The sequence below is a fragment of the Lepeophtheirus salmonis genome, chromosome 6, assembly GCF_016086655.4.
Source record: "Lepeophtheirus salmonis chromosome 6, UVic_Lsal_1.4, whole genome shotgun sequence".
In the NCBI taxonomy this organism is placed as follows: domain Eukaryota; kingdom Metazoa; phylum Arthropoda; class Copepoda; order Siphonostomatoida; family Caligidae; genus Lepeophtheirus; species Lepeophtheirus salmonis.
In genome coordinates, this window is record NC_052136.2 from 26298555 (window position 1) to 26370643 (window position 72089).

Genomic DNA, 72089 nt, shown 5'->3' on the forward strand with positions numbered 1-72089 from the left:
AAAATTATCTCAAGCTGAACCATTATAATAATATATTATAATAATGGGAGAAAGGAGGCTCAGACGATGACATCCATGAGATCTTTGTATTTCGGAGAGCTGATTATTTTTAGTCAAAGGCTTACGATCCTGGATAAAACGGTAATAACTAATACTGAGAAGCAAAAGCCATTAGCTATATGAAATATCTCTTAAAAACTAGTAAACAAATTTTAGACAGGATAACAGATACTTTCTATGCAAGGCACATCCACATTCTATTAATTCGAGACAAAATGACTCGGCACAAATTTAATTAACGAATTTGAACCAATGGTGAAACTTGAGATTTTTCCCATTTCAATTCAACTCAAATCTAACAAAACTTGATGTTATTTTTCGCATTTATAATGAAGGTACTTCCCATTATTTTCAGTGGTACCAACTATTACAGCTACATTATTTTTTAGCGGGATATTTTGATAATAATTAACCCTAATTTGCGCACTCTCCAGAGAGTTAATTAAAATATTTATATAATAAAAATTGTAGAACATTATACAAAGAATAGTAAACTAACATCAACTTAATTTTGCGTAAAATAATCGTATCTTGCTTTCTTATAATTGCCTCACATTTGTACTTTTATCGGGTGAGGCGAAATAACTTTATGATCAAGCTTGTAACCTATTTTCAGTCCATGATCAAGTTCCATATTCTAGATTTGTTTCACATTTCCATAATCAATATCAAATTACTTTCATATAACCTTCTTTAATAATGGATGACATAATGTAATTTATATGCATCATAGCCACCATATCACTAAAGTTTACTAGAACACCTATTGTAATTTCCACCGAGTTCATATCGAAAAATTTGCCATAAATGAAATTCTACTCGCTGCGATGAATAAGCTTCGTTAATTATTATTGACTCAAATGTATCTTTTTCAATTAATGATCCAAGTCTTGATTTAAATAATAAATTCTAGAATTTGCAACTCCTCCACGAACAGAGAAAACACTTGTTAATCGCTTAATATGGGTTATTGATGGTAAAAAAATCAATCCAGACTCCTTAATTTGTTTGTATAAGGTACGGCTAGTATTATGCTACAACGTTGAAAGTCCTAATAATGTCACTGAGAATCTTCGTCTGCTCACACTCACAGAGAATAAATGGAGTTGTTCAATAATGAATCCAAGATGATTGAGGAAATGCAATTCCTGCTCATTAAAAGAGTCTTCCAAAAGTTTAATTGAATAATTTAAACTTGATACTTTACCTGATCTAGACTTCAGATAAGCCAAAATGTTGCTATCGTCGAATAAACGACTCAAGATATTTTAGGAACAAATATGGCTAGCTTCGATGTTAGATAAAGGGGGCCCATTGGTAAAAATCAAGTATGAAAAATTGTTTTCCACTTTCGGGCCACATAAAATGGTAGAAACAAGATGGTCTTTAGATAGAGCAAAATAAATTGTGTATTCTTCATTCGATATTTCATGAATCCCTTCCAGAAAACATGATCGATCTAGTTTCTCCTTAATATCTTTGATTTTTGTGATAACGTCTTCTTTTAAAAATTGGTGAATTCGATTATTAAGACAACTTTTATCTCGTTCAAGTCTATAAATAAAATTAATGGTAATCATACTTGTGAAATTTTTAAAATTTTAACGAATCCTAGAAGGTAGTATATTACTATTTGTCTTTTAAATGAAGTATACACAAAATTAACTAAAAAATTGTGTAAAGACATTTCCTATTAGTTGAAGAAGCTAATTTAGTCGGGCTTCTAGGAACTTTCTGGAACACTGATCAACCCTGATTAAATCATAATTTAGAAAATATAACATACGAACACACTTCCATGACATCACACTTTCGATTGAATGTTTTTTTATAGATGACTTCACAACGTCTTTTTCATATTTGATCAGTCATTTTTTTTTTAGGAAACAAAACTTCACCAGTCTTGTCATCAGTGGATATATTTTTATAAAGTTATGCCACTTGATAGATAAAAGTCTATAAAGTTTACCGAATTTTGCCCGCAATTGATCGGAATTTTTGTATGGAAGTTGGCGAAAATTAATCTTTGAAAAAAAAATTAAAAAGTGAGTCTTCAATTTTGAATGTATTTGAGCTATCTAAAATGAAATTTTTCTTACAAGGAGTTGTAGATGACAAAAAAATATATTCATAGCCATAGATAAAAATATTTTCCATGTCTCGTAGGCAACAAACTGAATATGCTATTAAAAATGAAAATTTTCCAAGTCCTATAATGTCGATGTCAGCTGAAATAATTTTATAGAATTTTAACAGATTATAGACAAAACCCTAAAGTTTTCCGTATCATATCTTATTTATCGAAAATGTCTGAAAGTTGACGAAAATTAACTTTTTTTAAATGACAAAATTTAAAAAAGATAATTTTGAATGTATCATAGTTTCTTAAACTATTTTTCTCATTACATAAAGTTGTGGCTGACATAAAAATGTTTTCGTAGCTTTATATAAAAATCTGTTTTCTATATCTTGTAGCCTACTAAATTTGTGATTACTAAACAACATTTTGCAAGTGCAATAATGTCTATTTCAGCTGAAATAATCTTATAAATTTTTGCTAGTTTATAGGGAAAAGCCTGAAATTATAGTGGATCATATCCGTATTTTACTAGAGATATCTGAAAGTTGATAAAAATTAACTTTAAAAAAAAAAAAAAGTCAATTTAGAATATGCTAGAGCTATAAAACAAAAAATAATCTACACTAAGTCGTAGCTCAGTTCATCAAAAATAGTTAGCTGAAAAGAAACAAGAAAAATAATTTAATTTGACAGAGTAATTTACGATAGAAGAAATGAATACTATATTTAATTATTTTGAAAAAAAAACAAAAAAAAAACAAGAAAAATCTCTAAAAGTAAGTACGACAATTTGATGACGGCGTCCTCGAGATTTGTATCCTAAATATAAATTATGAACTCATATTGTTATAACTTATGTTACTGTTTTCATTTCTGAGAGACTAGTATTTTTGTGGCGTCACTCAGTTTAGCAAATCAGAATGCATGCAGAATCTAAGCAACGCACCTTCCCCTTACCTTTTCCATCCCATTGATTTATGTAAATTGTAAAAGTTACAGCTTCTACGTATTACTAGTATAACCTGATTGAACCACCGACATTATGAACTCACTAAGCCTACCTATTCAATATAATAGCTGAATAATTTATCAACAGAGAAAAAAAGTTTATGTTGAATCCAACATCTGAAAAACGAGGAGCTCTCTTTCCCCTTTTTACTCAATAGGTTGTGGATCCAGTTATTAATATATAAATATAATATTAATATCCCATAGAATTCCAATTGCTTCATGACTATAAATTCTTTATTCAGAATATTTCATCTCAATTTTTATTGAAATTTGTACAATTTGCTTCTAATTACAATTTCTACTGGATATGCTTAAAAATTTCGATAATTAATTGGATAATAATATTTGAAAGTAGAAATGAGTGCTAATAACTGTAGTAAGTACATAGCTAAAAATATTCATGTGATTTTATTGTAGCAGGTTGAGTGATTATGCTACATAAATATTTTTGAGTTAGGGTTGAACCGTAACATAACTAATAATTCTAGATTCACTCTTGATAAGAAGTGAGAACCTATCCCACGTGTTCCATTGTTACGTGCTAGTATTGACTTGAGGAAGAAGACCCTCAATAAATAAGTAATCACTCATCAAATAATTATGGATTCTACTCGCAAAAAGATAGATCATCTCATCGTCGACTCTGGAGGCTTCATTCGAAATGCTCCCCTTGGATCCTTGTCGGATGATGTCGTCTCATTACTGGAAGTGGTGGATGAAATCAGGGATAAGGCAACAAAAGAGAGGCTCCAGATGCTGCCATACGATTTGAAAATTAAGTCTCCCTCTTCCAAAGCGATTGCTAAAGGTTAGAAAATAGAAATGTGTAATTTTATCACTTCTTTAATGATGTATTTAGTGAATGAGTTCTCGAAGAAGACTGGAGATTTCCCTGCATTATCTGCAACAGATATCATGGTAATTGCACTCACGTATGATTACCATCTGCAGTATATAGGCGAGGATACCCTCAAGGATGTTCCAACTATGAACAAAACAATCAATTTTTACAAACCAGGGGATGAGAGTTACACTCCATCCGCCATGGCTGGCTTCTATGATGGTGATAATAATGAGGTAATTACCCATTTTCTCTTTTCTGTGCTACTAACAATTTTCAAACATACTCCTCTCTGTTTGCTGCATAGTCTTTCCCCAAAGACTCTTTCATGGATGACTCTGACTTGTCTATTACAGGCGGTAATATTAGTTCTTCGGAAAAAGATGATTTAGCAGAATTTTCATCAATCTCCTACTGGCGAGACCCCATTCCTTTAGTAGATGAGGAAATTTCGACTTTTAATATTACTGATAAATATGAATTTTCTCAGTGTCTCAATTATTATCTTTCCTGTCGAAGTTATGTCATAGGATATTGCATTTCCAATTTTGACTTCGCAATATACGACTGCTTAAGTCTTCATAACAATTTGCATCATTTGAAAAGATGGTCTAGTCATGTTCAATCCTATGAATATCATAAATTCATTAAAGATGTTGACCCACAAGATATGAAGACATTAATAGGGTTAATTATGCAATCGGTGAGATTTTAAATTGTGCCTTCTGTAGAATTTACATGTGTGTAGTGTGTTAGGCATTTAACTAGTTAAATAAATTAAAGGTAAGACTAACATAATATATTTTTCAGTCATTGGATTACTCAAGTTCATGTTTCACCTCTTTTGTCCTTACTTTCTTTCATTTCAGTGAATTCTTGGTAACTAATATATGTTCTTTTCTTCTGCAGTCCTCTATTTCTGTTGAAAATGTAACCGAAAATCTTAAAAATGCTATGTTAAATGCTGAAATTCCAGCTCAAATATCCAAGGATGACAAGGAAGAATACGAAACGAATAGTTATTCTTCTCCTGAAACAATTGAAGAAGAAATTGAAGTGGAGACGGACGAGGATGACGACGATGAAGGAGGTTGGATTACTCCTAATAATATCAAAGAGAAAAATAAAATGATGATGGGAAGCTCTGGTGAAGATTCTGAAGAGATCCCCGTTGCAATCATGACAACAGATTTTGCCATGCAGGTAGGTGTGATTTTGTCTACGTTACGTGTGCGTTCATTAATACCAGGTTGTTGCCTACTTAATAGATCGATCTGGCGCTATTTACGCTAAAATGACATTGCTAATAATTCAGTTAATGATTAATTTTATCTAATTAAATGATAGGATTACTATATACCGATTATAGCAGACATTTTTATTCCTGTGCTAAATGTGATCATTAATACATATTTTTTACTTAAATATAGAATGTTTCAAAACAACTTGGTCTTCGTGTAGTGTCCGTGGATGGATATGAAATTAAAACAACAAAGACCTGGATTCTTCGTTGTTATGCTTGCTATAATACAACATCTCTCATGCATAAAAAGTTTTGTCAAAAGTGTGGTAATAAAACATTGAAGCGAGTATCTGTCACTCTTAATGAAGATGGATCTCAGCAAATTCACATATCCACACGAAATCGCTTAACAGGAAGAGGAAAGAAATTTTCGTTACCAAAACCTGTTGGAGGAAAGTATGCGATAAACCCGCTCCTGGCCGAAGATCAAAATCTACCACAGCAGAGACAGACTAGACTTGCCCGACAAAAAACGGATGCATTGAGTGACGACTATTTGGCCGGTGTGTTATCATTTGAAAGTTGAATACATTATTTATACATATACTCATTTCAATTTATTATTTATCAGGATCTTCTCCATTTATCCTACGAGATGTTAATTCTAAGTCAGCTATTGTTGGCACTCCTGGAGTGGGTATAATGAATAATTTTTATTGGATGAAGAAGAACCCTAATGAAGTTGGTCGTGGAACTGGTAATAGGAGAAAGAAGAAGAATAGAAACTAAAATTTAATTATGGATGTTGAACAACTAATTTTGTATAATTTATTCTGCTTCACTCAAATACTTTCATTTGGCTCATTATTATTTAATTTAAACTCTAGTGTAGCGGTTTTTATACATTTTTCCGGAAGGGCTTTATGTCTCGAGTCTGTAGGTCATTTCTTTCATAATCTAGATTCTGAAGTTTCAATGGATACGATGATGCTACTATGTCCGTTTCTGCAAGATAGAAACCATTCTTCACAACCAATTGTTCAACCTCAGAATTAGGTGTTACTTGAATTGACATTCTCTCGTAGCCCAACTCTGATGATTCAATTATTGCCTCTCTCAATAACATACTTCCTATCCCTTGCCACCTCCAATTTGGTAATACGAAGAATCTCCATGCTTTACATGTTTTAGCAATATCAGGCATACCAGGCGCCTCCCGAACAGCCAATGTTCCGACAATATGGCTTCCAAGCTCTGCAACGAGGAAGAGTCTTTTCCTACGTGAAAGACAATAAAATTTGTGTAGGTCGTACCAATCATCCCCTTCCACTTTGAATAGTAATCGAGCTTTTTTCCAAAAATATTGAAATCTTAGTTTACACCAAAACCATACGGCAAGAAGCACAACACATGATGTCGGGATTGGTGGAAAGCTGTGAAGAATGTCATAACATAAATATTAATTTTTGTTTTTGTAACATTTTTGCTCTCATTATGTCATTAAAAGTTATTCACGATTTAGCATTTTGTAATAAATTGTATGAATTTAAAGTTTATGAGTACCTGAATCCTATACCGATTGTAAATATAAGAAATGCACTGAGAACCCACATGGACGGGTGAAGGAACATCATTTTGATTTGTTTACGAAGCTCATTCTGTTGTTGTTCTCTGCACATCTCTGTCAAGAACTTAGCCACTATATGACAGTCTGGACCCCTTAATGGTCTGATTCTTACTCCGTCGATCGAGTTTATTTCCATTTCATCTATTCCCTGTTGCACCATTTATGCACTATCTACAAAGTATTCCTCTTCTTCTTTTCGTTCTCTCGCATAGAAAGCCTTTTTGATGGGGAGCTACTTCCCTTTTTATTGTTTTTCTACTAGACCTCCCAAATTTTGACGTAAAATCAAGGTTTAGTATCGTTCATAAAGTCAAATGGTTGGAATATATTATCAATTATATCATACATTCTTACTGCATACAGCCTAAGTTATTCATCCTTCCCGAGCTATGGCTGGCTCAGTTAAGGTCTTGACATTTATGGTTGTTCAACATAGGCAATGTGCAAAAATGCCTAATTTACTTCTGTAAATTAAAAATGTAATTGAAATAAAACTCAATATCTCTCAAATTTATTACATTAATAAAATTAACATAATACTCAAATCCTTTATGATATATATCCAGTCGTCGAGTTCTGTTTTTCCTGATGGAGGTTTCATTCCTTTCAGGAGATTAAATTTCCCTTATTTGCTCTTGTGTCAGTTAGTGGTTTAGCCAGGACCTCCATTCTGGAGAACTTACATATATATATATATACGTACGTTGTGTAAAATTTACAAGCAAAAAATGAAATGAAAATTTTACAGTACTTGTCATAAAAATAACGCACAAATTGAATATTCTTTAGATAGTCGTTACTATATTTATTGTTTATTTACAGTTTTGACGAAAATTACCATGCCCATATTGTTGAGGGATATTTTTCAATTGTAGTATTTATGGGTCCTATTTTTGGCGAGTCTTCCTGCTATAGCCACTATAATCAGTCCTTCCCACAATGACAAAACCATGATTACTGCACCGATTAATTATTAATTGATTAGTATTCATTGGTACATTAAAAAGTTCAAATACCGACAGTTATATAACTCGTAAATATATTAAATATAATTTTGATTTAATGCTTGCACGAACACGCGATGTTAAAGATAGCTAATGAAAAAATAAAAGGATTTTATTTATATTTAGCTTATTTATGTTAAAATTCTAAACTAAGACGATTTACTATAAACTATAATTATATCATAAGTAAATTTCTATAGTAAAACATCCTTGTATACCACCTTTTTTTGTTTTTTCTGCCCATTTGATGTAAATATAATCAAATCTGCATCCTCTTATGACATTCTTGAAAATGCAACATATTTTCAAATTTTTGACCTTGTGATTTATTTACTGTTATTGTCATTGCTAACTTGCCAGGTTCCTTCTTCAACCATAATGAAGATTGAAGATACATACTAAGATTAACTCTCTCATCCTCTTTCTAATTCGCTTTTTAAATTCGTACTTGATATACGTCCTCCTTTTTTCTATTAGCACAATCGTTCGTTTGTTTGATTTTTAATTTTTTTGGTATAATACAAAAAACTTTGATACACGGGAAATCGATCTTGTTTAAAAAAAAAATCAATTTATTTGCCAAAAATCAAACTTGGCCTCCAGAGCCCAGGAATCTGGTCTGATTACAAATAAACATAACGTTACTTATGTAATTTAAAATTTTGAACAACTTTTATTTTATGTTTAAAGTCTGTATCTATCACCTTTTTTGATATAAATGTATTTTTACCATTGTTTTTCTAAGCAAGACGTACATAAGTCATAAGTCATAAGTTATGACTCATAACTTATGTACGTTATGTTATAATTTATGTGACATAAATTATTTTAATACTATGTAGGATATCAAAAGGAAATGATGACATAAATTAAATAATTTTCTGCAATTAAAATGCTCATTTTGTAATTGAATAAGCCGTTATGATACTTACAAATTTATCTAATTAGACAAATTGTATTATATACAAAATTGCAACTTGTTCACAACAATATCGTGTTCACCCAAATTAAATATCTTAAATAATTCTAAGGAGTTTCTTGAAATAAATCTGAGCAGTAATATCAAAGCAAGAGAAAATAGGAAGTACCACGAAACTTCCTACATTCAAACAACTGTATGTGGTAAAGGAGGAATAAAGAAAATGATTTTGCACTTTTTGTGAAAACAGTTCGTCTAATACAGTGGATTTCAAAGTACGGGTCGCGACCCAATACTGGGGTGTGGAAGAGAAAACACTGGCTCGCTCGCAAATTTAAAATATAAAAATGTTTTTCGTTAGTTTTAAAATAATATTACACAATAATTTTAAAGTCGGACAAATTACTTATTGTCGGTAAGATTTACTTGTTTGAATAGCTTCATCTTACGCACGACGCACTAAACGAGATCATAGCGTAGCATTTTCGAATGTAGGTAATTATTAATTAGTAATCACACTTCACGACGTAAAGTTACTGGATTCTGAATCCAAATACTGTCAGTTTGTTGTTGCTGAGTAACTGACTGTCTTTTTCTTATCAGAAAGAGAAGTTCGGAATCAAATCCATCTACGTCAAATAATAGTGTAATTACGCCGCCCGAAACAGGAAGTTATAATTCTACTAGTAGTACTGTCAAATCGACGTCCGAACCACCAAGTAAAAAGAAAAATAAATCATGGACGCGACAGTATAATGATTCCTTTTTGAAATTTGGTTTCATAAATTGCGCTAACGCAAATCAGGATCCTGAGCCCCAGTGTGTTGTGTACAGTGAAGTGCTTGCTAACGAAAGTTTGAAACCATCAAAACTGAAAAGACATTTAGAATAGAAGCACAGGGAACTCGTGGAAGGCCTATCGAGTATTTTCAACGGAAGCAACGTGATTGAAAGTTATCGGCTCAAGTTCTCAATCGCTCAACTAACTTGAATGACAAGGCACAACTGGCTTCATATTTGTTGCATACCGTATGGCAAAAGATAAAATGTCTCATAACGTAACAGAAAAACTTATTCTTCCAGCATCTCTGAATATGGTGCAGACCATTTTCGATGACAAGTCTTCAGAAAAATTGAGAAGCATTCCTCTCAGTGACAACACAATGTCTCGGGGAATATATGACATTGCAGAGCATTTGGAAGTCGAGAGCTCATTACTCGGTTAAAGTAAGCCAGGAATTTTGCCATCCAACTTGACGAGAGCACTGATGTTTCAAATTGTTCAACACTGTTAGTTTATGTGAGTTATGTTTGGCAAAATGACTTTATGGAAGATTTGCTGTGTTGTCTGACTTTACCAACAAATACAACAGGAGCAAATATATTCGGAGCGCTAAATGACTGAATTGTTGGAAAATACAAATTGAATTGGGCTAATTGCAAAGGAATAACAAATGATTGTGCAGCAAATATGACAGGTAGAAATAGCGGAGTTGGGAAAAGAATATCTGAGGCAGCTGGTAATGATGTTGTTTGGAATCACTGTTCCATTCACCGTGAAGCTTTGCCATCCAATAGTGTTTCACCTGATTTTATGGCAGTACAGCAGGTTTTTTGAATTGTTATGTTCAGAAATGGGAGCGGAGCACACTCATTGACTGTTTCACACTAAAGTACGGTAGCTGTCGAGGGGCAGAGTACTAACAAGGGTGTACGAACTCAGGAATGAGATTCACATTTTTCTGATACAGAAAAAGTCTAACTGGCCAAATTGGATTAACGATGCCAATTGGTTAATAAAGTTGTCAAATTTCACTGACATTTTCTTAATTTTCCATGAAATAAATTTGAAGTTACAAGGAAGAGGCAATGATTTATTCCGACACTGCGGGCATATACAAGTATTCCAAAAGTCGTTAGTACTGTGGCAAGCACGACTAAAAAGTAATCGTCCCAGCGACTACATGTTCCCAACACTGTTATAACACACTGAGGAGAACAGCATCAGTGAAGAAAAAGTGAATGACATTAAAAGTGTCATAGAGTTACATCTCACTGCTCTGTCTGACATTTTTAGTCGCTACTTTCCCGCAGAAGGGTTTGAAAATCTGAAGGAAAAGCTTAGTGTGAAAAATCCTGAATTTATAATGGAGCTAAACTTGATGCCTGAGCAAGAAAACGAGTTGTTGCAACTCATCTGTGATAGCAGATCAACGCCACAAGTCATTCCATTTGCCATCGTTTTGGATCAGTGTTTCAAAAGAATATCCACTGCTAAGTAAGATTAGTGTTTTATTGTTGCTGCAATTCCCAACAACCTACATGTGCGAACTGGGATTTTCGACTTTGACAAGGTTAAAAACAAAAGAAAGAAACCAACTCAACAACTCACCTGACATGCGAGTAGCGCTTTCATCCTGTCCAGATTGGAGTGAGATCATGAACAGCAGGCAGGCCCACCCGTCACATTAGCTAAGTAAAACTTATCTGATCGTCTTTTTTTTATTGAATTTAAAAATGTTATACATGTAACGTCAATGTCTAATTTTAATTATTACTTTAAGTGAAGCGGTTAAAGCTAGCATGTATCAATTGCACAGGCTTTATTGTGCTTTAATGAAAACTAGTTAGAAGATAGGATTAATTGATATCGCAGAGTTAAGTATTTTTCTCCGCCGGGTTTCGAGAAAAAAAGTTTGAAAACCACTGGTCTAATAAACCGTCGTTTAATTTACATGATAAGTAATCTATGTATAAACTTTAGTCAGAATAGGGATATATACATCAAATTAAGGACTTCTAAACCAATAAGGATGATTTGGGTGGATCTTTTTTTCGCGGAACATCCGAATATATGGATCTAAGTCCACTCATAGTTCCATTGAATTCATATCTTTTTATGACATTGGGGTATCCATGATGTTCAGGGATCTCATCTCTTTAGAAAAGGTTCATCCTCCTTCCTCGATCGATATCATTTCATTTAATGGAAGCATTATTGATTGTGCAGATATCCTTTAACATCCAAATTGGTTCAAATACTCATCCTTCCTCTCTAAATTTTTTTTGTGGAATCATTGTATACTTCTATAAGAACTGATGATAAGTTTAATCATGATGAATATTGGAACGAAATGTACAGTGAGGGAAGAAGAGACTTATTATCCTTCATCTGCAGCTCTTATACTAAAACAACTTCAAAGTCTTCTCTTTTTCGTCTCCTAATATTCTTGGAAAACCTTTTCATTGATATAAGTCCTTAGGTGTCATTGATGTACATAACCAATGAATACTAAAAAAACCATATCCATGAGACTGAATCCATTTATAAGGTTTCATTATTTCTGTCATTCTAGAAACTTCATCCTTGCTTCCGATTGTCACTGGAAAAACAGTAGAATACGATCCTTGACCATTAATTTTATTTGGTCCTCTTTTCCAGATACTTTTATCCCTAAAGTATATTCAACTCTCCTATTACTTTCATGTATGCATAAATAGTTTATGGAAATTCTTACTTAATAAATATTTTAATAAATTAATTATCAGTGATCTTATTACTTTTTGTTTAACATATTTCAAAAGTTGGTGAGTCGGAAGTCATTTTTTGAATTACTAAATCGTTTGTCAAGCATATGACATTAGCAATTAAAGTTATTTTCCTATTCATCATTTGTATATAATGGCGTTATGCACTTAAATAAATATATGTTTATTTATGTTTATATTTTTATTTTGTCTTAATTGTTTAGCCTTATAATATATTTGATAATTGGTTAATTTACTGCGATTTAGACTTATTACAATTATATATTTATAAACATCTAGTTACATAGTAAAAATGTAATATTTTTATTGAATACTCTCATTGGTCTAAGGTCTGTTGATAAGTGTCTTGGATTGAAATCCATCGATATGGTGAATAATTGTTTCGTTCTAGAATTCCGTAGTAGTTACCAGGGATCGAAGTCTAAAAGAAGTAACTTTAGTGCTTATTTTTCTCAGTGTGTAAGTTTTGTAATTCAATGTTATTAGAAATTAAAAACAACAGGTTTATATTAAGAAAATTATGTCTTCAACAAAAAGTCCAAAATAATACTTTCACTAATTATAATATTTTCAAACTAATCGTAGAAGATATATATTTCCTTGAAATTCTTGACGTTGATTGTGATAAAAAGCATCATTTTGATCGTTTTATATTTCGGTCAAATTTTCTAAGCGTTAGGAAAAACAACTCGTTTCTGAAGTAAATTATGACATTTAATAAATACATAAAAAATAAGTTCTACTAAAATGAAAACACAAGAGTAAAAAATGATTCAAAAATTGAATGGTGGTGATTAAAATGATGATATTATGAATATTGATAATGTTGAAGACCTGTATAAAAATTTCGCTTGTCTAATTGTATTGTATAAAATGCAATTAATAATATTGAATAAATTCATAAATTGACTCTTTATTTACAATAATATACCTATTCATTGATCTGGAACATTTAAAAAGAGTGAAATGAAGGAATGTTGAAAATTAATTAATCATGATCCCTAGTATATGTAATTATTTTGCACTTTATCACAATCACTTGTTCTTTAATGCCGGGAGTGACGAAGTAACACGATCTTTTGTTGGATTCAATTCCACACATTTGCCAAGGAGTCTCCATCTAGACTCCTTTTATTTGATGATGAATGCTTATGATAATTGATAGCCATCCTAACAAATAAGTTATTACGATATATATAGATTGACTGTAATCTTGGATTGAATTAGTATTGATGATGACAAGGCTAAAGAGTTAACACAGAATAAGCATTCCATGTCATTTCCCTAATGAGTTAGAGTGAAATCAGACAGTATTCTTCGTTCCTCGCTGTGGACCACTATGGAAAAGTGATGATCCACTTAAGAAACTGCGACTTACCTTCATTGCTTCACTAAGAGGTGGAAGACCCTCAATGGGTTTGTATATCTTAAATAGAATGAAGACCTTGTCAAATTGTAGAATCAAGAATATAGACTGTTGTGACAGAACCTGAAGAGAGTGACTCAGGATACCAATTCTTTGGAATAAAGGAGCATTGTTAGATTATAGCCTAACTCAAAAGGCCAATGTTTTTCCCTGTATTAGCAGAAATATGGATTCCTTATGTCCCGAAACACGGAATAGATAAGGAGGATGGACTAAATAGAAGTAGACATCGACAGCTGACGTACATTATCGTAGAGATATTGAGTGAAGTCAAATTATGTCTACGTCCCCCTTTTTATATGTACCAGAATACATATATTTCAAAATTACATACTTGCTTTTATTATTATATTCAAATATTTTATAATATTAATAAAAACACATCAATACATTTTAAAAATTAAAGAAAACCAATATTGTCATAAATTCCTTAGCAAAACAAAGTATTATAGAATTACTGTTTATTCAATACAAACTATTTACTATAGAGCAGGGTTCGGGGAACTTTTACTTTGGAGCATTACCCCAAAAGAATTTGTAATTAAATTAATTTACACCATACTAGTGGTTTATTTGATTTAACGCAAGAAAGTAAAAGGCCTTCTTTATGGCATGGAAATAACATCCACATCCATTACTCCCAAAAAATTTTTAATTTTTCAATTTGAGGTAATTTACCTCTGTTCCACGTCCACGTATTGTCTACAATAATGATTTTTTTAGTATGAATCTCAAATAAATACAGTCCATAAAAAACCTGGAGGGGGGATGTATTATTGTACACCATTCCTTTTACTCTACGATCCTAGTGTCAGTCGTTACTCAAAAATATATTTTATATAATAATTTTTTTCGACTTAGTGTCAAATATTGCGAGAGGGTAGAGAATATTATGGTTTATAGAATAAGAAAAAGCGGATGAACTTTTAATATATTATGTGTTTCTTCTGTTTGAAATTCCACACATTACAAAATACCAAAGTTGTATCCGTCTATACTAATAGTACCTTATTATGTAAGATCACTTATAAGAGTAGTAAAACAAACAAGATAAATTTTTACCAGAAATTATATTTGGTGTGTAGGAAATGGAACATACATTAGTTCCGAATTAAATTGATGCCCTGATTTTATTATATTTTCCCCTCTGTATTACTTTTTAAGTTTAGTTAGATAACTTTTGGCTTTGTGAACAAAGCAAAATAAGAATTTCGAAAAAGCATTTTAAAATAATTAAAAAAAGATCCAAGGCATAGGTTCATCATGATAAAATTGCTTATTATCCTAAGCTCCCTGAATTTTCTTCAGTTTTAACTTTTATAGTATTCTTATATTATGAGATAAATATTTAAAAAAAAAAAAATTATAGAGTCTAATTAAACATCTAATTGAACATTTGCTCTTGCAGAAAATAATTATTTAGAGTTACTCAAATTTCAACAGATACTTGGTTGTGATCAATTTGTTACAATGTTTTGAGATTAATCGTTGTATTTTACATAAACATTCCTTATCTGAGTAAAAAACGGATTAGTAAAGTCAAAGATAAAGAATTCTTAAGAATCTGTGATTTAGGGTTAAGTTTTTGTTTTTTCTTTTGTAGAAAATAATTTTATCTTATTTGATGGCAGAGCTATAGTGTAGCTAGGTTCATTGAACGCAAAAAAAAAAAAAAAAACAGGACTGCTATGCTAGTAGTTCAGTTCAGTCAAATCAATATTTTAATTATTAGGAGGAAATATTATATTCCGTTACAAAATTCAAGTACATGACTATAAGGTCACAGTAAAAGACTATTTTGGTTGAAATAAAAACACTAACTCATCTATAAAATATCAGTTAACCCTTAAAATATATATACCACTTTCGTTTTTTTTAATATTGGTATATTATTATCAGTGTAGAACAGGCTTTTAATGCCTGTAATCACCTCATTGTATAATAATTGGCTTATATGAAATAAATTGGATTAATTGAATTTACGAGTTTCTCGTTTTTCGATAGGTGTTGATGATATTTATTTAATGAATTTAAAATAATAAAATTAGAAGAGTTATTAATGATAATGATATGATGGACACAGAGGAAAGCCGGGTAGGTAACTAGGTAGGTATATTACTCAGTTATCATTAGTGTGTAGTATGACAATAAATTAATGGAAATGTGAATACGCTGAGAGGTTGTGTAGTATATAACTTAAGAATTGAGGCGCGAAGAACTCGAAGTTAAAATAATGAAGGGCTGATTGGGCCAGGTGGAATAGAGTGTGAATCAGCAACATAATGATGATTATAAAAGAAGAAGCTGAAAAAGAAGAAGATGAGAGGGATAGAGAGAGGGAGATAAGGAAAGAAAGAGTGTGAGAGAGAGAGACGAGGATATTCGCAGAGATAAATAGAAATCGAGAGAGAAAGAGAGACTGTGAATGTGTGGTGACGGGAGATTGGTTGTCCAAGTAACGAAAGACTCATCATCCGGTTTAGGGTGAGTGATGGAGCCTGAGTCAAAGAAGGAGGAGTTGACTCTAAGGTCGCCAATGGGAACATCTCCCATGATTTACTCATGGCCGTTAAAAAAGGGAAAAGGAAGCCTGAGGCGCTCCGAGGTTAGATTTCTTTCTATTCCAAGTTGGGTTCAAGTCCCAACAGTACTGAGTCTCACTATTTCTTTCCTCTTTTTCCTCTTTCTTTCAGGACAAACAGGATGAAGCTGCGGAAATCGTGGATACCATACGGTACGACACTCTTCCCATTCAATCAAGCATAATCCAGGGCTAGAACTACTAGAATTTGACTTGACTTGCAATACCTTTGACGTTACCCATTTCCATCTGAGAAAAGTACATTCGGAGCTGTAAGATCCAAAGATCTCAACTCCAATGCTTTATGCCATAGATCCAAAACACTCACGACAAACCATTCATTGGAGTCGGGAGTTATCTCCATAGATTCCTCTGTTTCTCACCTAATTCCTCAGAATCACTTTGAACTTAAATGTTTCAAATTAATTACTCACCCTTATTCGTTTATAAGCAATTCCGTTGGGCACAACAAAGTCATTGGAGAAGGGCAAGAGCTTTGGACCCAATATGCGACTCTGAGCGCCTTCATGTTCATTATAAATATGACTACGATTTCTCTAATTGCACTCATCGTTTACTAGCGAAACATTAAGTGTGAAGAGATAGAAAATTTACTCACTGAGGATTCATGATCGAGCGTCGTCATCCATTTATTTCTTCTCACAAAAGTTATTTCCCCCCCATATTTCGTATACATGACCAAAATATATTTTAACAGTTCATTTATTTATATATTTTATAGTTCAATTACAGCTCAGAATGGATTTTCATATTCATTAGTATCCAATTATATATATATATATTTTTTTAAGTAGTTTGAGAGATATATAGTGCAATTTTTTGGATCAGTTTAATAATGTGTGTGAATTTACTTTTAATATTTTTGTTTTTTTCAGATGGGTCTGTGAAGATATATCAGCTATAAAAGAATTCATGGATTCTTCAAATTTGCTCAATATTTATAATCCCAATTCTTTTGAATCTATGACTGAGTTATGTAACACGTACAATAAGGCTGTGGAAAAATATGTTATTAATGATGTAAGTCCCTTTTCATTCCTTATCAAAATATTTTTCAGTGCTACATATATACATGAAGCTATAATTATACCATTATATTTCATACACGAAAAACAGTTGTATATTTTTCAACCATACAACTTATTTGTATTGGTTTTATATTATTGAATTTATTGTCACAACTTCTGCCAAATCTCGATACTAATGTAACTTTAGAGGAGATACGTTTTTTTAATGTAAAAAATTCTAATAATTAAAATTTTGTAATTTCTGTGAATGGCTATTGTACACTCAATACTTTTGACAAGAGGGATAAGTTTTATAGTTTCATGATCAGATATCTGCACATGTGATAATTTTACGATGACATATTTGTAAATATTGATACGATAATTTGGTTTATTGATCATAAAACAGCTTTTTTTACTACAAAAAATCACATAGGTATATGAAGTTACAGAAGCAATATATTAAAAAAAAGTTGACCATTGTACCGACGATATAGGTACAATTTAACATTATGCATCTGTATTTTCTTTAAATGTGTTCATTTACTATACATTTATTTATGGTATCCTTCTTTCTTCCACTTAATTTTTACCTTTGACAACGAAGGTTATGTATTCGCCTCCGTTTGTTTCTTTATCTGTTAATATGCAGCATTACAGAAAAAGTTGCCCACAAATTTTTTGTAAAACATTTTAGGAAAATTATATATGTTAAGAGTAAGGGAGGAGGATTACATTTTGAGAAACCAAGATCAAAGATAACAAAAAAAGGTCGAAAACGAATAAAAAGGGATTTTAGGCAGAGGTTTACACTCTACCCAGTGCCCATTTTTGTTGATGATGTGTTTGGATTTCATGTTATTTACATAAACTATGTTGAATAAACAAAAAAATTAATTGAACAAATCTTTCAGCTCCCTTCAGTGAAGGATAAAAAAACAGAAGTATCTCGAGCACATTTAAGACACATTATTCAAAAATGCTACAATAAGTCTGTTACAGATCCTAATCTGCTTAATCATTATGAAGCTTTTACACCAGAAGTAAGTGGAATTTGTAAATTTTGATTTTTATTAGCTTATTCAATACATTTATTTTGTTGTTAGGTATATGGTGAAACTAGTTTTGAATTAATCTGCCAAATATTAGACAAACTCCATCCTATTGGCCCTGAAAATAAATTTGTTGACTTGGGCTCTGGGGTTGGTCAAGTTGTTTTACAAGTCGCTGCCCTTAGTGATTGCTCTCACTGCCTTGGAATTGAAAAGTCCAACATTCCTGCTAAATACGCTCAGGTATTATTATCTTAAACGAATTATTCCGAATTCAATATTTTAATGCAGTTATTAATTACATATGTTGATTACCTTCTCTTTTTTGAAGGACTTAGAAAAATGGTTTCGATTTTGGATGGGTTTCTATGGAAAAAAGTATTCTGATTTCAAAATTGTCCATGGAGACTTCCTCGATAAACAGTACAGATCCGAAATCCTTGAGTCTACAATTGTGTTCGTTAATAATTTTGCCTTTGGTCCAGAAGTGGATCAACAACTCAAATACATATTCGCTGAGTTAAACGACGGTGCCAGGATATTCTCTAGTAAAAGTTTTTGTGCACTAAATTTTCGGATATCTGAAAGGAATCTAAGTGGTGAGTTCTCTCAATCTCTCGTTTATCCAAGATCCCTACAGGGGTCGATGTCGTATGTAAATTATGAAAGTGAAAGTTTTTAAACGTACATAATAACCTTTTAAAAGCAAGAACAGTTATGACACTTAAGGAAAACGCTAATAGTTATAGTCAATAGACGACAGTGCACAAGTTGGAGAAAATCGCAAAAGAAAAGAAAAAAAAAATATGGATTTTTTTCTCTCTTCCTATTTTTGACGCCTTTGGCCTTGAAAATAGTCCTTTGCTTAGCGTCACTCTTTAAAATGCAATTTTTTATTGTTATTAGTACATTTTTGAGCTGATGGCTGGGATGGTTGGTCCATGGAACAGTTATGAACATTTTTTTATGTCATTTTTTTCTCTTCATATTTTTGTTTTCAGCTTTGGGTTATTCTTTTAACTTTTTTTTTCTCTACGTCTTCTTCCTCTTTTACTCCCTCCCTCCCCTTTTCCTTCTCTAGCTTGCTTCTTCTGTTTCATATAAGTTCTGTTCTCTTTTTTATTTATATCAACTTATTATTAGATTAATAAATATTAAGGCCTCTCGTTTGATAAGTATCATCTTAATATTGCCTTAATAGATATGTTGCATTCGTTCATTAGTGTTGTGTGAAGAGGAGTACTCCTCCTTCCCTTGAACTTGTCTTCATGATCGACTATTCTTCTCTTAGTCACCTTCGAATCCTTTGCTACCCTCCTGTCATGCATGAGGTTCCCGATTAAAACATTTCCATATTAGACATACGACATTGAATCAATAATTTTGCCTTTAACGCGTAAGACTCTTATTATTTAAAATATGTCTTTTTCAGATATTGGGACTATCATGCACGTTTCTAAGATGGATCCGTTAAAAGGCTCAGTCTCTTGGACTGGTAAACCTGTGTCTTATTATTTACATGTCATCGATAGGGCTAAGGTCTCAATTTTTTCTTTAAAGCCAATAAATTAGATTATGAAATGTTTATGAAAAGGAGCTCTCATTCATTTATCCTTTTTTTGCTTTTAGTTGGAGAGATTCTTCCTTAAAAATGCTGCTTCTAAGAAAGGAGCTCCACCACAAGCAGGAATTGATCGTGAGCAAAATAAGAAAAAGTTGCAGCTTAAGAATCAGGAAATAAGTGACGAAAGTACATCCAGAGACTCACGCTCTTCCTCTGTTGAAAGAGAACCACAGGACATGACCACGACTCGAAAGGCATGGTCAGAGCAAATAAAGTCCGAACAAGAAGAATCTAGCACAACTCCACCTGTTGTAACGGCTGTTAAAACTCGCCGAAAAGGACCCCGGCGATCTGTCAAAGTGACTTCTAAAGTTTCTGAAAACAACCTACCACCTGTTTCTGCCTCATCATCTTATTCAACCTCAGCATCTTCTATGTCTTCCAATGCATCTTCAAATTCTTCTTCACCACCACTACCACCACCACCACCTCCTCCTCCTCCCGTCACTCCCGAACTTGAGCAGCCACCACCACCTCCTCCTTCTCGCCCGGTGCGAACAGTAGTCGCTAATGCTGCTGCGATTTCTGCTCTTGAAGGCCAAGAAGAACATGATTTTCTTGATGATCCACCTCACACTGCAACTGTCAGTTATAAAAGAAGAGCAACTAGAGTAAAAAAACCAAATGTTTCTACTTCATTTTCCCAAGAACATCCATCCCCCTCTGAATCACCTGATGAAAAAACTAAGAGAAGGAGTCGTTCCACTAAAATTTCTGGTCTCGATTTTCTTCACAATCAAACTCTTAACAGTATTAAAAGTAAGTTGAAGTAGCTTCTCATTAATTTTATAAAATTATCAATCTAAATGTATATTACGTATAACAAGGATCTAATGAGGATCGCAGTGCCCCTTCTGGATGTATTAATTTGCGTTTAGAAAAAAGTACCAATCCACAAGTTCTTGAACATGAAGAAATACCAGTCTCTTTGAATGTCGATGAAAATGGAGATCCCATTTCATATGAGCTAAAACTTTATCTTCAAAAGTGTAAAAAGAATTTTTTGGATTTTATCAATACTATGAAGGTAACTAATAATAATATATTTTAGATATAATTATGCAACTAGGAATTAATTTTTGACATATTTCTAGGATCCTCATTTTAAAAATCGTGTGAATGAAGAGCTTGCCGAAGAGAAAAAGAAAAATATTGAGCTTTTAGCTCGGAAAAAACAGTTAAAAACGCAAGTTGATAGTTTGTTGGATGAATCTTTGGATATTTTAAAGGTTCGTCTCAGAGAACTTGGGATTCCGGCTACTTCACCGCCTGAGTTTATTGAAAAGGCCAAAGAAATAGTTTCAATTCATCATGAGCTTCAAAATAATCGTAAAAATTTGGAAGGAGAAGTGAATAAAATTCAAGAAGAAAATGACAACCTTATATCTTCTAAAGAACAAGAACTAATTGAACAACTGAGCAAGCTAAAAGGGTTCAGTAATACTGATGCCAAAAATATTATTAGAAATGAAATTGACACAGTTGTGAAAAACGTTCCCGTCTCCTATAGTAATTCAACCTTCCCCTCTAAAAGCGATGAAAACATTTACATCTCCGGGCCAATTACTTGTAGTAAAAAGATTGAGGGTGCCACGGTCACTCCTTTGTTAAACAAATTAAGTGATGTCACATTCACCAAATGCCCTCCCCCGGAAGAAACTCTTACCTCACCACAAAAAAGGTCTAAGGATCAAATGCCCCCGAAACATAGAGATTTGCATAGAAAACGACAAATAAGTAGTTGGAATGAATCCGTGACTATTGAGCCAAGACCTTACGAAAAAGCTAATATTATATCTCCTGGTGGAGTCGAAGTTAGAAGAATAGATTCCCCTGCCGTTAGCTCCTATGATATCTCTCCTTCGAAGCAACAATCTTCCTCGAGGTTAGTAGATTTGCCAAAAATTGATTTAGCCCAATCAATGCAAGCAGTGAATAATGGAGTTAGTGGAAGTAGAGCCGATATAACTTTGCAATCTCATCCAGATTCTAGAAGTAACTCCAGCGAGCATATTGACGAAACTAATTTCGCCAAGTCGAAAGTCTGTACTACACCAAGAGCCGAGCAGTTTCAAGATAGGTTAAAGACTATTATACATTCAGTTCTTTCAGCCGATGAAGATACCAAATCTCCTAGATTACCTCTACCCTCTGTTCAGCATCAAAAGAGAATACAAAATAATATTCAACCGCCACATTCACAGTCTAGTCGCACAATGAATGATCTCATTCAGTCGGAAATAGAAAAAACTCTATCTACGACTGCTCGTTCTAGGCCTTCTCATTATACTCCTCCTTCTCCTGGAGTTACTCGACCTCAGCATTCATCTGTAACACTAACACCTCAACAACATCATTCCTCAACTTCTTCCATGTCCAGAATGTCTAGGGTTATCGAGGATTCCATCCGTAGTCAAATTGAGTCCAATGACTTAGAAGGATTAGCTTGTCCACGATCTAGTCGAAGTCCGGATTATTACAAGAGAGACTATTCCCATCATCCACAACAACAGAGACCTGCTCATCAACAACAGCAAATCATTCCTCCTTCTTATCAGATGGAGGGATTAGCTGCTCGCTATTATGAACAATCAAGGAAAAGATCCACTTCACCCACATTGGCTTCTTCAGCTGTACTTCCTCCTAAAAAACAACATTTGGATGAAAGGTCTTCATCTTATAGACAATGTGGAATATCACCTCATAATTCTCTTCCTCCCAAGGGTAGGCAATGAAATAATATATTTTAAGATGTCAGTTATGTATATCTCTTTGATGTACCGAGTGTTGCATAATTATCTTCAAATTATTTGTTACTAAATTTTAAGATATTTTAATATTAAAAAGGCAAACTAATAGAACTGATTGTTATTTGCCTGTACACACTAAAATTGTTTAAGCTATACTAAAAAATGCATCGAGATTTCCACACTCCCCCCCCTGCGGGATGGCCTAGAAAGGAGATTTCTGAGCAGATGAGCCTCATAAATTCATAATTGTACAGTGGTACCTGGAGGTGGGAGTCGAACTGAAACATCGTCCTGGGGATGGCCTTAATCTAAGCTCAGAAAAAAATATTCTGAACTAAGGAATTCTTGCTTGCGCAAAGCCTAAATCTTGATATCCTGGACTGATGCACTTGGAGTCAGAGGCCTGTAAGGAGTGTTACAAGATGACCTCAAGACTTCAGTCAGCAAGGCCTGGACTTCCATAAATTCCGAGTATATTCAAAAAGTTTGCAAGAGCTTCCGACCCCATAAACTCCGATCTTAAGGGTTTTTACATTGAGTGAAATTACTTTATTGTTATATACGTGTATTTTCTAACATAATCGACAAAAATCCATCCTATGACGTTCATTTAGCCTTACTTAAGAGAGATAATTATGCAACATCCTATATAATACTTAGAAAATGAATTATTAAATTAGCGAGTCGAGCCAAATTTTATGTACATTTAGCATCAGTTTCTCTTAAATTTTATACTGGGTGGAGCATTGAAATCTGAACACTTTCTAATTCAGTAATTAATGACGGTTGAGTTATTGAAATTAATTCATATTTTGATATATTAAAGCACTAACAATTAGTTACAAAAAAAGAAACTGAGCTCTCTAGCTTACATACAAGTCGAGAAAATGACACTTGAACGTGAACGACGAATTTTTATTTGCACATTCCATCAGTTGGGCGTCTCCAGGACCACTGTCTCTTTTTTGACACTTTTGGCCCCAACAGTCCTGATGCCAACCCCCTCGAATACACTTTTTGGGTGCATGTCATGGGGAAGGCCTACAATGTCCTTCATCCAAACAGAAAGACCTTCAAAGCCACTATCTGCCAACACAGGGACGCCTTGACAGAGGTCTACATCTGCAGTCCTTCTACCGCCGCCTGGAATCTATCATTACCGCTAAGGGCTGCTACCTTAATGATTAAGAGAGCTCAGACACGCATCTAATTATAGTATTAATTTCGTTGAAATTTTACTATTAATTAATAAATTATATCATGTTGAAGTTAAAAATTCAAATTGTCTAGATTTTAATGGACCAATCTGTATTTTGTAAGAATTTATTATCTTTTATTACTATTACTTGAGGAAAAAAGGGCACATATCCGAATATATCTGTGGAATAAGTAATTTTACAGTTATTTACTCTATCTAAATCATTATAATTTTAATTTTATCACTAGTCTTAATTTATTGAAGGCATGCAAATTATTAGAAAAATATTAAATTTTCATCAAAAGCCTAAATTATTCGACTTATAAGTTAATCATCCTCTTTTTAAATTTAAAACTGATCTAATCTGGTGTGTTTATATAATAATTTTGAAGGCCTTTCAAATTAGTATGTAATCATTGCCACGTGCCACCTAAATCCTCTTGTTAAACTTTTTACTAATCATCATTTCTTTCAGAAGAAACTCAAAAACGATGGCAAGATGAGATATCTACAGGATTTGATCGATTGGTTGCCTACGCGACTGAAGTGGTGGACAAGAGAAGAAAATCTTCTGATTCTAGCTCTCCAGGTCATCTCAATTCTCCATCGATTGGAGATCAACGCAAGGAAATTGTGTTGGTTTCAACTCAACCCTCTCCAGAATTTGATAATCGAATGTCTACTCTAGGGGTGAAATTTAAAGGTGCTGGCTACCGTGATAAATCTGGTCCCCCTCTTATGAGTCCACCTGGCAGCAGTATGACCACAAATCGTATTCCCACTCCAAATGAACGCATACCCACGCCTGGTTCAACTAGCTCAAGAGCCGCAACTCCAGCGAGTTCTCAAGGTAGTCGGGTTCCCACACCTCGATCAAAGAGTCCTCTTCCAGGAGAAAACCTACCTGAGCATCATCCTAAGAAACGGTACTTTGCTGAAAGCCGAATGTCTGCTGCATCTTCTAATAATGAAAATTTACTTGACGGTCGAAGAACTTCTAATAATGACCCTTATGGAAGGTACTATAATAATCCTGGAGGAGGGGACCCATATTCCCTACCACAGCAGCAACAACCTCAAATGATGAATCCTTCTACGGGGAGTACAAGATGAATTAAATCCCAATACAAGTTTATTTTTTTACGTCCTCTATTATCCTTTATTACCCACCACCCTTTTACACCTACAGTTTTCCCCTTGAGAATTGGAAGTACCTTTAATAAAAATATCTCTTTTTGTGTGTTGTTTTCTGTTTTTTTTATCTTAAGTTTTATGCTCCATCAAATTATTTATAGAATATGACTTATTTTCAGTTTTATTGTTATTGTTTCTATGTTTTTTTTATATTAATTGTGATGGATTATTACAATTTTTTTCTATGCTTATGCATTATATTCTTTTGATTATGTATTTGTGATTTAATTTGTCACTGCCCAAATATTTTTTTTTATTACTTTGCGCCCATCGTGCGGAGATATATTTAAAACTTCGGTGATCCTTGATTGATTTGCGTAGTACAAAGATATAATTATAATATATTATTAGGTCTCTATATAATAAAAACGTGTATCTTTTTAAAATTACAATGTACTTAATAATTATCTTTATTTCCGCATCATATAAATCATATAGGGCCACAAAATACTAGCCCCTATAATATCAAAATAAAATAAAAAACAAAGAAATAAATATATATATATAACAACTTATTAAAAAAATAGTCTTTGTTGGTTTCTAAAAATTAAAAGTGCGAGTCCTTTCAATCCTTCCTACCCTATTTTTTATTTGGTTAAATTTGAGTTATCATTGCATCAAACGAGACCAGCATCACTACACATCGAATAAAACTGACTTTTCTTATCTGCAAGAAGCTCCGCAACTGTTCCATACTCAACTCTCTCACCATTTTTGAGGACTAATATTTTGGAATAGTCCATTATTGTATTCAGTCTGTGGGCAATGGTTATTACAGTAGAGTCCTTGAATTCACTTCTTATTGTTTTTTGTATCAAATTATCAGTTTCAAGGTCCACTGCTGCGGTTGCCTCATCAAGAATCAATACTCTCGTCCTTCTAAGAAGGGCTCTAGCGAGGCAAATCAATTGCCTCTGGCCAAGAGAGAGATTTTCTCCTCCTTCAGAGACATGATATTCTAATCCGTCTTTCAATGAATCAATAAAAGGCTTTAGATGGGAGTGTGAAATTGCTTCCATGATATTAGTCTCATTATACTCGTCAAGAGGATCCAGGTTACGCCTCAAGGAACCAGAGAATAAAACAGGATCTTGAGGTATAATTGTTATTCTTGAACGTAGTTGATGAAGTCCCAACTTTGTTATATCAACACCGTCAATGATTATATTTCCAGTGACTGGCTCAATAATTCGGAACATTGACAAGGTAAAAGAGGATTTACCAGCACCTGTTCGACCCACTATTCCGATCTTTTCCCCGCCCTCTATATCAAGAGACACATTCTTCAGAACATAGTCTAATCCTTCCCTATATCGCGTTGAATAATTTTTGAAAGATATTTCTCCTTTTCTCGGCCAATCTTCATCGGGTTTGGTATCTTCAATAATCCAAGGTGCTTCTTTTTCTGCTTTTGTGTATTCCTGGATCCTTTCAACGGCTACTATATTTGTTTCCACTTCAGATGCCATTCGTACCAACCAATTCAACGAAGCAGTAACAGCTAGTGCATAAGAAACTGAAAGTCCTACCAATCCAGGGCTTAAGGAGTCTCTTCCCAGAACTGCTAATAAAGCAGCAGTAAATACAATCAAGTTTCCAACTACTTCCAGACGTACAGCTAACCAACGATTGGAAACAGTAGCAGGAAAGTTTGCTTTCTGATTATCGTCAACTTTGGATTCAGATTCACTTATAAATGTTGATGATTGGCCATAAGCTCGAATAGTAGCAGCTCCACTTACTGTTTCACTAAAAAAAGAGTAAATAGGTGATCTTGATGATGATTCCAAACGTTTCAATTGACGGGAAGTAGCTACATAAATTCTTTGAATGAAGAAGTAACAAATTATGATTAGAGAAGCTGGAATAATAAAAACAGGAGTTGTGACCATAACCACAATGAGACTTGAAAGTACACCTACATATAAATAATATAATTAATTCACTACAATGAACAAAATAATTTCCAACCTACCAAGAAAACAAGATATCCATCCTCTCAGTACCATTGGCATAACAGAATCTAACACATCTAAATCCTTTCCAAGTCTATTCAATATTCTTCCTTGGGGCGTTGTATCGAAAAAGGACATTGGGCTTTTGAGGATACTTTCTAACATTTGGTTATGAAGCCTTTGAGCAGCCTCCATACAAGCGAGATACATGAATACAAATCCCATAACCACAACTATCCCTTGCCCGAGACAATATCCACCATAAATGGAAAGATAATAGACTTGAGTATCCATGATATCTTGATTAATTTCATCCAGTGTTCTGTTGTCATTTAATCCTGTTCTAACTTCAATTTTCATGACGGCATCTGACCACCAAGCGAGAAGTACGTTGGAAAGAGTGTTCAAAGCCTGATAAATCACAAAGCAAGAGGAACAAGCAACAACCAATATGATACTCATATTTTTAACGTAATGCATGTAAATGTTCCATTTAACACTTCCAGTTTCAACCTTTTCATCTTGGTATTGTTGTGTCTGTGATGTTGTTGGTCTCGTTTGTTTCGTATCGTTATCAGTCGATTCATCACCACTATTTTCTTTGAGACTTGTTGTTGATCCACTTGCTGAATTTGTCGGATTGTTCTTGACTAACGAAGTAACTAAATCCCCGCTATTTAAAGAAACAGATCTCTCTCGCACAATTTGTTTAGCTTTTGTTATTTGTTCCAGGAGTTCATTTTTACCAAAAGATTCCTCTATGTCATGTTTAATATTTTCGTTAACTTCATTTTCATTTGCTTCAGACAAAAATTGCACAATGAATTCGGCGAAAGCTCCCTTTTGCCTCAAAAGTTCCTTGTAAGTACCGATTTCACTCACTCTGCCATCTTTCATTACAATTATTTTGTCAGTAAATGGAAGGTATGTGACTCCATGTGTTACCATGACTCGAGTTTTATCCTTTAAAATTCCTGAACTACTTGAAATAACATTATCATATATATGTTTACCAACATGAGAATCGACTGCTGATAATGGATCATCCAACAGATATATATCTGAGCCACTGTATACGGCTCGAGCTAGACTCACTCTTTGTTTTTGACCTCCTGATAAATTAATACCCTTTTCTCCAATTTCAGTTTCATCCCCTCCAGGAAGCATATCTAAATCTGACTTGAGAGCGCATGCTTCCACTATTCTGGTATATTTATCTCCATCATATGATTTATTAAATAAAATGTTATTCTTCAGGGATGTATTTAGAACCCAAGCCTGCTGCGCACCATAAGCAATAGAACCACGGACTGTAATCAAACCAGATACCTTGTCCATTTCACCCAAGATGGCAGATAATAAAGAAGATTTTCCTGAGCCGACAGTTCCAACAACTGCTACGAGACTTCCAACTTCTATGTCAAGAGAAACGTCAGATAAAATATTTTTATCTTCATCAGACTCCCATTTGAGACAGGCCTTTTCTAGATTTATAGCAAACTTGTCATCTGGATAAGCAGTCTTTTTCTCGACGGCTTCTTCATCTATTTCTTCAGAATTCATAAATTTGTTGATGCGTTTGATAGAGACTCCGGCCAAAACCATACTTCCAATTATCATGGGTAACATGGAGAGAGGAAATCTTAAGATATTAAATAAAGTGAGACAAACAAATGCTTTCTCGGAATCCAGAACATTTTCTGGACTACTGAGAATGAAAGTAGCAAAGGTAACCAGTGATACAAGGAAAGGAGCACATGTCCATATGAATGAATTTCCAGCTTGCAAGTATCCTATGTGTGTAAGAATCTTGACTTCTTTTGAACGAACATTTGAAATAATGTCAAGAAAACTTTGTTCCCATGCATAGAGTTTAACAATCTGATATCAAAAATATTTATGAGTAAAATGCAAATGTAGAAATCTCAAAAAATAACTCACTTTGATTCCTTGGACGACCTCATTCAACAATTTAATTCTTTCATCTTTTTCCTTCATTTGATTCGTTTGTAAAGTTTTAGTTCTTGAAGCTATGAATCCATTAAAGGGAATTAAAAGTATCATAACCAAAACACCAGCTAGCACACTTGGGCCCAACGTTTGCCACAACAAATATATAGCGATTGTAATCTGAAAAGGAGCCGACCAAACCGTGTTGATATAAGGCATGAGATCCACTATTTTTTGTGCATCCACACTCATCAAGTTAACTATTTCTCCTGTAGATATATTTTTTTTCGTAGAAGTTGGCACACGAAGTGCTTTTCGGTAAATGGTGCTTATGAGGGATGTTTTAATTTTCATTCCAACAACATACATTTTATAAAAAAATTTGGACAAAACCAGTGAACCCACCGTGGATGAAGCAAATAATATTACTGCATAGAGTATGCCCTTCCAAAGCTCCTCTTGATTTGTTGAAAATTTGATAATTCTTTTGAGAATGAGAGGAGGTACAAAATTTAAAGAGTCACTAACAATTTTAATGACAGCTGCAGATAATATCGATGGTCCAAATGTTCGAGCTAGAGCAGGGAGAATACTTAGCTAAAAAAAAAAATTAATGAAAAAATTTTCATAATAAAAAATTTAGATCAATTTGTTAAAAAAAATGAATTATTTCTAAAATTATCATACTTGAGGTTTTTTCTCATGCTTAGTTTTAACTTCAACATTGTCATCGCCTTTGGCATATGTAATTCCATTTTCATTGGTTTTGACTCTACGTAAAGCACTATCAAGTCGTTGTAGGAAAATAGGAACTACAGTGCGGGATGACAAAGAGGGGACGAGATCCCAAAGATCATCAAAAGACAAATTTCTTTTAAATCCAGTCCAAAGAAGGCTGTCTAACCACGAAAAGGATATTTGTGATGGAAATGAAGATGTGATCAAAGGACAAGGATTATTAGACTTGATATCATTGACAGCGGTATCTTCATAAAGCGGCCTGGGTTCCACGAAAAAATGACATAGAAAACTGACAATAATACAGAAGAAGTGTAGGAAAAAGGTGATGTCTGCCAGAGACGTTGTACCCGACATCATGACCCATCGAATATGACCATACAAGTCTATTGTATTAGTAGCAAAATATATTAAAAAAAAAGATGTCAAAAGTGGAGATATTCGATATCCTCTGGCTCGCTCGACGAATAATAGAATGAATACAGCCAAAAATGTAATTGCTCTAATAATTGGATTTATTAAGTCTTTTGGATAGAACTAAAAAGAAAATACCATAAAACGATTTCAATTATACATAATAGGTACTTCATTTATATAAAAAGTTTGGACTTACCTCTTTGGATCCCCAGTATCCTAAGTCAACAAAAGCGATGAGAATGAGAATAAAACATGAAAGTGCCTTAACCCTTCCAAGTGTTTTAAGGGGAACTTTTCTTGCTTTGGAATGATATAACTTATAAATATGAAAAGGCAAAAAAGCCCAGAAAAATAGACACGGAATCCACACTAGTATGGTCTTACGAAAACAACTCGTAAAATTAGGATCATTTGTATTCCAAGCATAGTCTGGATCCCAGAAAGGATCCCTATCAGAACAAAACCCATTGAGATACATAGTAGTACTGTTAGCTTCTTCGTCCTGATTCAACTGCTCCATTTTATACTTCTTTCAACTAAGACTTGTACGATAGTTGCTGTAAAATACAGATAAGAAATTATCATTTATAGAATGCTCGAGAGTTGATTACTATTTATCATTAAATGTATTTTAAATAACATACTTTTTTTTTTTTCAAAGAAAAATAGTCCCTTTAAATAATTTGAATGATACAACGAAAAGATTAATTTTTCGAATTGTCTTTACTTTGTATTTTAAATTGTAATATTCCAATTAATTTCATACTATAATCAAAATTTTAGGAATAAATTTATTTAATGCATACTCCCAATTAATTTAAGTTATCCCTTATTGATTTTTTTTAAAGAGACAAAACCAATAGTATCTATGTTACAGGAACGTATGAATTAGCAATTTATATACTAAATGATAAGAGCTCTTTTGTTAATAAATCTCTTTATTTGAAAATATCTTTTTTTTTTGCAAAAAAGGATGAATCTTATGTAATATGAATATTATATAAAATATTGAAATTCTCGAATACAGCGGGTCAATCTTAATATACAATAAAAATAAAGAAAGAAAGGTAGTTACTACATTCAGTTCAAGATATTATTATTTAAAACTGAAAGATTCAGCAGGAACGTAAGTACTACATAAATATATAGCTACATATGATCATTATCCTCTAAAGGAAATAGAGTTGCTGAGTGACTGATAAGGTCTACTAAAATTATAGGATATAATTTGTATATATAATAACTACAAAATGTTACTAGCTGTTCTTATACCATTAATAATAATAATACTAGTATTGATTAAATACTTATTAAAAGTATAGGAAAAAAAAAGATTTATCGAAAAGTATAGAAATAATTACTCCTCACTTTTAACACATTTGATTGCAATATACATACATCCATATTGTACAGTAATAAATAAAAGTGACCTATACTACGAAAGAGTCAAAATTTTAGTAGCAATCTATCAATCACTTGTCAGGAGAGAGGTAAATTAAAACATATTACGTTAATTTATAAACTAATTCATTAAAAGGAATTTTTATATTAAGTAATCAATATCAGTCTATGTAAGTACATAATGTATCCTATTACTTTAGTCTTCAAATTAACGCATCTTTACTTCTAGTATATGTATATTGTTATTCATCAGTCATGTATAAAAATCGGCTATGCACATATAATAATAAAGACTTTTCAGATGGATAGCTAACAAGATGGTGATAATCAGCTGATATCAAAATGAATACTCTAATAGACAAAATGATATGCAAGCATCATACACATACTTTGTTAGCAATTACAACATATCTAATGCTAATAGAAATACCACAAGGACTGTTTTAGAGAGAAAGAAAAAACACAATTACATAAATGAAAAAGCTAACATATTAGAGCTAATCCGAGAAGCATTTACATGTATATATATATATATATGAGTAGATAAAAAGTACAATAGATTGATATCTTATATCTATTTGTATATCTAGCAAAAAGGCTAGTCCTTCAACTCAGAATTACATATCCTATCAAACTGAATAGAGAATATGCCTTTTGTTAGAGGAAGGAAAACAAAGTTTTTAGCATGAAAATGTATATAAACATATATTACAAGTATGGAATGTCAACATATGAAGGAGTATACATGGAAGTAAGGTGTGTGCCATACCCGAATAGAGTTGAATTGCCTTGGGATGATTCCCTTGCCTACTTTTAAGATTCAATGTTATACCTGAGTCACAGGTAAATGTCAGATATCAAATGTAGATTAACCCGATTGTAATTATGAAACAAAACAGAGGGGTTTAAGGGCCATAATGACATGCGTTCGGACTAAATACCGAAACTTCTTTTCATTCCTAAATCAATAGAAAAATCGTGGGATGCGGGATTCAAAAAGGAGTGAGAAGAATATTAAATATATACAATGGAAATCCATAAAAATCTCTCCTTGACTGATGGATCGCTAGTCATGGATGATGCTAATGGGCATGGCAAAGCTTGCAAAAAAATATTAAATAGTAAATACCGAAAGGCGGGTTCACAGCTGAACAGAAATCCACACATGTCACACACAGACTCACACAGGCATCACTGCTACAAACTTAATGAGAAGAAAATTGCCAATAGCCTTTTTACACTGCTCCTTCATGCAACCTAGTGCTTGCTTCTTATTTATTAAGATCGACCATCGTTCTACGCTTAGTGCAAAAAAAAAACAACGCTACGATTTTATAATTGACTTTACTTACGTACAATATTATATTTACATGTAAAAAAAGAGAAAAGGGGAGGATGAGAAAAAAAGGAAAAAAGGGAGAAAGCGGTGGGTACTGAATGCAGCATTCGATACCCGACGCTTTCTCACTTTTTTTCCTTTTATACAGGCTTGAATGTAGCTGAGTGTTTTTTTGTGTACGTATACGGACTTACCTCACTAACACTATAATAAACTATATGTTTTGTTGTCAACTGTTTATATTTCTGCTTCTTTTCCTTTAATCAGTGTTCTGAACGTTGATTGGTTGAATTCGAATGAGTTCTTTTGACGTTGTGAACACTTCACAAAAATATATGCATAATAATTCCATAGTTGGGAAGAATTGGGTAACTACCAACTGATTTTTTTTTGTTTGTTTGTTTCTCTTCATGTAAAAGGTTGCATGATACAATCAAAGTAAAGACGGGACTTGGACAGTACACCTCTACTAGCTACTAGTACTTCTTTACATATTTCTACTCGCTCATGAACTAAAATACTCAGCATTATGTAATGATTAGAATAGTATAGCACCTCTTTGAATAAGATATGACATTAATACAGTAAACTTAGTTAATGTCAACTATTACATGACTCGATGACTTAATTTAAATAAATATAATTAATTAATTCAAATAATACAATATAATTCTTCTTATTGGATTAATTGTATAAACGTCGATCTTTTTTTTTATAAAAAGCTCCTTATTAGATCAGGGTAGTCGAAAAGTCTAAAGATACTCATTAGTAATTGCATTGCTAAAATGATTTTATATAGAATCATCAAAGTTGGACCTAGAAGGAAAAGAAAGCTATTGTGGTTATCCTTCAGAATCAATATTTTTTTACAATCAAATCCGGGAAGATAAAGCAAAATTTGACTAAGGACAACTATTTATTTTAAAATTGGCGTGTTATTAATGCGCGTAGTGGGTTTCATAAATTATAAATAATTAAAATACAGGAGGGAGTTCCAGTTTGCTTGATATATATATATTTAATAAAATTGCTGACTGTAATTTTGTTGTTCATTTGTGATTCATTTATTTATAGGATATAATGGTAAATATCTCTTGTTGGCTACAAAAGTGGGCTACGTCCTACTAAAGGATCTTTTTTACTTGGCAAATGATGAATGTAAACCTTTATTACATCGTTTTCCCCAGAATAAGCTAACAAAGAGATATCTAGATCAATGCCGTTCCACGAAAAAATTAGACACCAACTAAATATTCGAGGGTTTTCTATTTTCATTTTAGATCGGACGATTTCATTAATAAGAGATCTGATAAAAAGATCTGCCGTTCCATATGTCGGAGGAATTAAAAAAAAAAAAAAAAGAAGATTTTAAAACAAGAATCTATTTCTTCAATCTTTCCAACCTATCCCCAAAACTATCAATTAAGTATTCCTACCAGCTATTCTTCAGCAAAATCAAGGCATTCCTGGGAATCAAATTTGTTATATAATCAGATTGGTGGAATTTGAAGACTCCAATAAACTTAATGATTATGACGACTTCCTTGCAAAAATTTATAGTACTATAATTCCATCTGGATTCCTTCATTATAAGAATAAGACAAATTATTCATTTTTTATAATGAACTCAGGGGAACTGTTATAAAATTAACAACGGGAACTAAATTTTAGTACGTATCTTAAACAAAAGAAGCTTCCACTTTCAAAATTTAAGCATATAGTAAGAACGAATTAAGTTGATACAATTGATTGTATCCAAAATCTATTGCTTCATCTTAAAGAATTTCTTAATGCAGAAGAAGACGATGATGAAGACTCATTAGATATTATTTCAAAAATTGAATTTATGTGTTATGATGAAGCATATGCATCTAATGACAAATACAAGTTTGCCTTGGAGCAAATGAAGTTTGCTATAAATGGTAATGGATATAAATGTTATTCTCCGTACTTAATGACAGCTGCTTCTCTATGAATGACCACTAGTCCAGCTCCCTATCGTTTCATTCAGGAGAGTGGCGATCTTTCTCTACCATCTATCAAGTATTAAAATTATTTATACATGAATAATATAAATCATATAACTATTTCTAATAATTTTTTCAGACACTTGAGGAGATTTTCATCTAGTTTAACTGTAGAAGAAGGGTTTACGGAACATAAAAAAAGTATATTTAAAGGAGATAATTAAGAGTCTATCTTCTAAAGATCGAATAATAAATCTCATATTTTATTAAGTATATAGTTCTTGTCGCTATGGGTATTCAAACGGAAGGTTTTTCGGAAATGAGGAACAAGGAAACACTCAAAAAACAATTCTTTGCTTCATAGTGGTTCTAGCATGGTTCCTCTAATAAAAATATCTTCATCTATTATCAACAAGTGGTTTTGTATTAAAAATCTCACTGACCTTGGTTATCTTATTGTAACATCAATTTGCGATGGACATGCGACAAAAAAAAAGTTCGTAGAAGAGCTTGGATACAATAAGGAAACTAGCTTTTTTATTAACAAACTTGCCAAAAAATACTCCCTTTTATAAAATATTTTATATTTTTGACACAATTCACTTATTCAAGTCAATTTACACTAATTTTCTTAATAGAAATGAATTAAAATGCCCAGATTTTGATGGAAAAATAGTTCGTGCTAGTTTGTATCATGTAATTAAATTATACAAGTCAGAAATGTCATCTTCATTTCGTTATGCTCATCAACTCAATCATAAAGTCATCATTCCAAAAACAATCGAAAGATTTAACGTGAATTCAACCGTCAAGTTTTTTAGAGAACCAACAGAAGCTGTATTCCACTATTACTCTGGAGAAGAAGAAAAAAGCAACTAGATTTATACTGCAAATTTTATTAGCATAATACATTCCTTCTTCAATACAAATCTTACTATGCATCACAAAATACACGTGATAATTCTAGAACAGCCGTATATAGAAATGACCTAAGTCAATTACAATTTGTGCTAAGTTTTTTGGATTGTATAAGTTGTTTATATATTAGTAGAACACTAAATTTTTTTGGTTTTCTTCATTTTTCAGATCAGATCACTGAATGGAATCAATATGAAAAAAATGGTAGCTCACTAAGATGACTGAAACCGCATTAGTTCACACCGTAATATGACTAACCTTTGCTATTTTTTATTTGATGTTAGTGACCTGGATTATATATTACTCTGTAAGATAAACTCTCATCATGAGGAAAGAAGGTTTGGATTGTACAAACAGATAAATTGTGCTAAATTTTATGTTTCCATTCGTCAATTCTTCGAGTCGAAAAAAAAAAATCCGGTTAAAATCTCTCATAAGATTTAACAATATTGAAGTAAAAGAAATATACCAATGGAAGACAAGGTGAAGGATATAAACAATGGTAATCAAAGGATTGAAAAGTAACGTGACTCCTAAAGTCGTGCCTCTCTTCGTAGGTAAATTTAAAGATTTCTCAAATTTTTAGTGCAGGGAATATTTATCCCTCACTTTTATTGAGGAACAAGTGCTTCAATAGGGTACGTGCGTTGTTTACTTATATTCGTTTGTAAACAAATCACCCTTGAGTAGCGCCACATAGTGGAAAAATAATAAAACTCTTTGTATAATGATTTATTATGACTATTCGGCCAAAGAATACTAGTTACTAGCTAGAGAAAGACTTTAAACAAATTTTAATCTCCTGTTGACAAAAGTCCTTTAATTTTATTACTTGAGACTTTATCAAAGTGGTTTTATAAAGTGATAATTAAATAAAAAGTATTCATGACTTAAAGTGGGTTTTCCAATGATGAGTTGGACAACCCGAGAAGTTAATTTCAAGAATCTACTCTTTCCAAGAAATAAGATCCGTATGAAGTCCTCCTTAGTTCTCGCTAGTAATACTTGAATTATAATTTGGATTTAAATCCATTACAACTAATACATCTATTACTCAATGTTACCCATTACAAGGTTAAGCAACAAGAAAAATGTTTTTTTTTTCTTCGGAAAGAGTTTCTAGATGAGTATGGACTGCCTCTCCTCATTTCGATGCTAATATCAAATAAATTCAATCCTCGGAATCTGTTTCTTTAGTAAGCAAGGACTGACTCACCATGATAACGAAGAGATATCATCCTTTTGGATCTGGATATTTCCAGATAATATAGCCCATTCATGAATTCCTCATTCTCATCATGTTGAGGAAAGGGACCATAAATAAATACACTTTTTGCTTCAGATTCGAAATACATTTTTTTATTAGAACAAATTATTTTTTATTGCGTTTAAACATTACAAACAATACAAATTATTTGAAGCATTGAAGATATTCTGATCATAAAGGCTTTTTGCTTACTCCCTGTTAAGTTTTTTTAAACTCCTTTGATTTATTAGATTGATTCCAATTCTTTTCTTGTTCTCATGAATTTTATAATTTACCTCATAGAAATATTTATTGCCATACAGTTGAAAATTTTACATGCTATATTTAGAAAATATTAGTTAAAGTATGATTCTCCTCACATTCTACTTTGGCAATACCTGAAGCATAAGGATCATGAAAAATACTTCATTTGATTAGATATTGCGCGGTTATTTTTAAATTTGAAAAGTTTGAAAAACATAACAGCAATTTATTAGGGTTATGTCCATCAAAAATAGTTGATATCGACCTCATCCAGTAATTTTTGAGACATTATATATAGTCCAGTTGATGCTTGTTTAGTAGCTAAAAATGTATCTTAGGAGATAAATGTTACTTTGTCTCTGAGTCTTTCACATTAAACATGAGAAATCTTTAAAAAAAGTTAAGCTAAGAGCAGTCCATGGTAATTGTTTTTTCCATTCTTTTCTCTTGTAACTTCCAATTCGTGAGGATCGTATATTTATAATCATCCACCACGTCCAAGATATGCCCAATAAGTCCACCGTGACAATCTTTTTAACCATTTCTTTGTCTATAATGTCGAAGTGCAGCGATCGTTGACTAATGAAACAAACTAAGGGCTTCTTTGCGGATCTTTCTGTATAAAAACGTTTAAAAACTTTTCCATAACATAGTCAAAGCATACATCCATACGGTGCACCTCCTTTGTAAAGAATCTTTTAGAAGGAGGGATAATTGTGAAATGAGGAATGAGGTTTTGGAGACGCTTAATAACTGATTATATTTCCTCTTCAACATTGGTTTCAATTGAATTTTCAGAAACAAAATCGGAAGTAGACAAGGAATTCAAATAGTCCAGTATGTTCAATAAAATATCACACTCATTAATATGATTATTGTCAATTACATTTTTCAGTAGTTTAAATGAAAGTTCCTTTACCTGAAAAATTAAAATATACATGATCATTAATGCATGTACATTTTTGCACGACTAAAATACTGACCACATTCTAATTGATAAGTCTAAATTAACATTGGCACAAAATCCGATGAAAAATTCGTGTTAATCCAACATTTTAAAAATATGAAATATCAATGCCTGATCAATGGAGTCAAAGCGCTCATAAAACCTATCGGGTAAACGAGCTCTGTCCAGTTTTAAATTTAGTTTTGATATCGAAGAAATAATATCGGTCATTTTGAATACATGAATTTTATTCATAATATTTTCTTTTAAGATCCGAGTCGAAGAGAGAAATACTTTACTCTTCACTATTTTGGCTGGCTTGGGAAAATAGGCGGGGATGTTTGGAAAGTGTGTTGGTGTAGCATCCTTGTTTAATATTTTTATAGAGATATCCTTACGCCGATATTGCTCGTATCCTCAGATTGAATTTTATAGTCGGAAGATAAAAAATGGAGTCACATATAGCAGAATATTTTGAAAGCTCCTAATGGCTAATTGTTAAAAGACAGAGCTTTGATTCAAAGACTTTATCATTCCTTATCCTTTGGAAAAAATATGGGAACGTCTTTTGGCCGGAGGAGGATCCTTCTTCTCAGACTAAGCTAGCCGGTAGCCACTAAGCCATCCAGGCGCAACACAAAGTTTCCCCATTACTTGCATGAACTTGTACTTAAACAGTGCAGTCAAATTTCCTCCATTAGGTAAAAATGAATCCTACTTGGTAGACTTGTTTGGCGTGGTTGTGAGAGTTTTCCCTGCGTTATCTAAGAATTCATTGGTATAAATTATAATAATAATTATTTTTAAACTTAAAAATATCGCAATATTGCAATTTATGTAAAGATGAAATATTATTAAAATAGCCAAAAAATACACTGGTGTCAGACAACAGTTAACGTCATCTTAAAATATACTAGTGGCCTTTAGCAATGCAAGCGACAGTGAGTTACACCTCTGGCGGATAATGTATTTTTTAGTTTGCTCGTGCACTATAGGCTATTGCAAAAAACTTTTAAAACAGGGTAAGGTTCTTGAGCTCCCTGAAAAAATAAACAATTCTAATTTTTTTTATAGATGTTCACTGATGTGAGCAAAGTACATACTTCAACCATAGAGAAAGAAATATATAGAGGCGACAAGACGGGATATCTCGAAATGAATTTCTGCTGTTCACAAACAAGGGTCTAGAAGAAAGTCAGCTGTTGATTCTTATACTTTATATCACGTCTTTATCTTTCTGGTATCATGCAACCTTTCCTCCAAAAAGAAACAGAAAAAAGGCTCAAAATTATCTGGTTGTCAGCCAAATTAGTCAATCATACCACCGCTATTTAGATCTTATATATTTGCTGACTATTACTGTCATACTATTTCTTCCGCATTTTTAAAATAAATTACATATTATTAAAATCTACTTACTAATTTATTCGATAATGTATTATAATATTACCTAGTAATATTTGATTAAAAGAGTAATTATGATAAGTTATTAATCAACACGAAATTGTATTCCTGTTCTTTTGGAAACAGAGCATATGTATAGAATAACTTATTCCTTTGTATATTTATGAAAAATAATAAATTATGAAATAGTCATGACGTATCAAGGGAGAAGAGGGAATAGATAGCTAACAACAAAATACATAAGGTATTTTTGTGTTTGCGAGATAACGCCGTGATATACCTATTATTAGTATTTAATATCTATTTATTATTATTATTTAATATTTTAGCTTTTACTGTTTAAAATCTCTTGATCCATGTATTTTTCTCATAGTCATAGTTTTATCACTTATATGACTGATCCATAATCTGGAGTGAATTGAGTCGTTGACATCATGCACGTCTCTCTGGAATAGAAGTATGAATTTGTTTGAATGATGGGAGTACCATGACCTAGTCATTCTGTTAATGGTATGAGTTAAGACAACCTCCATATGTCTCTCAATTAATTTATTTTCAAATTGTTTCTGAGCATCAGGACTTCAACTTATATCGGATTCGGACTTGGACTCGGAGCATGATGACTCAGAGTCATGGGGACTTGGACAAAAAAAAAAGTATGTGCCATGGTCATCTAATGATCTCTGTGCAACTGCAATAGTAAAAAGGATGAGATATATTTTTTTCACGGAAGAATTCGTTTTTTGTTCAAAGTGATATCATCTCAACGTATTGATAATTTACTATGAAGTTGGAGGTGTCTGCTAAAATTATTGTAGTAAAAAGGTTGCGCACAAAAACGTTAGAGTAATATCGTTGTGTACATGGTCATTGTGAGACAAAAACGTTGTGGGTAATGTCATCGTGAAGCAATATCATTGTGAGTAATTTCATTGCAAGACAATATCATCGTGTGCAATCTCGTTGCAATTTGTATTATATTCGGACGATAAAACTATTGAATGATGAAGAAACGTGCCAGGGTGGAACCCTTCTAATCTATAATACACCCTGGCCCATAGTTTGTGTTGGTGAATTTTTGGGACCCGAGGAAAGTTGTATTTATCCGGCCCCTGTTCCTTGAGCATCAAGGTACCCTTCTAATATCCCAAAATACACCTCGGACCACAGGTAGTACAGCTGAAGTGCTGGGCCCCTAGGCAGTTTAAACTCCACTGCCGCCGTGTTTCTAAGCACCATGTAACCCCTCTATTTTGCTATAATATAACCTGCCTTACTAGTTGACTGGGCTCTGAGGAAAGTTGAATTTATCTGCCGTTGCTTTCCTGAACATCAAGCTAACCTTTAAACATCCCAAAATACACCTCGGACTACAGGTTGTACAGTAGAAGTGCTGGGTCCTGAGGCAGTTTAAACTCCCTCTATTTTGCTTTGTTTAGGTGAACCGCTAAACCCCGATACAAGTTGAATTTATTCGCCGCCTCTTCCCTGAGCATCAAGTAACCTTCTAATATCCCAAAATATCCCCTGGCTCACAGGTGAGGTGCTTGGTCCCAAGATAGTTTAAACTCAATAAAAAATGATTTATTTAGGTTTTCAAAATTTTAAGAACTAATGAATTATACGAATTAGGACTTTCAAAAAAATTCTTATGGTAGTATTCATCTTTTTTAATCAGGAATTACTCATTAACAAGTCTTATAAATTCGCAAGAAACATACATTTAAAATACTATATTCAAATGTCTATCAAATTTTGACTTATATTTCTAATTATTCGTCAAATGTAGAATAATTCAATGATTTTCTTTATCAGGGGCGTCTGCAGGATTATTTTTTGGGGGCTTTATTATTTTTTGAAAAAAATTATAACTTGGGACATATCATTAGGAAAAATAATAAATTTAGTGCATACCATAAGACGGATAAGGAAAGATAACTGTACTCTTCCATCGCCAGAGTCTAGACGTGGATTTGAAACCCCAGCCAACATTAGAGTTATAAACTTAGGAGAATCAATTTTATTGTATTGATCAATGGATGAAAATCGAATAATTATTTATTCAACTAAAAAGAGCATGGAAATAATGAACAAATAATTGATTTGTGAATGTAACTTTTAAAGTTAGTCCTATTATTTTTTTATCAATTATTTACGGTAGACGTACTTGTCATAGGTACAATAATTCCATGTGTATATGCACTTCTTTCTAACAAAATTCGTGGGACATAAGAGTAGATTTTAGGATGGATTAATGACAACACATAAGGAGTTACATTTAATCCCATCAGTGTATTAGCTGATTTTGAACTAAATATTGTATCTACAACTAAGGATGTTTTCCTTTTATTACAAGTAGTAGGATGTTTTTTTCATTTGGGTCAGTGTTGTTGAGGTAAGTTCAAAAGTCAGGGCTACGATAAATATCCAGAGTCGTAACCTACAAAGGGGGGGGGGGATAGGCCTACGTGGAAGCAAGTAAATGGAAGGATGGAGGACTAAACAAATAAAATGTATATTATTATTCGCGAGATTCCTCTACATAATAAAAAAGTCAAGATGGTTATGTACAAAATGATAGATTGGTAAAATTATTATAAATACAAGTTGTAACTCATACTAATATGCTACGACATACAAATATTTAAGTAAAAATACCTCACACCTGACCTAATATTAATCAGCTATTGCTGATTAATACTATACTTTTAACTTTTAATGTTTTTTGTAACACACATGAAAAACCCCTTGTTGATATCATATTCAACAAAAATGTGTCAAACTGAAACAATCACGTTGGTAATTGTGAGTAGATATTCGTATAGTATTGATTTAGCATCACCATACGTGCTAAATAATTAATTAGTCAATAAAAAACAACATTCTAGGGTTAAAACATTTTTTTATATATTTCGGATTAAGTGTGACTAATAATTTTATTCTATAATTCGTAACTTCTATTAAACCGATCAACATAATTGTCATTTAAAGAAAATCACCATGTGGCACAATAATTTAACTATCATCCACGAATAATCAAGATTTCTCAAAAAGTTACTAAATTATTAAAAAAATCAATAGAAATAATTCCACCTAGGTCTTTCCCAGGTTTCCGATCCATATTCTAAATGAGAATAATCCATATGTTTACAAATTTAACATGAATAATAGGGAGATTATATAGTTTATGTTGTCCTTTAAAAATTTCTACATTCAATGAAGCTAGCAGAATGATGAAAGAGTACCCAAAAAGATCAGTCCCAACTCCCGTGAAGTCTTCTCCTTTAAATAACAAAATACAAGTTATATAGTTTGGAATCAAGTCAAAAAATGGCTCATGAATTAAAGGTTTATTGTCATAACATTAGACAACAAAAATGATAGGAGAATGAAAATGACAATAAAAGACTTTTGTTATGAAAGATATTGTTTAAACAAATACATTTATAAAGTAGTGGAAGAAAGCATGTCCACAAATAGGAACTATGGGAAGGCGGAGTGACATTTGCCATATATGTTAAGATAATTCGGAAACTTTTGCCTCCTTGTGTAGGGAGTCCATCATAAAAAAAATCCTTAAGATGATTCAACAATAAAAATGGATATTTCCATAAAAATACTTTGGATTGTGTTCAAATGGAAAGGAAAGACTACAGCACACGAGTCAGTTATGCTAAATATATATAATAAGAATGAAGTCCAATTGTTGATTATGGACTTTTCGGAGGCTAAGTCCACTCCATATTCATCTATTCAAAGAAGAAAGACTCACTTTTTTATATTTATATAAAATCAATTTATTTGCTGTTGAACATGAAGGTTTCCTTGATGCTCAGGGAAGCGGCGGAGGAAGAATTTACTTTACTTTGAGGTGCAGCAGCAGCTCATATACACAACTTATGGGCTGGGTTTATTCTAGTATATTAGAAGGGGTCTTTGTTACTTAGAAAATACGGCAACGGTAGAGTTTAAACTGCCTTTCGTCCCAGCACAACACATCTACAACCTGAGGGCCAGGGTGTATTTAGGGATATTAGGAGGGTTGCTTGATGCTCAGGGAAGCGGGAGGGAAGAATTTAACCTACCTCAGGGTAGAGCATCTCATCTACACAGCCCATGGGTAAGGATGCATTATAGCATATTACAAGGGGTCCTTGGTGCTTAGAAAGGCGTCGGTGGTAGATTCGAAGTACATTATAACCACATACTACATTGGCGTGTTTATAAAAGGATCCTTAATGAATATAAAAATATTTTTCTGTTAAAGAAAACTCACTTATTTACTAATATGACATATATAGTATATCAATAATTCCTATTTATCATACAATCATTTTAAATGGAATAATAAAACTATAAAAAGATCTATTCAAAAAATATGCATATCCAAGGATTTTTGTTCCATTTGGTATTTTTTTACGTGATTCCATTTTGAAGTACTAAAATTCTCTACTCATCGTGAATGGATTGCTTTATTGTTTCGATTCTGGTATCTCATTTCTAAGGAAGGAGCCCACTCTACTCCCTTATGAGGTCTGGTAGTTTTCCTTGGATGCATTCTCCTCCCGTCGTCCCTCGTGGAATACAGAACTTGAATTCAAACATCTCTTGAGATGGATGATCATTTTAGAAGTATACTCCTTTAATTGCCTCGATCTTCTTTTAACGGGACATGACTTGATGAAATTGTCATTGAAATCGAAAAAAAATATGACGATAATGTTGATTATTTGCTAGAACCATCAAAAATAGGAATCTTTGGAGATACATATTTTTTAAAAAGATCTTTTTTTTTTTAAATTACACATTGAATATTTTCTATAATATAAGCAATGATATTCTTTATCAATATGTATTATGAATAATTTATAAGGGTCTGAAAAAGAGTGTCTTTTTTCATCATTTTCAATCTAAAATGGAAATATATCTGAGTTCAAAACAAGATGCTGAATCAATAAAAAAACTTTTTAATCATAAAAAACACTTTTACATAAGTTTTATTAATCCTACATTTAATTTGGGGATTGTTTTAAGTGTAAAAAAATGACTGTGAACGATAATAATCCCGAATTACTATAATCCCAGATATTTCAGAATTGACTGAAAGAAAAACTGAGATCAATCTTGGATTTCGCGCTCATAGATAAATTTGATACATTTGTACAAAAAATCCATCCCCCTAATTTGCTTGTGTTATTTATCCACAATTTTTAAAATGAATTACATATATATCTTTCATAAAATTAAAATCCTACCTAATATTTGATTGGATACTCTATTATATGTAATATTACTTTATAGTATTATATTAAAAGTGTAGCTATACATTTTTATTTGTATATGATAGCCAAAATTTCTTTATAGAAATAATAAGCTGGCTCATATATATATATATATATATACGACCAGGATCAACAAGAAATTGTATCCCTGTCCTTTTGGAAACGGAGTATAAGTATGAACCAACTTATGACTTTGAATATTTATCAAAAATAATCAAATATGAAATAGCCTTGACACATTAAGTGAGACGAGCTGATAAAAAATATGTCTTCCATTGCTCTCTTACAAAAATACAATCTTTATCTATGCTGCACATGTCCACAACGTACGTTGAAATAACACATTGCTTTTTGAAATAAATCTAAATGCGATCAATGTTATTAGTGGAATATAACTATTGACTATTAGCTACGTTACAAACATAGAAGGAAACTCAATAAGGTAATAATACTTACTTTTAGAGAGCTTTCTTTTTTATTTAAAAATAAAATACAAAATATATAGTTACATATTTATTTTTTCAATGTTTATTCAATTGGTCAGATGGAGTTGTACTGATTAAGTATATGTAAACATCATAGTCAGTGATGTAAATTGTGTTTTTTTTTAGCTGGCCTATTTTTTTTGGAATTATTTATCTTGAAGAATGATTTTTCTTTTCCTTTGCAATTTTCATTATAATTTAATACCTGAGTAGTGAACTTCCTTTCCTAAATAAAACCCATTATATAAAAAACATTAAATCGAATCTGTGATTTCATATTATAAGTAGTGTTGACATGTTTGTCTTGAAAAAACTACCTTTAAAACTTAGGAAAGGAAAAACGATTGATGTGGGCTCTTTTTATTCTTTGTTCACTATTAATAGGTCGTAATTATCTTAATTTCCCCCCAAAAGTAAGCATAATCACCTATATTTGGTGTAATGTTAAAAAAAACCAAAGTTCGTACACAATATTCTGCTATATTTTATTCTAAAAGGCGTTTATACATATATATTTTTTTATTACAAAATGATAAAAAATGGAACAATGAACGATAACATAAATATAATATAAGTAACGAAGCTCTTATTGATATATTATTTAACTATTAAAAAACACTTTTTTTGTCACATACTTGACGATGCAAAAGAGAAAAAAATTATTTCTCCCGATTAAGAATAGTATCGTTTTATTGTATACTTCATTGTGAAATGATAAAATCAATATAATACTATTACATATTCAATGATCATAATAAATCCCACAAAAATATGTAGTTTATGGGGTCATTATACATACAACTACATAATTTTAAGAAGAAGAAAGAAGTTTTACATAATGTACATCATTCAATCTGTTGTAAAAAAAAATATTTTTTTCTTAACCCCAAGGTATATATTTATAAATATTTAGATGTACAAAAATAAAATTAAATACATAACAGGAAATTTGCATTTGTATACAGAACATCATTTAACATTACAGTTAAAAATTAATTTCCTCTTAAAAGCACAAATGCTTCCCAATATCTTGTCTCAAAATCTAAAATATACTTGGAATTGTGTAGTATAAAATCTTTTATAATTTTTAAAAGGGGACAGGAAACAAAAGCGTGTTTGGCATTGTTATATATTTTTCCAAAGTCTTTATAATATGGAGAAAAACGTATCAACATACCTTTAAGAGCCTCTTTCCTAGCCATGGTAGAACTGTGGCCACATAAATCATTTGAACAATTCGTAGTTGTACCGGATGTAGTGAAAAAATCTTTACATATTCAATTTAGACCTTAATAATACGGATTTAAGCAACCAGTTATAAAAGGGTATATCAATATAATAAAAATAACTAATATGATGTCTTGGCTACCCTTGCCCTCTATGTAGCCTCCCTTGGAAGGAATGATGGCTTCCAAGCGGCCACAGAAAGCCTTGCACTCATTGCAGTCCTCAGACATGGCATCTTAGTGCTGGTCGACGGTGTCATTGAGGTTGATCATGTTTAGGTGACGGACGGTGTAGGCCTTGGACTCAACATACACCCAAAAAGTGAAGTCCAATGGGTTGGCATTTGGTGAGTTTGGGGCCACATTTTCTTTGCAGAAAGGCAAGTTGTCCTCCAATAACTTCTGAGCCTTTTTGGACATGTGTACTAGCGCACCATCCTGCTAGAACACCACGCTCATGTCTGGGCTGTTGGTCTGTACCCATGATAAAATGGAAATCTCTGTTGGTTTCTTGTCAGTGTCCAAAAGTGTGCGGACCGTCACGTTCAGGTGACATTTTCTCGGCTTCTAAGACACTTACAAAGATCTAGTTTTTCTTGTTTATTTTTAGTACTTGACTGGGACAATTTTACCATCTACCAATAGGAAGAATGGAAGTCTTTTCTGCATTGATTTTCATTCCTGAAAATAGAGAACAATTTATTAAAATAGGAGAGTAAAATCTTGATTCTTTTCATTACTTTCCGAATTTACCTCTACCGTCAGTGTTAGGTAATCTGCATAAAGATCAATCAAATGCTTTTTACTTCCTATTGAAACACCAAAATCTCCATATTTCCGCATAAGTGTACAACTAAATTGTTCCGTTGAAGCCACAAACAGTAACAGAGATACGGGATATCATTGTCTAGAGCTTTTTTTCATTTCAACGGAATTAATGGTTTTCCCGATATTTCGTGAAATATCGGCAATATGTCGTTTTTTTAAAATAAACCTTTTTGTTCTGAATCCAACTTTTTGTTAAATATAGGCTCGATTTGTTTTGCTAGAACACCTCCCAAAATTCTGTATAATTAATTAAATATTTTTCAAAGGCCTCCATTGACTAAGTGATGCCCCATTACCTTTTTTGCGGATGAGGGAAATTCTACCTCGAGTTAGAGCAGAGGAGAGCATTCCATTTTTTTTTTCCATCTCAAGTCTAAATCTAAGTAAATAGGGAACAATATAATCAGTACATAAGGTCTATATTTTTCATTTTATATTGTCAGGTCCAGAAGCATTGTCATTTCAGTAAAACTGATTGATATAGTCCAATTTATTATCGTATGTGAAGATAGAACAAGATTCCATTTTTTTTGGTACACTCCTAGAGGATCCCAATATTCCTTGATAATTATCTGAAACACTTTGAGAATTTATATCTTCTTAACTATTCTATTTCAAGGTGCAGAGTCCCCATAATTTTTATCAAGCTTCTTTTTTAGCGTTTTGCCTTTCATAAAGTAATGTTTAATCAACACACGAATTAGTTTTCGTCTGTTACTTGAATAATCACTCCACTTCCTCGATTCAAACGAATGCCAAACAAACAGAAATGGACCAATCTGGCTGGAAGTTGGTGAGTGTTCTTCCAAGAGATGCTACTAACTAAACATAACCTCGATACGCGAAAGTAGTGCAATTATTATAAAATATGAATTAAAATCAGTTAAACAATGTTTTATTAATTCAAATTAAATATGATAGGAAGTTGTTTAATATTTATTTCCAAAAATAATATATAGTATCGTCGTTGTCTTCCATTTAGTAGTAAATTATATTTCACAAATATTACAATTGAATGTTTTTAAACTTTTATTTTTATATCCTATATAACTATTCTAATAATAAAAAAAAATATTTGAACACAAAAGAAAGCATGAATAATTTTTATCAAAATTAAATAAGTATAACTTGTATTATTTGACAAATTATCGTCAATTTCTATGAACAAGTATTTTTTTCTTACGATTTTGATACGCCGCAAATCGCAATTAAATTACTCCGAAATTGATTGTCAAAATATGTTAATTAGAAATTGATAGATGTTTTAATATATCTGAAAGCAAATAAAGATTTAAACTTGAACTAAAATTCTTAGTTATTTTAACTCATCCCACAAATTTGAATACAACCCCTATAACTGACTCAAATATGTCTTTTAAATATTGGTCAGTAAGAATTTATAGGTATATATGAAATGAAAAAATAAATTGGGATTTTGTCCCTTCCTTGATTTCAGTTTATACTTTTTTGTTTTTTTGTTTACACGTCACATTTCTTCTCATGCATCCTGTTGAAACTTAAAGAGGGCACATAAAAAAGCGCCATGTACAATAACAAATTATACATTTCGTTACCTCTATTGTATCACACAACCTTTCAAACGAAAAGAAACAGAAAAAAGGCCCAAAATCAGTTGGTAGTTGGCCAATAGGGTAGGTTGATTTTGGAATTAAGTCATTGGACAGTCCTAGAAAGTAGGATATCGATGTCTGAAACATAGCTATCTACTTTTCCCGTTTCATTATGGACTCACCATTTGAGGAATATCAAAAAATTACGACAAGAGTAATCCTCAATCATTAGAATAATTTAATTTAATCGGAACTTTGAAAAAACTCAATTCTCAAAACCTCACCTTTTCTAATTCATATGAATATTAAATAATGAATAATAAACGATACAAATGTTACATGATCCAGAAAATAAAATAAAATATAAACCCTCACGGATGCTTCATTCTGTATTGTGTTTTAAGAATTTATAGACATTTCAAAAGAAAATGCTAAGAAAAAGAAATGAAGTGCTAACTAGAAGTGAAAGTTTTAAAAAGTTCGGTGGTCATTCTTGTCCTCTTAATAAGACAAATCCTCCTACCCTCCGTCAAGTTATTCAATATAACAATTTTCTTCTTAAAAGTAAACCGAATGTGAAAGACAATACTTAAACTGCCTGACCTTCCCACACATTTTCAGTCTGTTGAAAGGGCAGTCAAAATGATAAGTAAAGAATCTCATTCTGTGTATTGACTAGAATTTAGACATAAACATATACTTGTCAAACAATTAAGCCGTCAGATGAGAAATTGTTTTACTTCTAAGGGCCACTAAAAAGAAAATTTTAACATTATGAAATTTTAAATATTATATTAATAATCTAAAAATAAAACACAATTTGTATTGTAAGCTGTTTTACATGAAAACTTTATTACCATTTAAATTTAGGTAAAGTATTAAAACTAATTATGAGTTGAAAATCTTGAAACAAATTCTCACAAAAAAGATTTCTTTTAATATAAATGATATTACAAATGTTAAAATATATAATTTGTATAGTAATATAGATATATTCTTCAAGTTCTCACAAATAGATGGATGCAAATTACCTAGTGAGCTAACAAAATAAATATAATTTATTTCCCCTTTTCATATATTTCAATGATGCATATTTCTTTATTTAAAGGGTGAATATAGGGGATCTTTAAGGCAATTTACTTAAAAAACTATTTGAGTTACGGATTCAAAATTTTCTTCTTTGTTATTTTATGAGCAAATTCTCACTATCAGGGCCTGTCCAAAATTAAAAAAAAAAAAAAAAAAGTCAAATGGACCTACCCTAATAGCCAATGCTTCCCAACTATGGAAGTTTTATTTAATAATTGTTGGGAATTGTTCGTTGCTAACAAAGAGTTTATTATATTTCAACTAATCAACGTTCAAAACACTGATTAGGAGAAAAAGAGCAGAAAAATCGACAGCTAACAACGAAATACCCCTTGAAATAACGTCGCGTATACCATACATTTGTAGAGATAGAAAAAGATCAGGGATATTATGTATTCTTGAGCATAGAGTCTATGATTAGTGAGGTTAAAAGCCCTTGATGTGAAGGGCATTTGCACAATGCCAATACAGGATTTTTCCTATAAAGGAGATTAGATACACTGAGTGAGGCACAAAGAGCCGAGGTACCTTTCAAAGTTTATAGATGCTTCATATTCAAATTAATTGATTAGTTATCACAATATTATAATAAATATTATTATTAACAACTCAATTAGCCCCTCCACCCACCCCCTCAGAATATTATTTTAATATATGTTCAACGCAAACTAAGCACCTTATTTTATTAAATTTCTTAATAAATATTAAAAAAATAAATTGACCAAAAGTCACGTCACTTTGTGTAATAATAAAAGTTTGAGGGGGAAAAATATGGCTGATGGGTAATTTAGTCTCTAGAGTGTTCACTAACTATAATAAATTTTACGAATTTTATGAAAAACTCAGATTTTTCAAGGGAAATGACCATACCAACTGTTCTAATTGTGAATAAAACAACGTTTAACGTTTTTCGATGTTCATATATTGACTTGGTACACACACTCTTTTGAAATTCCTTGTAAAAATTAATTGCTTAGTCGTAGAAATGTTTGAGCAGAATTTTTTAAACTAAAAGGCATCATCAGGTAGAAATATTCAGCATTTTTAGGGACAAAATAAACTATAGATTCTCCCTTTCATTAATATTAAATGAATAAACTTTTGGATTTTTTGAATTATAATATGGATGGGAAACCTGTGAAAGACTTAGATGGTATACCGTTTGTAAAAGATAAACTGGTGGGAAAAAGTATGCCCCTGACTCCCATTTCACCGTAAACACATCCATCCCTAGTGCTTTCTTGTCTGGGACCTATGAATAATAATGTTCTATCTCATAACAGTCCTTGTGCGAAAAATAGTCAGTGACTGGCAGGAACAATGTCTTTGTCATATGAGAAAAAATCTGGGACAATAGCACAAATTTCCAAGTACTTAGAGCCTTGTGAGACAGAAAATCTGCCTTGGCATTTTCCTTGTTCGGAGTCCAACAAAAAAGGGCCAAATACCTTATCAAATTCTCAAAGACCCTTACTGCAAGATCTGACAAGTCCTGCTCTTGGTTCCTCCCATTTTCTTTAATTAAAGAAGGGCGGTTGTATTATCAATATAAAACAGTACACATAACTTAGGTTCAATAAACTCTAACTTTGAAAAACTGCCGAGAGGTCTAAAATATTTATATGAAGGCATTTTTCCTTCTTCAAAATGCCTTTTACAGCTCTTCTATCTGAGAAAGAAATCCCGTATCCTTGGAGGGATGCATAAATATATATTTGTGGATCGCAAGGTAGTTCATTAGCTTGCTACTTTGAGTGCCCTCTATTTTGCTCACACGATCAATTGAAAAGTCACCAACCCACCAACTGAACTGTTTTAAAAAAAAGAACTGAATCTTTCGAAATAACTTATTCAACAAAATAACTGAATCCTTTACAAATTATTCTCATTTCGTACATTCAGATAGCAGTTCATATATTCGTCTACTCTAACTATTGAATGAAAAAATTCTTCCACAGCCGCTTCTGTGCATCATAAATCCCATTTTATATACAAAAATACATCCTGGTCTACCGTTTGTAGAGGTTTTCTTAACTAAATATCATTTATTAACTAAAATGAAAACCTATATTAATATTGGGCTTACTAGAGGACAAGTTAAAGATGTTATCCCATAATATATGCGATATGAAAGTTTTAGGATATAAGGAATGTTAACTGAGCCAAACTAAAGTCAGCTTGTATTTCTTAATACCTATTTGGATTAAATGCAATTTGATGCAAATGAATACCGTAAATTAGTAATCAATGATACACAACATTTTTAAAATTTATATTTTATAGACATTTATTTATATTATAAATTATTTATATTTTATAAAATTGTTTATATTGAGCGATTTACTTCCAAATATTTAATACAGCTTCTTTTAATAGAAGTGAAGGTTAAATATATCACAATTAACTGTGTTATACAATAGAAGGAGGTTTCTGACACCCTATCCAAGTACCTACAAAAACACTTATTTGATTCAATTTGGAGGCCAGTACAGTGTTTCTGATCGTTTATGTATCCGAAATGGTTCTTTGTGCAACAATTTCCTTAAAATGGAAATGAGGATTATATTCTTCTGTACAACTTGCAGAAGGAATTTAGTGAAACTTTTAAAATTCAGCATTACAACTTTATTTTCTCCTTAACTAACAGTAAATTTAATTTTCAAATGGCTAGATAAGTCACAGAAACAGTTTTTGAAGACTGAGACTTTTCAAAAATCTTTTTTTTTTATCTATACACAACAGATCATCCAAAATATGAGATACCCTAGTACACGTGTTAAGATATTAATAGTTTATATGAAATCTTGACTTTATTTTTATAGTTTAGTATCATTTACATTTAGTAAAACAAGAATGAATATAATCTATTTCGATTGGCTCTTTAAGAAGGAAGTTCCTCATAACTTCATAATTAACGATCTCCAATGTTCTTTCCTAGGCATGGACTTTCCCAGTTTGAATTTGGCTGTTTAATAAAAATAATAGTGATTATTATGTTAGTAAATTATATTTCAACCTTTAACCTCAAACTGTTAAGATCTCCTTATCCTATTCAATCCTCAAAGCTCGACAACTCAACAGATTAATCGGGTTCTTGTATTTATCAACCACTAAAAATCATGTTTTATTTCGGAAGGGTCTTGAAACCATGTTTTTACTTCCGTTCGTTTGTATCCAAAATCCTCCCAGTAATATGAAGATGGTTCATTACCACAAAAAACAGAGTTGTTTCACAAGGCACACTGAGGGAAGCACAAGTGAAGGCTCGAAGTGAGCACAGCACAATCGATGATTGTGATAAGTTAATAAAATATTTAGATATATTTAATATTATATATCATATTCAGAAATGTGTTCAGATTTTCATGGAAGAAGGTCCCCATCTTGATTTATTTCTATAACTCTAGTACAATACTTTCTATGACCTCTTGATAAAGAAGTGGACTGCATATGAATGTGAATTATTCTTCGCAACGGACCCTAGTAGTAGTATTCCGTGATTCCTTCAAAATACTTTGAAACCTACGTATTGAAGTTTGAATAGTTGTAATTGGATGTGAAGGTGATGAATGATATATTCCAGAAATTGATGATTGTCGATGGATGATAAGGAGTAGAAGCGAGTAGTAATAACTAATATATGATAAAATAGAGGATTTAGAAGGGTTTACTTGTATTTTCCAAGGTATAAATAATATTAAGAGATTGGGATTCCATTTCTACTCACTATTAAAGATTTATCATGACGTCATTTCTAATCCATTAACGCCATAAAGCATTCGCATCCGTCTCCCCTCCAGGCCGAGTGCCGACTTGTCCTAGCTATGCCCTCCCTCTACAGCCCTACACAAAAACTACTAACTTGTGTTGAAAAATACACCGAATTGCGTACCCAAATATCCCTCTTCAAAGTGGCAATGAAATGTACGAGACAGAATTTTACAGGAAATGAAATTACTAGGAATGAAAAGACAGGGGATGAATTTGATGGGAATGAAATTGCCGGTCACGGTACCATAGAAGGTATGACTTGGTTTCGTATTTTCAAAAACACACAATCTCTTCAAATATTCAATTCTACTATCTCCCTCGGTAAAAATGTAATTTTCCCTAGGAGAGAATAGGATTGTAATATTTACTAGTAGAATTATTGATTTCCCTAGGAGATATCATGATCATATTCAGTCCTAGGACAGATTAATATCATGAGTAAGGGTGATAATTTTGGTAAGAATAGAAAAGCGTGCGAGGAGAAAAGAAGAATTACTTATGGCATCATTGATTAAATAATATACATCTTCTTCTATCAATCATGAACGTTATCATTCCCGCCTTTATTATTCAATATTAATATAATATGAGATGGTGATAGTCGATAGAGAACTGAATAAAATCCCCAAAATGACGTCGCCTTCTGTCTGGATTTATGAAAATGGAGGCCCAGGAATTTGGAAAATACTTACCGGATGAGAAACAGATGGTTTGTCGGATTTGTCGATATAAATGTGCCTTTAGTCCCCTGTCTAGAATTACACGCCACTCATTATCCTCATCTCGTAACAAGAGTATGGATATTCATCTATAAAATCAATTTGACGATGAATACATCAAGTCAGACTTTAACTTTGATCTCACAACGATGCTTATTGCATGTAATATAACCTTATCCATTGCTAATCATCTACGTTCAAAAAATTTATGGAGAAATACAAGGGTAAACATATCCCTTCCCGAGGAACCATCATTAAATTAATGGAGGATGTTGGTACTGATGTCATATATAGAAATACATATAAAAATGTTTTGAGCCATCCACACCAAATGACGATCAAGTTATCAGTAAAAAGTATTTACGAATATCGAAATGGAACTCTGAATTTTGTACTATCTCACAGTGAGTATTCAATTTTTTTTTAAATCTAACCATAAAATATGATTCTATTTTAGCTAAACATATCAAGAATTATGATACACAACTCAGTAAAGGGCAAAAACAACTGCTTAAATGGTCACAACAACGGGGGTAGTAGCTTTGGATGGTTTGCAACTAGTTTGTCTGAGACTACTTACTTCGCTTTAAGACTTGGGTATGATAATTATGTTTTCCAATATTGCATAGTCAATAAATATTACTTTTTTATCACTTAAGGCTTAGCTATGGTTGATGGGCTCCAAGAAATGGTGTTCAGAAAACTCATAAAAGGCAAAAACAACTGTTTAAATGGTCACAACAACGAGGGTAGTTACATTGGGTGTTGCATTATAATTAACAATTGTGTATATCTATCATGATAATAGTATGTTGTTATATAAGCATACCTAAATAACGGGGGAAAATCTTTTTTGATGCTCTAAATAGGGAGTAATATCGCCGGACATTACTACATAATTAGCTTTTGCTCTAAATCTTTACGATGAATTTATTTATAACATTTTTTTATTAGTATATTTATTGTCTAATTTTATGATTTCGACATTTACTTTATTATTAATAATTAGTTAGATCTCATCGGTAGAGATATATCTATCCTGTGCACAATTGTATATAGCAACTTCCACATGAAGAAGAGGAGTGATTATCTTTTTGATTAAACTCCACGTCTCGCTTGTGTATTGCAACCTAAAGTTATGACATATTTAACTGAATTCCGATGTTAGAACAAGAAAAAATTATCTGGATCAATCTATTATTTCAATATTCTGTATTTATAATTTATTATTATTAATAGTTATATGATTTTAATTGTTTAATTTTGTATATTTAACTTAAATGTTTAATGGTTTATTTTTTAGTATGTAGATTATATTTAATTAAAGCCTTCTTTTTTAAACTTTGAGCTTCAAATATATTTCAAATACTCTACTTTGTCGTTTCATTAGCTATTATTCTGAGAATAAGGTTCATAATGAATTACAATTTCATGGAGTGTGACGTTATAAAATCTACTGTAACGGATAAAAAACGTCGAAGTCAATTATACGTAGTATATCTTCATTAAACATTTTGCTAATAAATACATTCGTTATACCCTCAAAAATCATAATAAAGCAGGCAGATGATAATCACATCAGTATTTTAAACAATGATACCATATGTCTTTTTTCCCCCTTCTCCTTGCACGCGTTTTTCTCTACAATATTATCAACTATAATCATGAGCTCTTCTAGCACAATCAACGATTCTACTCTCTCCTTCTCTCTCATAATGATAAAACAATGCTCATTTAGCTTGCAACAGTAGCACCCTCCGCTCGTAATAAATATAATTAAGGTGCACAAGAGTTGTGTATGATTTTATTTATAAATTGCACCCTCTGATTTTTTTACATACATACTTATATTTTATTAAAAGTTTAATTAATGCAAGGGTAATAGAAATACAAGGTTATACCATAACACGTGTACGACTGATTTTTGACTTCCACTAGGTTCACCTCCTCTATTGCTCTAACATTCAACAGTTCTGCAATTTCATTATCAACTACTAGTTGCACTACACTGTCCTGTTTCGAGTTCGTTTAAAACAAACTTGTTTACCTAATTTATTCCAGAACAGTAACTAAAAAACCCAAAAACTCTTTTTTTTATGGGTAGCCTCCTGGGTTTGATAAAAAAAAGTTATGTTGGTTAGAATGACTCTTCAACAGGTATTTTGTACGGCGAACCCTCCCACAGTTACGCATGCTTCGAAGACAACCCAACAAATAGCAAAGATACCAAATAATCACTAACATTAAACAATCAACAGATAGCTACGTAACAATCCTCACAGTATGTAGCTAACCCAAATTTATGATTAATAATTTTTTTTTGTTGATATTTTTTTTTTTTATCACATCAAAAAAGTTTATTATAATATCCTTGGTAAATTAAAACTTGTTCAACCCCATGTCAATAAACTAACCTACTCCTAACTTGCCTAAAGTAAATATCCCTTAATACATATCTATACAGTACTGGAGCGATGTGTTCCATAATACTAAGGTGGACATTTCCCTCACAAAAATTAAACGATCGACTGATACGACATCAGCCTTTTTAGTTTTTTTAAACGCATTCAACAATACAGCGATTGAAATGGCAGAAGTTATGATTAATTCTGTAGTGTTTAAATACCCTATGCAAGAGATTATATTATATACAGACTCGTCACCTTTTGGGGGGGGGCACGGTAGAAGTACGAAGAATAAAGTGCGGACTATATTAAAGGACCTTCTCAGACACACTAATTATAAAACTATATACAGATAAAATATACTACCACAATGTAGACACATTAAAATACAGGCAAACCCCGGATACAGATGCCCTAGAGATATACTAGACATTAGTATAAATACATGAGAACTTCTCCGTTATCCATTATCATTTTTAATTGCTGAACTTGGTAATGTTTCCCTGTACTTAATTAAACATACTATTAAAAAAAACAATTCAAGCTTCCAGAAATTGAAATTTGGGTGTGTTTTTTTTTCATGAAGGAGACTGGTAATACTGGATATAAAACACTTTTAATTATAACATTAAATAAAAGGGTCAGTATTAATCAATCCACCCAATAAAATAACATTAATAGGCCAGAATAAAAAAACAATTTAGAACAAATATATATGTATAAAAAAATTAAATAGAAGTTGCAAAAGAGGATCTGGTTAAGATAAAGGTTACATCCATGAATTTGTAATACATATATGTTCAGTTGGTTCTATTCCCGGGACTTAAATTCTAATTGAATAAAATAAAAGACTGAATGTCGGCATATGCAAATATAATAAAATAAAGCAAGTTTACTCAGGATTATCAGAATATAATATATAAGTTATTATCTTAATTTTTAAACATATCAAACAAGACCCACAAAAACATTTGAGTAAATGGAAGGACAAATTTTTTATTTAGATTTGTTTTTCGTATGCTTATATTGATCTTCATTAATTAATGAGAGGAATTCTTCCATTTTTACTAAGAATTAAAACCAAAGAAGAGATCTGAGATACTTTATCATCAACAAGAGATGATTGAATTATAATATCTACAGAATGATGGCATGATAAACATTCATCCAAAGAAGAAAACCATGCTAAGCTTCATATGAGAGTAGAGTAGACCAAAATCATGTAACAGGCAGCTGATATCAAAAATGGTCTTAATTCAGTAATACCGTCTCACTCCCGCTTTTTTAAATATATAAAGATATAGGGTATTTTCCTTTCAGCAGTTTTTATTAAACTTCATAAGTTGACTCTTATATGATTTAGAGTAGCTGACTTTATGAATATAAAAATAAATATCCTATGTAATACTTTTTTTGAATTCATATCAATCCAGGGCATTCGTTTAGAAAATGAAATGATGAGCCAGGGAGTACTTTAGTCTCTACACACTAGAGCCTAGCTACTCACATTCGTTGTTAAAAATGAGTATTAGATAGTACGTCTAATCCATATATTTAGTACAACTCTATAAGGTATAGAGTTACATAAAAATTGGAGTACACCTAAACCAAGGTATACTAAAACTACTGGAAAGGAAATAAAATTGTCGCGCTCACATAATTAACATTATAGCATTGATATAAAATAAAATGCTTCTACAATGTTCATACATTTAGTCTAAAGACTTGATCGTATCTCGCATCTACAAAAATGTATTTTATTCATGAACATTAAGTATTGCATTTTTAGTTGATCGTATTACGATTGCTTTTAATTACTAACAATAACTACTTTTTATAGAAAAACAATTGAAATTTGTAGGAACGAAAGAAAAAAGTAACTCAATTTTTGTACGGAAAATTTCATTTTAAAGCTTTTAAGTACACACGCATGCATGATAAATTAAATTAAAGAAATAATTGAGGCCTCCTCTACTAGCAAATTGAAAAATTTAGATTTATCACTATACTAGTGCAAGTAGCCGGCATTGCTCGAAGTAATTAGGCGTCGACTAAAAGACGAACTTTGCTTTGAGAGCATGTAAGATAACTTCCCAAAAAATTCTTGGTGTTACTCTCTGTTGCTCATGAGCACATTCACACACAACTACTCAATACAATAATTCTTATATCAATTCATATAAAATGTTCTCTCCTCAAGAATTAAAAAAATAATAATAAGAGTTTGAGGAAAAAAAATAATAATAAGTTGGAATGACTTTAGTCTTAAGAGCGCTCACTAATAAAAACAAACAAAATTCATTTTATCATATCAGCGTTTATATTTTATTCAAATCTTAACATAAATTCTAATATACCTAAGAGACCAACAACAAAAACAGTGCTCTTTGTATACATGCACACGCCAGTAATACTTCATTAATACAACTACATTATAACATAAAAGGAAAATTATCGTTTAAAGAGCTAAAGATGGCCAAACAGTCGAAACTCTCAGAAACTGAGACTTCCCTCCCAAGACGTCACAGATGATCCAGCGCTGATTGCAGAGGAAGTAAGGGAGTATTTTTCAAAACTATAGTCTTCCACAAAGATTTATTTCTCCCAAACGCGTTTTCCATAAGCTACGTTGATTCCATCGTGTAGAGTGGGGTGAAATAGGTCAAAATATACATGGTATCAATCAATTGTTGAATTACCCATTCTGAAAGGGAATGATTCTGATTCAGATATCTGTCTATCTTGTGATTTGTTGTGCAAGGAATGGGTGGGCATAGTGTATTAACAAGTTCAAAATAAATATAAAATTAACGTTGTGTTTTTGGTTTCTTGTACTCAAGTTAAACTTCTAAAGGAAATTAGTATCCCAAAAATGGGGTTTGAAGATGCTGTATTGGCTTCTATAATGATAGAGTACTTTTATGATATTACGTCTATTCGCGTAGACAATGTGTACGCTTGGACAGATTCAATGATCTTGATGCATTGGATTAACTGTAACTCAAGTAAATGGAAGGATTTTGTTACAAATCATGTTGAGTTTATACAAGGAATAATAAGACTATCATCTTGGAGATATGTTCGTAGTGCAGATAATCCACCAGCCCTGCAAGTAGGAGCATTAATGCGAAAGAATTTAGTTCCTTCAAATTATGGTTTAATGGGCCTAATTAGTTGAGTCAAAGGGTTAAATATAGTCAAAATGGTGATTGTTTGATTGTAGAAGATGATATGGGTATTTCAGTTGAAGTGATGAGGGTTCCTTTGACAAAAGTTTGTTTAAGTTGTTGATGATATTATTGATGATGGTTTTAAAGATTTTCATCATGGTATCAATTAAAGAAATCATGGTATAAATTCAAGAAATCATTGTATAAATTAAAGAAATCATGGATTGTATGTTGAAATTCATTCAGTGGTGTAGAATGTGGAAAACCAATTCAATAAATCGAGAATTGACTCTAATGGAAATTGCAAATGCAGAAAAGTTTATATTACGACATTGAAAAAGAAAGTATATGGAATCTGCATGTATAGATCTCAATAAGAAAAAAATGTTATCACCGAAATATCATTCAATATCTTTAAATCTTTACTGGGAAGGTGTCAATAGTCCAATACGTGTGGGAGGAAAACTTGGAAATATTCATTATCTATCTAAAAATGCCAAGCATCCTATAGTTACATATATCGTCCAAATAAAGCATTTAGCTGTACTAAATGTAGACTCTGAGAATTTAAGACCATGCTGGACAAAATAGTATTCTGGCTTCACTTAGGTAACCTTTTTGGATTGTTAATCCTAGGGGATTGATAACATCAAGATTCCGTAATTGGGTTAAATGCCAAAGAATTATTGCAAGACCTTAACCTAAAAGAATAGAAGATTTGCCGATGTCTAGAACAGATCTTGGTGCACCGTTTTCACAAACTTCAGTTGACTTTGCTGGTCCAATCATAGTTTATGATTAAAGGAGATCAAAGGTTCCCACTAAAGCCTATATACATACGTATTTCTTCTGATTTATCATCTAGAGCACTGCACCTTGAGATGGCACAGTCTCTACAAACTGATGAATTTTTCATTGCGTTAAGGAAATTTATGTAGAGTAGAGGAGCTCCTAGAGTTAAATGGAGTGACATGGGAAATTTTTTGTTGGTGCTTCGAGAGTTATATTGAAGTTTTTAGAAAAAGAGAAGTACGTTTCAAAAGTTCATGGTTAAGTGAACCAAGACGTTATTTAATTGGCAGTTTCGATAAGCACACTTTACTTTAGCCCCGAGCAACTCAATAAAGCTTTAATTCAAATTGACACTAATTATATTATCTACTGATGTAGAAGATGATTTGTTGACCAGTCACAATTTTTTCATTCCAAGTTTTTTATTATCTTCATTATTTACAATTAAACCTATAAACAAAAGACAACAACAACATCAAATAGTTTCAGACACATATGGATCTTTCTCAGGTTACAGAGCCTTTGCTTCAGACGGAAGATGTACATATATAGGGTAACAAGGAAATTACTGAACATATTAATATTTTACAAATGATAACCTCTAGTGTAAACCTGATATCTCATAATACTTTCCCGTCAAGGGCAGGAGATCTGGAACTTAATGCTATTGCCACAGATTTTCCGAAAGATTTTCTATGCAATGCCGTCAAACAGAGAAATATGTTTCATGGTTTCCGAACGACACAACGATTGCAACTAAAGCATTTACCATAAACTGAGAGAAAGAGAGTTACTACTTTCCAACAGTTCTCCTGATAAATAAGGTTAAGATAGGACTAAGAGACAGACAAGAATCTCAGGCCCTCTATGAAAATAATACCCAGATAGGAAGCATCAATTTACATTTGGAAATCAGGGAACTATCCCAAGACTGAATGAAACTGGGCAGAGAAGATCCAATAGATTTGAATATGGAAGAACTACCTGAGATACCCAACTTGGGATGTTTTGTGGCCTGGATGTTTAAAAAAAATAAAAGACACATAGAATAGCAATATCTAAATTTCAAAATGAGCCACCGGTTCTTTCTAATAGCGTTCAATCTTAAAAAGTTCATGAAAGGGTTATTTAATAAATATCCTTGATTACCAAAATATAAAGAAACCTAGGATATCCGACTACTTCTGAAAGAAAAAGGAAGGTTGGAAAGTACTGGAATCAACCAATACAGAAAAAACTACTTCAAAATACATTATGTTTAGTCGCACTACCCTCAATTTCTTTAGTTTCCTCTTTGATTATTTTAAGCTCAAACATAAAATAAACAAAGATGGCTCTCAATTTATCCCACTTCTAGGCTTAGAAAAAAACTCTAATCATAAGACACTCTCGAAAGAATTCACAATAGCAAAGTTTGAAAATAAGAAATTAGACTCAGTAACTCAAATATTAAAACTTCTTTCCGCACAGCTATTCTATAAAAGAGTTTCAAATTTTCTTTTTAATACTTGTAAAAGCTTCCACACGAGCTTTTAGCCGATAGCTAAGGATTTGCATGGAAGCTCAGAAAGTTTGAAGATTTTTTATAATGTTCCCCCTCTTTTTTAAATTTCAGGGCGAGGAGGATCCCCGTTCAGAAAATAAGAGGTTCTTTTTAGAAAAAGTAAAATTCAATGAATCAAATTTTTATATATTCCAATAACTAAGATAAATCTTAGAATTAGTGCTTCCAGATGCCTGAAACGAAAGGTTTCTAGTCTAAGAATGCATTTAAAGTTAATTTTACCTGATCTATATGTAGCCTGTAAGAGAAACTTTGTGTACACTGTACACAACTTATCGAATTCCCTAAAAAAGCTACGTATCAAAAATGTGTCATTATTCACTTATCTAAGTAATTGGGGTTTTAATAAAATAAATGAAGTTTTGAACAGCAATGAAACTACTCAACCTGCAATAGTGATGCTGAAGCAGTGCCTTTAGCTCTTTTTCAACTCTAACAAAATACCCAAACTTAAAATATTCACAGGAAAAAGTATATATTCAGTAGAAGAAGAGCATGTTTTTTCCTTCTCTTTACTGATGGACTTAAAATTTTCAGCCGCCATAAGGTCTATTTTAAAGGTCTTGAAGGCAATTTATGTACTACTTTGTTGGCTTAATTTAATTTTTTATCCTAATTAGCCAATATTTATTATCTGCAATATACTTTTCATAATGGTTTTTCAATAGAGTGTATTGTAATAATAGATTAACATCTAGTAAAAAGTCCCCAGGGGATTTCCATAATATTCAGTCAAAAATTATTTTAAAATATTCCCAAGTTCGTGTTAAGATACACACAAATCTTTCTCGAAAGAGACGAACAGAGAAAGGCTGAATGAGGAACAATGTTTGGCCTAGTAAAGTTGGCAAACTACTCCAAATTCAAATTCTACAATAAAAGAAGTGAGCCATATATTATTTCAAATAACTTTGGGTCTTATCACCTATTTTGAGTGTTTATCCAAAATAACTTTAACTCAAAGACAATGTTTTCCTATTTTTGGCAACAAACTTAACGCAGTATATATTTTAAAGGTTATTAACTTCATTAAAATTTTGTAATAACAAAAAAAAAAACTTGTCGGTCGGAGAGCTTCAGCAAATAACTGTATTTTCAACATATTACTTCATCTTTTCGTTTTTTATTGTAGCTCGTAAAAATGTAAGATCCTCCGGATTGAGATATTGCCTCCTCAATCTACTTTCGATAGAATGATTTGGAACATTCATAACTACGTTAACGGGTTGGGGTAAAGGACTCAAGGGAAATAGGGGACAGACAACAAATCTACAACAACAACAAAAATATAAGGGGAAAAAATAAGGTCATCATCTACAGCTATTGCACCGACCGATATACAGTTGTTATTTTCTCATTTTGGACTTAGATCCCTTCTAATCCTGCCTCATCCTGGCCTTCTTCTTCTAGATATTCTCGGATTTGATCTGTTGATGGGAGGAGGGTTGAGAAGTATCATCATCATCTTGCAATCATTTACTGTAGGCCCCAAATGCTTTTGATCAATTAGAATTGCTTTATGTGACGATTCCTAAACATTTCCATTGGAGATTTTCCCAGTCCCTGAGGATCTCCTGTATCAATTCAGTTACTTTATAGAAGGAATACATCCCTTTCATTGGACGGCAGGCAATCGCAAAAAATTCCCTCTAGATCCTTCCAGTCTTGACTACCAGTCAAGATATGTGGGTAGTCATTCCCAGATAACTTTTGTGGGCCCTTGAACAAATATTTCAGGTTTTTCAAATAAAATCCGCCTTTTGCAAACTTTGCTTGAGATGGATATTCATATCATTGTATACCGTCACAATTTTTCGGATTAGGACATTCTTGGACATGATTTGCTTTTTTGGGCTGAAGAGTCTTAATCAAATTTATAACATTTTTTGATTTCAACGAAATACCACTCTCGTTGATATACTTACTCTACGTCAATTTTATCCACCGTTGGCTGAGTCACCGAAAAGGTCCTCCTATAATAAGAATCAGAGAAGAAATTCACTATAGATGGTTGGTTTTCCTGCATCTTGTTACTTGAGGAGAATTCGGGTCGGCCCTTTGTAGCATTGTTTAGAAATAGATTATCGATGGAAGCAAACTCTCACTTCTGAAATGTTTACATATGCTGATTGATATTTGTACGGCTACTCGAATTGAGTTTCAATGTCTTTCTATTGCCACAATTACAGTGGTTGCACTTGTTTTAACATTATAGTGCTTGTTTTGGACTTGGAATGGTGAAACCAATGTAAACTACTCATCCAAAAAAGGACATAGGTTTAATAAGTTTTGATTCCTCGTCATCTGATGTTTGGAATTTAGATAGAGAATTGATCGTGTTTGTCTCGTTGTCCAGGATAGATTGAGAGACCTTCCCATCTAGATTATTGCCAAAGATATCTTTCAATTCTTCATCCCGATGAGCCATCTCTAACTAAATAATCTAGGTGAAAAATTGGTTAGCTCACAATGTGTTTGATACTCTGATTACTTAAACTAACCTAATTTTTAAGTGGGCAATTATTATAATATATAAAAGTAATAATTAGTGACGTGGGTAGCAAGCTAATTTTTTTTCGTCACTTGGTATAATTTACAGCTTTGTAGGCTTTCATAATTTTTTTTTTTTTAGATTAAGCGATAGTTTTGAAAGTTGGAAGGAAGTTACCCACAGATTTAGACAACTTGTAGGTACTTTTAGGCACCTTTCCCACTTTTTTTTATATCTCTAATGATGAATTATGTTACAACATATAATACTAAAAATCGGTAATCGAAGTTTCTAGATGAATGATAGGAGTGATGTTAATCGGGAGCATATGGGAATGTAAAAAAAGAAGTGAAAAAAAAAATCAAATCGCAAATCGACATGGTTACCCTGACAATTTGAGGAATGTATTGGAGGAAAGCAACTTAACTGTCTTGACATTTTGTTAGATCAGCTAGTAGCAACTGTGACAAGGGGAGAGGGAAGAAGTAAGAAGTAAATAAAGAAGGGAATTTTTATTAATATGTACTTGTCGTTTTTTTATGTTCCTTTAATTGGTTAGATGGAGTTGCACTGATTAAGTATAAGTGAACATTAAAACATTATAGTATTACATTTACTCCATCTGACCTAGGAAGCTTTTGGTAAACCCCATATTCATTAAGCAAATTTCTTTTTCTAACGCGAACGGACATTGAATTCAAGAGAATAACTTCTCCTGAGCGCGTTGTCGATGAGCTACGGTGATTTCATCAAATCTAGTTTGTTTCTAAATTAATAATATAGAACAAAATTATAATCTACATTCCTAGAAAATTGCTTGTCAGTAATTCAGTTGTCAATTTATATCAAACTAAATTACTCGTCCAATAATGGTTCATTGTACCGTCTGAGGATGCAAAAATACTAAGTAGAACTATGTCAAAGTTCCAAAAACGACGAGGAAGCGTTCACTTTTTTAGATCTACTCTTCAAGGAATATGAAAAAGTTATGAGAGCGCATGTAGCTGTTGATTATATTAACAGATAAAAAAAATTAGGATCACTTCAAACTCCACAAGTATGTTTCTTTTGTCTTTTTCTGTTCAGCTAGGTTTTATTTAAATAACATTTGCATATGGAATAAACAAACAGAATAACATAAAAGATACTTTAATAGAAAATATAACTCGTTAATGTGCTTTTTATATTGTCAGATCAACATCTGTGTGAAGTATTTTATGAAATCGAATACATAATTCCACGATGCCCCTTTGAAAGTAGGGATCTTTTTTATTTAAGGTTAAATCTCGTCAATGGAGACATTACTTACGAGCATTGAAGGTAATTTTTATGCAATCAGAATAAGCGGGTCTATTTCCTTTCCTCTCAACACCGAAGATATTGACTGTTTTAACAATTGTACAACTTTCTATCTTCAAATCCGACGTAAGATGCCAGTGACCTATGGGTGATTCACCAAGCTCTAATGAACTTTTCGAAAAGCAAAAATAATAATATGAATCTCCTTCGCAATTTTTTGCCTTGTTTTCAAAACCCCTACATTTACGATTCAAGTAGAACTTTAACTGTTCTATTCGAGTAACAAAAAGAAGGACAGCCTTGTTCTCAACTTTTCCCAACTTTATGGGTGGTTCACTCTGGGTTCCATCCAACAAGAAAGACGAAGTTCCATGGAGCAAAACTGTACGAAAAGGATTGAAGAAACGTATTGGTAACGTTTTTTGTTTTTTTTTCCACAGCCTGCAGCCTTACGACTGATCAAATCAAAAGCTTTACTGAAGTCAACTGCAATATTGCTCAGTATGTGTTCCTTTATCCTATGGAGGCAATAACAGTCAGTAAATTCCTTGAAATGTCTCTTTTTTAGGAATCCTTTTGTTGTTGAGTAATCTTTCCATTTAATATAGGTACGATTGGCTTAGGCAATACGCCGGCTGAAGTTAAAAATGCTTCGTTTAGAATTGTTAATGGTCTCCAATGGTTTATCCTTATCCCATCAACTGTTTTTGGAGAACAAAAGAGATTTTATTTACAATAAGAATAGCAGGAAGCTTACCTTTTGTCTCCATATCAGATCCAAATCTCAATAGTAATAGAATAGTGTCCTCAGAGCTTAAAGTGAATATTATAAGATGAGGTACAAATTTTAACTAAAGTAAAAGTTATTCAACCTGTCAATATTAAAAAAAAAAAAACTAAATCTATGTTGACTATATTATGGTTTACTTTCTGACATTTTATGAGAACCTTTTTTTTACTTGGACAGATCGCCTAATGGAGTAAAAAACTATTTACAAAAGTGGGGAATAAGCAACAATGAGTATTGATGCAGTAGGAAACTCCGTAAAGAAAGGAAACAGATTCATATTGAAGGTGTATGAATGAATATCTTATTCATTTTAATAAAGTTATAGAATTTTGCCAATAAAATTAGAATTTGGGCTTTAATAAGACCTATCTAATCTATAAGAAATATGCCCTACAAAAAGGTTATATCCAATTTATGGACATAATAAAGGAACTGCAGTTAACAATATGTTTGCGATGGTTCATATTTATTTACTAAATTGAAGATTCTGAAGGTAGGTTTAAATATGGCTCACTTAACATAAGTAAGCCATGGTTTACTATACAACGTAAGAAGAGGCGTCGCGGCGAGAGTTGACAAATTTGTAAAAGTTTATTGATATAAAGCATAATGATAAGTGATGAATGATTCAAATTTGAAAAAAGTGATCACTAATTTGTGACATTTGTTGATAACATCGACTACAGTGGCATTGCACTGGAAAATACTGGGAGAGTAGATCATACTATGTACAAATGTATATGTATGAAAAAGAAAAGGAAGAAGTGTTCGTACGTTCACTTAGCTTCAAGACTCAAGTTGACGTGCATAAGATTTTTACGCGCGTTGTAAGTTTGATGAAGCTTCAGGACCCTTCACGCCGTGAAGCCTCTTCTTACGTCATATTGTAAACCCACTTTTAGTCCTGAGATAATATATACGTTGTCAATAGTGCAGTTATAATATTAATTAGGGTTATGAGAGACTATGTCTACTATTGCTCATGATAAGCCGTGTTATACGGATTAGTATAATAATATGGACTTTTTTGCAAGACGATTTCTTTCTTTTCTTGTAGATACCGTACGGAGTAACATCAACAGACTTAGTTTATAATATAAAACGGATTGCATACCCTCAAAATAAATATCTCTTTTTTGTATTTTAATAATAATAGTAGGGCTTAAAGCATTAAACCAAGCAGCGAATCGAAGGCTAACCTCATTTTTAGCGAAAAAATATCTTTGTTTGAATTTACTTTTTTTGTCCGCAAGAGGTATTATTATTTCAAGCATTTTTTGAATCATTTCCTGTTCCCTCGTGAATGATTCAAGTACTGTACAGAAATTTTACTTAATTCATTATTCATATACTTTTGATAAAATAATTATGGAGAAGGAAATAGTCATTTATCAAGAAGAAGGATCATCGAGTGTTGGGGAAGAGACTGTAGACTGTCCCATCCGGGAAAACCTATAGTAGTAGTAGAACGGTGGCAAAGGAGAAGTCCCCTGAACCCAGTACTTCTTCCTCAACCAGTCAATCCGACTTATTATCCTTGATCCTTCCTCTCTCCTTAGAACAACTTAAATCATTAGCGGAGAAGAAAAAAACAGCATATACTACGTATGATTCTTCCATTAGAGGAACTCTCATCTCAATATATTTCCATTGGAATCGCTGTCATGTTTGTTTATTTTTCTTTTATCATAATATATATAAGTGATAGATATTATATCCGTTTAAAAGAATCTTACCATTTTTTACACTTGGACACTTTTCCTTTTTTTTTCCTGCCATTTTTCCCTTGAAATCTTTTCCATTGCAATGTTTTCCCTTGCCATTTTCCCCTAAAATCCTTTAAATACTTGCAATTGAATTTTCTAATATGAAATTTGGATATATGAATATCTTCCCACGCTCTCCAGACAATAAATGATAATTATTGATAAAAAGAAAAAAAAGATTGAAAGTGTTAATGTAGGGTTAAACATTTATGTACTTTGCATAAACAAATTGATTAAAAACATAACAAAATACTACAAAAATAAATTTTTTAACACCCATTTGACCTTTTATTTAATCCATTACACCTTAATTGTGATTTTGAAGACTATTTTGAAATGATTTATATTCCAGAAAATGGTACAATTAATCGAAGCAACGAGTTTAAAAAAAAATTAACGGAGTGAAAGATTAATAAATAATCTACATTAAATATCCATGACGTCAAATTGATTTTTCCCATTTAAGTAATGAACATTTCTTGAGAAATTCCCAAAACACTTTTAGACTTTTGCGTACTCTTTCTGCAAGTTTTTTTCTCTCCGTAAAATGGCATTTTGGGAATAAGTTGCATAAATAATTACAATTGAATGTACCTTGTTGTTCCTAGAACACTAATAATATTGGAAATATAATTATACAAGGATTGATTAAATATTTATTAAAATTATCGAGGAAAAAAGATTTATCGAAAAGTATGGAAATAATTACTCCAAAGTTTTAACACATTTCATTAAAATATAAATAATACCGCCAAAGAGTCAAAATCTTAGTAGCAATCTATTAATCACTTGTCAGGAGAGGGGTAAATTAAAACATATCACGTTAATTTATAGTCTAATTCATTAAAATGATTTTATACATTAAGTAATCAATATCATACTATGTAAATACATAGAAAAACCTCATAATCAAACACCAAGTTGTTGCTTTTGATCGATTGTGAGCTCATATAGAACCAAGTTAGTTTGCACATAGCTTTAGCATGTTAAAATATGCATACACAAAATTTCCTAGAACCGATAAAAAGTACAATAGATATCTATCTTCATATTTAACAAAAAGACTCGTCATTGAACTCAGAATTACGTATCATAACGAAGCAATTACAGAATATACACATCGAGAGAGGAAATGGGGGAGGTTGTTATCATGAAGGTGTAAGCCATTCCTTAAAAAAAGCGAATTGCCTTGAGACTATTTCCCTGGACACTTTTAAGTTTTAATGATTGAAGGAGGGACACGTAGCTGTCGGGTATTCATTGTAAATGAATACATAGGTAATAAGATAAAACGGAGGGGTTTAAGGGGCATAATTAAATGTGTTCGGACTAAACTTTCGGGATTTAGTTTCATTCCTAAATAAATAGAAAAATCGTGGGATGCAGAATTCAAAAAGGAGTGAGAAGAATATTAAATATATACAATGGAAATCTATAAAAATATATCTTTGAGTAATGGGTCCTTATTCCTTGGTCATTGATTATGCAAGTGAGCAATGCATAACTTACAAAAAATAGTAAATACAGACAAGTGGGTTCACATCTTCAAAGAAATTAAACATGTCACATCGGACTCACAAGGTATCACTCCAGGTGTCAGCAGGTGGGTTGCTGGGGCTGTAGCTCCCCCCCCCCTCCAATGAGAAATTAAAGAAACTATGAATATGGAAAAAAAAAATAGCCCCCCCCCAATCAATTGAAGGATTTATTTTCTACAAAAAAATAATGTTATTCAGAAAAAATAATTATGATTTCTTTTATAAAAAAAATAAAGCTAATTTGTGAAAGACATTTTCTTCTTCTAAAAAATAGGTCATTCGATTATGACCTATGTTGAATATAAATTATGCTGTTTAAACAACCCCTTACAATATAATCCTGCGGACCCCCTTGCACTTTAACTTACTCAATAAGAAGACAATTACCGATTGCCTTTTTACACAGCTCCTTATAAGTACAATTGGAGCAAATGGCAAATGTATTTATTAGCAAAATGTTTAATGAAGATATACTACGTATAATTGACTTTTCTCCGTTACAGTAGATTTGAAAACGTCACACTCCATGAAACTGTAATTCATTATGAACCTTATTCTCAGAATAATAGCTAATGAAACGACAAAGTAGAGTATTTCAAAATATATTTGAAGTTCCAAGTTTTTAAAAAGAGGCTTAAATTAAATATAATATACATATTAAAAAATAAACCATCATACATTTATGTTAAATATACAAAATTAAACAATTAGAATCACATAACTAATAATAGCAATAAATTATAAATACAAAATATTGAAATAATAGATTGATCCAAATAATATTTTCTTGTTCTGACATCGGAATTCAGTTAAATATGTCATAACTTTAGGTTGCAAAACACAAGTCAGACGTGGAGTTTAATCAAAAGTCAATAATCAATGAGTTTTACTCATGTGGAAGTTGCTATATACAATTGTGCACATGATAGATATATCTCAATGGATGAGATCTAAATATTTATTAATAATAAAGTAAATGTCAAAATTATAAAATTAGAGAATAAATATACTCATAAAAAAATGTTAGAATTAAATCCATCTCTTCTTCCAATCTTAGTAAGAACATCTTTTAGAATCCTACTTTTATTTATTTCATGTTTATCTAAAAAAGTTAATCCATGCAGTGAAATTTTAAGCCTTAATTACTTATCTTAGATATAAAAATAAGACTCCTTTATAACTTATAAGACCATTCAGGCAACAATTCTTGACTTAATGTAGTTTTCTAACATGACATCGTAAAGATTTAGAGCAAATTTCAACAACAACATTAAAGATCACTTGTATCAAGTCCAAAGTGAGAGCAGAGATTGTAATCTACTGTTGAATACGCCACAAAGTCATCAAAAATATTTTACATTATTAACTGTGGATTTTTTTGAAGCAAAGTCAATTCTTTTCACTTCAATACAAGTATGAAATACGCATTTTATTTATCTTTACAGAATTAATCATTTTTCTATTGTCATTGAGAATTAAGCATAGGTACATCCAAATATGTGGGATAAGGCTACACAGGTACATTTTTATTTTTAATGTTCTCAGTATTTGTAATGTTACTTTAAAATAAC

At 32.1% G+C, this 72089-nt stretch overlaps 3 protein-coding genes and 7 long non-coding RNA genes across 15 annotated transcripts; 5 read left to right on the forward strand and 5 right to left on the reverse strand.

Moving 5' to 3' along the window:
- Positions 1–3637: 3637 nt before the first annotated feature.
- Positions 3638–6786, forward strand: LOC121119189 (RNA-binding protein NOB1). Of its 2 annotated transcripts, XM_040713806.2 has the most exons (6): positions 3638–3959; positions 4011–4228; positions 4300–4695; positions 4902–5195; positions 5423–5798; positions 5867–6786. In XM_040713806.2, the coding sequence occupies exons 1-6, from the start codon at positions 3752–3754 to the stop codon at positions 6022–6024; spliced, it is 1650 nt and encodes a 549-aa protein (XP_040569740.1). In that variant the 5' UTR covers positions 3638–3751; the 3' UTR covers positions 6025–6786. The 2 variants fall into 2 exon arrangements, with proteins under 2 accessions (XP_040569740.1, XP_040569741.1); XM_040713807.2 differs by lacking the exon at positions 4300–4695 and having other exon boundaries at positions 3640–3959.
- A 565-nt stretch (positions 6787–7351) lies between these two features.
- On the reverse strand, positions 7352–8795 carry LOC139905654 (uncharacterized). Its single transcript, XR_011780604.1, has 2 exons — positions 8088–8795; positions 7352–7956 (listed from the first exon to the last, which is right to left on the reverse strand). It is a non-coding gene; the product is annotated as an uncharacterized lncRNA (long non-coding RNA).
- An 888-nt stretch (positions 8796–9683) lies between these two features.
- On the forward strand, positions 9684–13971 carry LOC139905655 (uncharacterized). The gene is made up of 2 exons (XR_011780605.1): positions 9684–9814; positions 9869–13971. It is a non-coding gene; the product is annotated as an uncharacterized lncRNA (long non-coding RNA).
- A 2094-nt stretch (positions 13972–16065) lies between these two features.
- Positions 16066–27106, forward strand: LOC121119474 (uncharacterized). 2 transcript variants are annotated; one of them, XM_040714141.2, is made up of 11 exons: positions 16066–16365; positions 16454–16494; positions 17238–17382; positions 18284–18412; positions 18476–18664; positions 18753–19020; positions 19854–19960; positions 20051–20804; positions 20873–21072; positions 21140–22769; positions 24469–27106. In XM_040714141.2, exons 1-11 carry the CDS (start codon positions 16252–16254, stop codon positions 25104–25106), a joined length of 4215 nt encoding a protein of 1404 aa, XP_040570075.1. In that variant the 5' UTR covers positions 16066–16251; the 3' UTR covers positions 25107–27106. The 2 variants fall into 2 exon arrangements, with proteins under 2 accessions (XP_040570075.1, XP_040570076.1); XM_040714142.2 differs by having other exon boundaries at positions 24472–27106.
- LOC121119476 (uncharacterized) lies at positions 17733–18875 on the reverse strand. The gene is made up of 2 exons (XR_005864764.2): positions 18737–18875; positions 17733–18674 (listed from the first exon to the last, which is right to left on the reverse strand). It is a non-coding gene; the product is annotated as an uncharacterized lncRNA (long non-coding RNA).
- On the reverse strand, positions 25582–33133 carry LOC121119473 (multidrug resistance-associated protein 1). 3 transcript variants are annotated; one of them, XM_071889182.1, is made up of 6 exons: positions 33001–33133; positions 30444–30804; positions 29780–30367; positions 29084–29689; positions 27163–29023; positions 25582–27105 (listed from the first exon to the last, which is right to left on the reverse strand). In XM_071889182.1, the coding sequence occupies exons 2-6, from the start codon at positions 30765–30767 to the stop codon at positions 25805–25807; spliced, it is 4680 nt and encodes a 1559-aa protein (XP_071745283.1). In that variant the 5' UTR covers positions 30768–30804; positions 33001–33133; the 3' UTR covers positions 25582–25804. The 3 variants fall into 3 exon arrangements, with proteins under 3 accessions (XP_071745283.1, XP_071745284.1, XP_040570074.1); XM_071889183.1 differs by having other exon boundaries at positions 33005–33020; XM_040714140.2 differs by having other exon boundaries at positions 32778–33020.
- Positions 33134–35517: 2384 nt separating this feature from the next.
- On the reverse strand, positions 35518–36541 carry LOC121120510 (uncharacterized). Its single transcript, XR_005865083.2, has 2 exons — positions 36342–36541; positions 35518–36267 (listed from the first exon to the last, which is right to left on the reverse strand). It is a non-coding gene; the product is annotated as an uncharacterized lncRNA (long non-coding RNA).
- LOC121120509 (uncharacterized) lies at positions 36513–37244 on the forward strand. Its single transcript, XR_011780606.1, has 2 exons — positions 36513–36870; positions 36947–37244. It is a non-coding gene; the product is annotated as an uncharacterized lncRNA (long non-coding RNA).
- LOC121120511 (uncharacterized) lies at positions 37203–39530 on the reverse strand. 2 transcript variants are annotated; one of them, XR_005865085.2, is made up of 3 exons: positions 39432–39530; positions 38366–39092; positions 37203–38301 (listed from the first exon to the last, which is right to left on the reverse strand). It is a non-coding gene; the product is annotated as an uncharacterized lncRNA (long non-coding RNA). The 2 variants fall into 2 exon arrangements; XR_005865084.2 differs by having other exon boundaries at positions 38366–39492.
- A 13911-nt stretch (positions 39531–53441) lies between these two features.
- LOC139905812 (uncharacterized) lies at positions 53442–56339 on the forward strand. The gene is made up of 3 exons (XR_011780879.1): positions 53442–55107; positions 55161–55300; positions 55363–56339. It is a non-coding gene; the product is annotated as an uncharacterized lncRNA (long non-coding RNA).
- Positions 56340–72089: the final 15750 nt, after the last annotated feature.

Coding starts and splice junctions, on each gene's coding strand:
- LOC121119189 (XM_040713806.2), top strand. CDS start 3,752: ATGGATTCTACTCGCAAAAAGATAGATCATCTCATCGTCGACTCTGGA. Junction 4,229..4,299: donor ATGATGGTGATAATAATGAG/GTAATTACCCAT, acceptor TTTGCTGCATAG/TCTTTCCCCAAAGACTCTTT. Junction 5,799..5,866: donor GAGTGACGACTATTTGGCCG/GTGTGTTATCAT, acceptor ATTATTTATCAG/GATCTTCTCCATTTATCCTA.
- LOC121119474 (XM_040714141.2), top strand. CDS start 16,252: ATGGAGCCTGAGTCAAAGAAGGAGGAGTTGACTCTAAGGTCGCCAATG. Junction 18,665..18,752: donor TTCCTGCTAAATACGCTCAG/GTATTATTATCT, acceptor TCTTTTTTGAAG/GACTTAGAAAAATGGTTTCG. Junction 19,021..19,853: donor ATCTGAAAGGAATCTAAGTG/GTGAGTTCTCTC, acceptor TGTCTTTTTCAG/ATATTGGGACTATCATGCAC.
- LOC121119473 (XM_071889182.1), bottom strand. CDS start 30,767: ATGGAGCAGTTGAATCAGGACGAAGAAGCTAACAGTACTACTATGTAT. Junction 29,690..29,779: donor AGCATGAGAAAAAACCTCAA/GTATGATAATTT, acceptor TTTTTTTTTTAG/CTAAGTATTCTCCCTGCTCT. Junction 29,024..29,083: donor AGGTCGTCCAAGGAATCAAA/GTGAGTTATTTT, acceptor TTTTGATATCAG/ATTGTTAAACTCTATGCATG.